A 72,089-nucleotide genomic window follows, 5' to 3' on the forward strand; every position below is an offset into this window, starting at 1 on the left:
TTTTACCCAAGCTTTAGCTAATACTTATGTAGCTATGTAAACTGTGTAGCTAACTTAGCTATCTATCTAATGTGGCTAAGCTCACTTTAGCTACATTAGCTATGGAGCAGTTTTACTTGAATATAATATGTTTTCTGAGATTTGCAAAACTGTACAAGATGTACAGTTTACAGCAACATTACTTATGTAGCCTACGTAGCTATCTAGCTTTGTTAGCTGTTTCCATAGCTATGTTAGCTGCTTCAGAGTGTATTCATTTAAGACAAACTATTCCTGTAAGAAGACTGTTTAGTTGGCTTTCTTAAACTTTTTGTAATTAAGTCTTGCAAGGCTGTGTTTGACTTTGAACTTTTGGTACCTTAACCCTTTACCCTAACTGGAAGTAAAATCAGATTTTTGCATTTCCATCCTATCAGAAGCGGCGTCTTACAGTAGTGCTCTGCAAGAGGGTGTGAAAGAGGGTGTGGTCTGTAGCCAGACTGTCTTTAGAAAATCTGGCCAGATAATCTTTAGAACCATCAGATATTTTGACCTTGGATTTGGTTGGAGGGAGGGAATCGAAATGGGCCTGACTGTGTTGTTATGCTCCTTGCCTTTCATATGCTAATCTGAGTGCCTCTGGCAGTGCCATGATGGACATACAGGAAAGGGGTAGCACTTAAGACATTTACACGATGGTAAAAAAATCAAATTATTGATTATTGAAAATAAATGGGAACTTAGGCTGTTCATTTTTTTGTTATGTGATGTAATAGGTCAACCCAATTCAGCAGTAACTAGGCGAAACAAGCAGTCACTGTTGTGATGTCCGGCTGAAAATGTTGCTCTCAAAAGCTATTCCTTTAATATTTGCTTCATGCAGTGTGACATCTCAAACTGCACTCTTAAGAAGTTTTAGCAGCAGTAGATGAATGCTTTACTGCGGCCAAATACCCAGAGACTTGAACAACAAGCATGACTCAATAAAAGCCATTCAGTCTATGATGTAACACTACATGACTAACCATCTAGTTGATTATTGGTATGCTGTACACTAACAATTCAGGGGTCAAGAATCAAAATGCTGGCTGTTGGCATCACTGCAGACAACAACAAGAAAAGCAACAGGAAGTTGCAGAAAACAAGGTAATTTATGTCAGTGGCAGAGTTCTGGGGGAAGTAAATAATCTCAGTAATTTTAGCAACAAAGATCATAAAGGTTCCTTTCAAAGAGCAGTGATACTACTAATAACACTTATCATATCTGAAGACTTTGTTTATACTTGTTTACAGATCTGATGAGAGCACTGAATGGCATATGTGGGAAGAATTTATTTACTCAAATACACAACATATGTTTTTCATCCACAAAGATCAGAGGTAGATTTTACCTGATCTGCCGCTGAAAAACATTTGCATTTTACCCTCTGATGAGCACCAGCAGAGTGTCACAGCATCCTCCCTCATGTGCTGTCTCAAATTAGCCTTTGAACTGCTACATAACTCGACAAATCACAGCCAGCCCACTCCAAAATGTGTCTAATTATGACATGTTTCAACCACTTTCTTGACTTAGTGCAACAAACACTGGTGAGTGTTTCGATAAACAGGTCCTTAACATGCTCTGGACACGTCAGTCAGTACAGTATAAATAGACACAACTGACTAATTAACTGTGAACTCATAGTTGGCCAACTGGCTGTATCGAGTAACATCAAACAGAAAGAATAGACATGACTAAACATAGACAAGGCTGCAGCCTAGGGGAACAAGTAAGGGGAGGTTAGTTATCATCTTGGAAAAGTTGTTCAAAAGATTTGCTTTGAAAAAGAATGATCCTGATTTGGGATCCCCATTTTTGCACTCCAAGATCAGCTTATCCAGCTCTGTATTGCTTTGATTTTGGATCAACCTGCACTCACAAGATTTTTTTTTTTTTTTTTTTAAGATTTACTTTTTGGCACTTAGCCTTATGTACAATAGGACAGTGGATCAAGTAGGAAATCAGTGAGAGAGGGTGGGAACTGGCATGCAGGAAAAGAGCCACAGGTTGGACTTGAACCTAAGTTGATCACATGAAAGACTACAGCCTCGACACATGGGACATGACCTAAATGCTAGTCCATCTTCTCCTTCTCATGAGAATTTTGTTTTGTACATACTAAAAAGTATAGCTTGAGCATGAGGTGCTCCAGCTCAAGAGCAACGAAGACCTTTAGACTCACCCTGTGAGACAGAAGAGCAGAAACGTTTGGTGCATATGAAATGCTTCAACTAACTTTTTTTTTTTTTAAGATTTATTTTTGGCATTTTTTGCCTTTATTTGATAGGACAGTGGATAGAGTCGGAAACAGGGAAGAGAGTGGGGAGAGACATGCAGAAAATAGTGCCACGGGCCAGATTCGAACCCAGGTCGCCTGCATATGTGGCACGTGCCTTAACCACTCAACTACCAGCGTGCCTTCAACTAATTTTTTAAAACATGCTTGTGCTTTGAGAGGGGTCTGGCTGCAAACTACAACTCTCAGATACAACCTCTTGCAGACCACCACTATCAACCTCTGTCAGGATGAAGTCATGTAATATATCAGTACAATGTGTTTCTAGTTTTAGAGGTGCTTTTTAAAAACTAAATTCATAAACAAAGTCTGCCTGTTAGAATCATGGTAATAACCACAATGCATACATTACAGAATAAGCAACATTTCATAAATAAAACTGAAAAATGTCATAGGTCTAATCCTGGATTGAATTATGTAGAGACCTGTTTTATAAGTAGATACGCAAACAGTTAACTAAGCTTTAGCTATAGCTAATACAGCTAAGCCAGCTATGTAGTTAATGTGACTCCATAAGTCAATCTATCTAATTTAGCTTTAGCAAAATTAACTCTAGCAGTATGAACTTTAGCAGGTCTAGCTAATGCAAATGTAACTATGTTAGCTATGTAGCTAAAGCTAACATAGATATGTTAGCTTAAGCAAACAGCATGAGCAAACTAAGCTAATGTAGCTTTGTTAGCTTTAGCTGCACACGCTATGTAGCTCAGCACTTCCTTCCTTTTCCTGTAAGCACACTACTGATTTTAGCAACTATTTGAAATTTCAGGTGTAGTTTTAGTATTTAGATAAAGTGCCTTTTGGTTTAAGTCACATTTTAGTCACGTCTACCCTTTAGAGTTTTAGTCTAGATTTTGTCAATTAAAGGTCCTTACACTGTAGTCTTTACTTGAAGTCCAAACATTTATTCTCCTACCTGAATCTGGTACCAAATCATGTTAGTAGGTTTTATGCACCCTGCAAAACCTGGGCTCTATGCTTTCTACAGCTGAGAGGCAGAATAACTAAAGTATTTGGTGTTTTGAAAAATTTATCCACAGTGGAGTAATATCATGGATTTTGAATGTCTGAAGAAAACTGAATTTAATTTTAGTCTCATTTTAGTCTGCTGGACAGAAACTAAACATACTTTTCTTTGTCTTGAGTCTTGAGATTTTACTACATTTGCTTCTGTAATTATTCCCAAAATCTCGATTTTATAACCTGATCCTGGTCCTATTTTTGAATCTTTTCCTGTTTCTTTCGAACAAGAAAAAAAAAATATTTTTTTGGATTCAAGATTTGATTCTGTCTGATAGTTCCAGTCCAATCAGATTAGTTTTTTTAAAAAAAGGCCCTGGTTCATGCTCCAACATCTTGACAACCCTGATGGTAACAGACAGCACTGGGATCAAAACTAACTGTAATCAGTGGAAAAAACACAGATCATTTTGTTCTGTTGTCATGACTGTTCTGGTTCTGAACAGCTATTTTTAGTCAGACTGCCAATACAGAAGCAAGAGAATAAAAGGGTGATGATGAGTCTCTTTGTCAAGGTAATCCTCCTTGGAAATGCTATTGCTATTAGAGGTATTAATAAGATTAATACCATAAGCCCAGTGTTTGTCTACTTAATGGATTACAACATTATGCAGGTTTTGAATCAGGTTAAATAAAAAAAAAAAAGTAGCAACATTATGCAGGTTTTGAATCAGGTTAAATTAAAAAAAAAAGTAGCAACCGTAGGTCTCAGACTGGTCTGAGGCACTGCAGTGCATTACAATTAAATGCCGCGTGCTAACACAAACACAGTGGCAATATTAACTACTCGTTATCCAGCTGGTACATATTCCCTGTTTAAGTATTCCTATCTAGAACAGTACACTCAGCTCAGGGTGATGGGGATGCCATGAATTTGCAGGACTTTGGTCACACACAAGAGTACTGGACAAACTGAAGTTTTGTCAGAAAAGTAAGGGAAACAGGAAAGTTATTTCTAGTTCTAGAACACCGCTGAAAACGAAGGCTTTTCTTTGCTTATGTCACATGTAAAAGATCATTTTTTTCCCTGTGATTTACTTCAGAAAGTTATATTTCCGTATAGTCAATATTCATCTCTTACAACGTGAAATATTTCAAGACTTTTTTTGTTTCAATCTTGATGATTGCTGCTTACAGGTCATGAAAATCGGAAATCCACATATTATTATAATATTGTGGAAAGTCCAATTTGCAAAGGTTTCTTGAGCCTTTATTCTCTCACTCTGGTTAAGTACACACAACCACAATCATGGGAAGACTGCTGACCTGACTCTTGTCCAGAAGGCAATCACTACCCTTCACAAGGAGGGTAAGCCACAGAAGGCCATTGCTTAAGGGGCAGGCTTCAGGGGATTATCAAACAAAGCAGATTCAGGATCTTAGGGGAGCCCACAAGGAGTGGACTCAGGCTGGAGTCAGTGGATCAAGAGCCACCACACACAGATGGGTCCAGGAAATAGACTCCAAGTGTCTTGTTCAAAGTGTTGAGCCAATCTTGAACAACGTCATAAGCTTGTCACATGGGCTAAGGGGTAAAAGAACTGGACTGTTGCTCAGTGGTCCAAAGTCATGTACATTTTGAATTTCGTTTGGAAATCAAGGGTCAGAGTCAAGAGGAAGATCAAAAAGGCACAGAATCTAAGGTGCTCGAAGTCCAGTGTTTTCAGTTTCCACGGTTAGTGATGGTTTACGGTGCCATGTCATCTGCTGCTGTTGGCCCTCTGTGCTTTATGGAGTCCAGAGTCAACGCTGTCAGCCATCTACCAGGAGATTTTAGATCACCTTATAATACTTTTTGCTGAGATGCTTTATGGAGACACCGATTTCCTTTTCCAGCAGGACTTGGCCACTCTCCACAGTGAAGTCAAAACTACCAGAAACTAGTTTTCTGACCATTGTATTACTGTGATTGATTGGCCATAGGCTGCTATCAACCTTGGCTTCATAACACCCCAACAGTGCCACTGACTGACTGGCTCCATGCCATGTTGCATGGATGCAGTAATTTGTGGAAAAAGAGCTCCAACCAAGTACTACGTTTATAAATGAGCATAATTTTCCAGAAGGTCAACATTTCTGTGTTAAAGATCCTTTTTTGGAGTGATATTTCGTGATATTCTAGTATTTTGACAGAGTGGATTTTTGATTTTTGTGAGCTGTAAGCTTTTATCATCAACATTTAAACCAAAACAAAAAGTCATGAAATATTTCACTTTGTATGAGATTAACGTAGTTTTTACATGGATGTTTCAATTCTTGATTTAAAGCATAAAAAATATAACCTGTTACGATGTTCTCATGTTTTGAGATGCACCTGTATCTCCTCGTTAAGCACAGGTGGCCTCATGGTTATGCTGTGCTCCTGAAACAGAGGCTAAAGTACAGACTGAAACAGATTCAAGTCTGTCCTGTGGCTCCTTTACTGCATGTCATTCCAACTCTCTCCAAATATATATATTTAACAGTTTTTGCATTGATTTCAATAGTACAGGGGTCTCAATCCTTTCTTTCATTTGAGGGCTATTTTTAAAACAAAAAAAGTGGTCTTACATTTACAAGCCTTGAATAATGTCTCAGCCTCAGTGGCCATCGCCATCTTCACCAACCCTCCAATGGTGAGTGCTTTTTTAGGAGGTCCAACACTTTATATGAAACCTCAGTTGCTGTATTGGCCTCCTCCATCGGTTGGATGAATAATCTTTGCTATGTTTTAAGTGTTGCTTTTAGCTGTTTCACCTTTTCAGTCTGTAGGATGCCACCTGCAGAGAAATCTGGTCTTGAGTGTAATGGCACTCCATGTTGCTTCTTTTGCTGACTGAAACATTGGATCCACAGATAAGGCTCACAAACATTTGTCCTTTGCACTCGTCAAAAACACTTGCTATCCCACTCAGTGTGTAAATCTTTGGTAAATCTCTGCTTTTCTTTGACATGGCCACCTTTGTGATCCACTGTAAATCTGACTGCAAGCTTGCTAACAGCATCAAATTCCTCTCTCTGGGACAGTCTGGACTGTCCATATGGGGAAAAGGGGGAAAGCTTTGCAGGGCCCAGCAGAAAAAATTGGCTCATAGGTAAGTATATCAAGGTCCATCCTTACCAGATTGACACCCAGATTGCACATAACTATTAGTCCAGCAATGCCAAGACTTGCATAAAAGTTGGGATGTCAAAAAAGAAAAGGCAGAAAAATTCCTTAATCCATGTTTGATCATTTCTGCGGCTAGCTTTGCATGCTAACCACCATAGATTGAGGGTAAAGGGGAGAATTGGGATTCAGTCTAAGTTCAGATGTTGCCAAACTTGACAGGACTGTCAGAAAACCTGCCAGTGAGTGACCCTGATATAGTAAAAGGAATTGCCAGTTGTAATTCATGTTTTAGTTCAGCAGCTATACCTGTAGCGTGGAGCAGTCACTGTAGAACAAACTGGCTGCTGTTAAATTGAATGCTGATGCTTTGATCAGTAGTCATACAGATAAACAGGGTCAGTGCACTCTTTCTTGTGTGACTCATTTTTCACCCTGTGTTATTCCACCCATTCACAGTAAATATTCAACTACTGGAGTCTGTTCTCAATACCCAAATGCACCTCTTTTCTGAAATGGCTTTGGCATTTCAGAGCTTATTTTGTAACAGCTGCTGGGAAAGTAGCAGACTGGGGAAGGCCACATTCATTTGCAAGTCATTGTTATCATTTTTCATAAGAAACCCTGAATGAATGTTTCCCCTAATTGAAACTGAGCATATTTTACATATTATGCCCACAGATAAAGATAGCCTGCTGCTGGAGAGCAATCAGCCTCAAGTACAATGAACTCTCTTTTATGGAATTACTGCTGTTATCTAGAAGCACAAACAGAGAGATGGCAAAGAGGAAGGGAAGGGGAGAGAGAGGGGGAGGCAGAAAAAGCCTTGAGAGTAAGAGGAGGAGGGGTGGAAAAAGGGGGGTGAGACAGCAAGAGAGGGGGAAGAGGGCGGTAGAGCCGGAGGGAGACGGGAATGAATGACGTCGTCAGTGGGAATGGAGAGCTATTTTTGGGATGTGATAGGGAGAAGGCCGCTGTGCACTCCTCTGGTCCGACGTCACAGATGAGATCAACTCTCTGTGCGGCCTGCCAGCCCCACTCATGTGACCCGTAATGACCTTTGATATCAGTGATAAGATTACTGCAGAGCAAAGAGCTGCAGTGGTGAGTAGAGAAAACAACAGGCGCAAGTAAGAGGGAGCAAAAACAGAAATAGAAAGGACGATAAAGTGTGCAGAAATAAAGTTCTAGTGCAGATAGAGAGACAGAAAGAAATCTAATTAAGCAAAAAGTGTGAGTGCAAAGAGCAAGGGTGGAGAACAGAAAGACAACAGGAGAGATATAAAACAGACAAGCACCAGCCAAGATTGAATTAGCCCGCAGCTTTGGCCACCCCTAAGCCCAGGATGGAGGAGGATTAGTGGGCAGGGATTCTGGAGTGTGTGTGGGTGTGTGTGGAAGTATTCAACCGTGTGGGAGGAGTGCAGGGCGATTTGGCAAGTTCGGAAATTGCTTGCACCAACAAAGGAAATGCCTGCATCTGGTATTCATCACTGTGCGTGTACTGTACTTGCACATATACACACTGCTATTATCTCCTATCTGTTTTGCTTCAGTGTAACAGTGTTGAGAGTTCTGGTGCACCTCACAACATGTTGCTCTTAAACTGATTCGGTGTCCCCTCTCTACACACGCTGACCTCAAAGTGCAAAAATTTTACAACTGATACTACTCAGTGAATGGGTAGAGCCGTTGCAAAACTCATATATTTGTTTTACCAGAAGTAATACGCAAGAAGTCCATTCTGCTTTGCCAAAACCACCTACCCAGCCACCCACACTTCCTGCCCTGAGTCTCTCTCTCCTCCACTCTCTGTAACTCCACTCGCTCTCTCTCTTTTTCTCTCATTTTTTCTGCTCTGTTCTATTTTATACACTCCGCGCTGACACCTAACCTTTGTCGGACCACCAGTCCCTCTGGCACTCTGCCGTGGGCTGTCAAACAGACAAATAAACAAACAGATAGAGCTAACACCCTCCCAGCTTGGCCGAGATTCACAGCTATAAAGGTTCTTATCGTGCCCGGCTTGTATCCTGTGGGTGGATTTCATTAGCTTATTTAGCACATTCAGCCCAGTTCCAGGCTGAGTCCTATTGTGGGCCTTTTCAGTGCGAGCAGACCAGCTCTGTAAAAGGCTGCAATTATCAGGTCCATTTTGTGGGGGTGTCAAATTTACACCATTTGGATTAGGCTGTGCAGTAAGTGGTTTGCAGGCCTGAATTGGAGGCTTTTGGAGTGCGGTGCAACACCATAGCATCCTGTGAGTCGTGCAACATCACGACACAAGACAGACTGTGAACAAGACAAACAGTTCAGTGTACATGGACAGAATATGGGACGCAGTGTGAAGAGTCTTGTTACAAACCTGATAGGCTAAGCCATAACAGTACATCGTATTCTCACAGTATCCATGTGGAGGCTCAAATCACAGATATGAGCTCATTCACATTACTACACTACTACGAGGCAATGGCTATAATTATAAATACTGTATCAAGGAGTAGTTTGGCAATCATGGAATTACACTAGCCAATTTAGATATTGTTGTTATATTTGTGTGCTAAAAATAAAGTAGCCGCCAGGAGAGTGAAACTTTGTCAAACAGGCAGACAGGGAAAGGGAAGAACTGCATGTTCCAGTCTTTCCAAAAAGGTACACTTAGCAGCATCTCTGAAGCTGACATGAGTCAGAGATGTACAGTACTGCATTTGGACAAGATATCTGACAGAAAAAGAAAAGAAACATCATAACAATGATAATAACAGATCGTAGATTTCTGAAATCTATAGTGCCTAGAAAAGATATCCATCCTCTTGGATGTTTTACCCTTTTATTGATTTTATAAAAAATCAAACAGGGGGGAGGAGGCTTCATCAGGTTTCCCTCATAAGAAAAACATGCAATTACTGAGTTGAACTAAAGAGTTAATTTGGTTCATCCTGCCTCATTGATAAGTTTTCTTGCATACCATTTGCATTTAAAAAAAAAAAAAGTGTAGTACTGTCTAAAAATCTTGGCAAAAGGAAACAAACTAGGCAAAAGGAATCAGTCTGAGCTCTGACGCCCCGGGGAACTCCCATACTAACTTTGGCATGCACCAGTGATTCATTGTTAACAATAAATGGGATTTAAAGCAGCTTAATGTGATTCCTTTAATGCCAATTAAGTGTTCTAGTCTCTGTGACTGAATGTGATGGTCAATCGTGTCCGATGCTTTACGATCTAATGGGACAAGCACAGAGAGGAGTCCTCTGTCTGGAGCAATAATGAGATCAACTGTAAATACAACTCATATTGTCTCTGTACAACTATGAATGCTGAATGGAAATTCTCACACAAACTACTGTTTAAAAAAAGTCATGGAACTGATCAGCCACCACATGATCAAAGATCTTTGAGGAAAGAGAGAGGGATTGTTTAACGGAAGTCCTTCGTCTGGTAGGGCACCAGGGCAAACCTGTGTGGGTTAAGGCCCTGAAGTAACTTTTTTTTTTTGAAAAGGCAACAAAATTATCAATCAAATGATCAATTTATAGGGGCTCAAGTAAGCATAAAAGATCTCGTTCTTTTTGAGAGAGGGCATTGAATAGATGATGATGAAAAAATGATGGAGTGACGTTCCAAAATGAAGCCAGAAAGACATCCAGTGACTGTACAGTATTTTTTTTAAATGATGTTTCCTTTGATGGAAGAATTGCAGTAAAAAGAGGATTCTGTGGAAAGACTAGTCTGGTGTATTTAAAAGACTTATGACAGAGCAAAGTACAAGGTTTAAAGTTAGGGGAAACACTGAGATAAACATGAAATAAGTCTTGTTTTTACCAGTGCTTCAGATTAAACTTGATCAAATAAAATCTATGATTCAGGATGTAGTTAGTGGCCAATTTAGAGAGCTGTATAGGTCTGCACAGAGGAACACTTTTTCTACACCCATGTGCTTATATTTTCCAGATTATACATATCTTGGCGTAAATCATTCTATTTATACCATTATATTTATAGCAAGTTTCAGGATCATTGAAACTAATCTTGATCATGGTCAACTAAAGTCAATTTAATTTGACTGCGTTTTGAACTGATAAGATCTCATGTTTACAAGTCCACAATCAATTCTCCCACTTGTAAAAATGCAGGAATGATGTCAATTTAGTCAGATATTTACAAATTAATTCCTTTTAATTCAAACTTGATTTTATGGATTAAAATATTGGCTGCACAGTGGGGTGATGGTTAGTGCTGTTGCCTCAAAGCAAAATGGTTCATTGTTTTAAATCCCTGTCAGACTGGGATGCTCTTTGTGGCTTTTGCTTGTTCTCAGCCTGCATGTGAGTTCTCTCTGGGTCTCTGAGAGGGTTCTGGCTCCAGACTGCAGCTCTAAGATTGCCCCTTTTTCAGACCGTAACAGTGAGACCCTGCCTCTTTCAGAACAGATTACAAACTAAAGCTTTCTAAATAAAATCAGCTCGATTAGGTTAGGGCAAGGGTTAAGGTAAGGGTTAGGATATTAAAAGTTAAAAAAAACCTGACCTGCAAAACGTATCACAAAATGTTTAATAATGAATGGATGAATAAGGAATATCTTATCTTAAAGCAGAGTGAACAGTCTGCTGACAGGAAAAAAGCTTGTCCTCCGTGAAAACATTATAACACAGCAAATGTAGCTTACATAACTTGTGTAGATCCGTTAACTGCTTAAGCTATGTAGATAACTTAACTGCATAGCTAACAAAGCTAAAGCTACATTTTACAAAGCACATGGATATCTATACCAACTGTTTAAGCTACATAAGCTACGTAAGCTACATAAACTATGTAAGCTACATAAGCTTTGTAAGGTACATTAGCTATGTAGCTTAGTTAGCCTTAGTTACATTGCTAAAGCTAACATAGCTACATTGGTAACGTTAACTACTTAGCTAGAACAGCTATGTTGGGTTAGCTAAAGCTAACAAAGCTAAAGTAAGCCACCGTTTGCGTAACTACTTGTAAATAGGTCTATACATACAGCAGCATAATTGAATGAGAGGTTAGACCTCTAACCTTTTTCTGTTTTATTCATGAAATGTTGCTTAGTCTGCAATTTTTGAAATGTGGTTATTTCATGAATGTAACTGCCATACTTAGTTTTTGAATATTATTTAATTATTTTTTTAAAAAAATATCTAAAACTGTAAATATGCTGTACTGGCAAATTCAGACTCTTCTCAAAGAGATGGGGACTCATGGTAACAGTCTGCGAGAGGGGGCGCCACAGAGCCATGGTCTGCAGCTGAACTGTCTTGGGTAGTCTGGCGTCCTCTAATGGACCAAAGAACTGCTTGTTAGGTTGGCTGGAGATTTTAAATTGCCCATAGGTCGGAGTACGAACGTAACTGTATTTTTACCCCTCTGTCAGCCCTGTGATTTGATGGCAATCAGTCTGTAGTGTACCCTACCTCTCATCCAGTTACGGCTGGGAATGGTTCCAGTCTTCTATGATCCCAAATGGGAAAAGCAGAACAGACGATGGATGGATAGATGCCAATTAAAATGGTCTAAATGGAATTTAGCTACATCTTCTTTCTTTACTTAAAAAAGAAAACAAGCTTCTTCTACAAATTAGTGAAATAGCTGTTGGTACGTGTATTTTTAACAGACCTAAGTGAGACATTTTCTCATGGCTCTGCATTTTATGTAAAGCTGTCTCCTGCTTTAAGCATCATATTCATTAGACTTGAGACACATTAGTGAATACACTACTAAATAATAGTGCAGCTATGACACTGTAAAACAAACATTACGCAGTGTTTAATTACTAACAATTAAGTGTGACAGTCATCCAAATCACCTTGTTTAACACACTTAGAGTAACAAAACGTTCACATGCTGGGATATGACAAATGCCACTGTAATTACAAACTTGGTACACAAAGTCTTTAGCTGACACTTAGGAATGTATAGACCAAGGATGAGGTGAAGGACACGTTCTAAATGCAATACAGAAACAAAATACAAACAGAACATTATGTTACTCATCACTGTGCAGCACACAGCCGTATGATGACTGTACCATCTGTAGAGAATGAATACAGCGAGGTTTATTGTGAAACACTTGAAGTGTACCCGGTGAACCTCTGGATGCGTTTTAATCTTCAGAGGTTTGCTTCAGTCATCGCTCACTCAGCAACTACAAAAAATAAACTTTCAAGTATGTAACCATGTTGGTACTGTGATTCATACGTCACTCATCCACCACTTCATATAAAATCTGGAGGATAAACACATACTTCCAGTAGAGTTTCAGCATAAAAGTTAGGGGAATGTCGTGACTCACCATGATGAAAAATGGGGGTCTGGTTGAAATGTCCCTGGCTGGGTTGTTAAGAATGTACTGTATTGCTGTAAACTGTGACTAAGTCATAATCTGATTGTGATGCTTTCTTTTCTTGTCCGCTCTAACTGTGCACGTTTTTGCACATTTTCTTTCTCAAGCCGGGGCTTTGACACCCTCTCTGGAACGTTGTCTACTTCAGTGTGTAGAGCCGTAGTGCCCGAGATGTGTCATCAATCATCTGTGCTGTGAGCCGGGGAGGGTGAGCTAGCCACGCTTCAAACAGGAATCCTTCTGCAGGTGTGGGATCAGAGGACCCAGTCCACACTGACACCCTTCCTACTCCCACTCGGCTTCTCACCCCTCTGCTGTCTGATGACTTTTTATTTCACCCCACACTGAATTTGTAGTCCTTTTGAACTCCATCCCAAAAATCTAACACTGATCCCACTCAACATTTGCTACTACTAGGATCAGAATTTTGTCATGCTACTGAAGTATGTTTGTAGTCGAATCCCTGAGCCCCAACTCAGATTTGTGGCAGAAGATTTTCAAGAATAAAGAGAAAATTGACAAATTCAGTGACACAGACTTCAAATTTTGTTTTGATAGCACACTTATTAGATTTTTCATCACAAAACAGCAATTCACATATTTCCCAAATTCAAAGTAACATCATTTCTTATTGACAGATACCTTGTACCTTATACAAAAGACTATTCCCTGCAAGTTTTCTGTCCTCTAATGGGTGTCATTTTGCACTATCAGAATTAATTGGACAACTTGAAACCTGTGAAGGTTTACAAAATAATGTGGATAGATGGTACAATGAGTTCTGTGATATTCTGACTTTGGAAATGGATAGTTGTTTTCTAGTCCATTTTTAGACATGTTTTTATTGTAGCACTTTGGGATTTGTTTGCCAAATGTAAAGTGCATTGCAAATAAAATTTATTATTATTATTAGTTGTGTAAACCATAATAAATCTCAGCAGGTAAAAAGATGCTCAAAGCCTTACTGGAACTCCCAGCTTCAAAAACTGTGGAATGAGCGTAAAATAGCTGAAAAGAGTTTTCTCTGCTGCAGTGATCTTTTAAATAAACAACAGCTGAGAGAAAACTACAGACAAGCTCAATGTATGTTTGATAAAACATTAAGATTTTATAAAAAGAAATTTTGGAGAGGGCAGTCAATGAGATTAGATTTTTTACAAACTAATAATCCACAACAATTTTAAAGGGAAATTGACAAACTGGGGCCAAGCAGAGAACAGAAAATACCTATGGAAGTTGTTTGAAATAATGATGTGCAGGAATGATGGAAAGATTTTGCCAGCCTGTACTCAGGCAGTCATATTCCACCACATTTTGATGATTCTTTTCTTGGAGATGCACTTAAAGTAAAAGACGACATGGAGAGTAAAATAAGTCAAGAAAATTACTCATCAAATTTAATTTTGAATCATGATATTACCCTGGAGGAGGTAAGCACAGTTATAAATACGTCAAAGATTAAGAAAGCTGAAGGTGTGGAAGAAATCCCAAATGAAGTGTTAAAATCACTACCTCTCTTAAAAGTACTCCACTGCCTAATTCAGTTCTGTTTTAAATATAGTATTATTCCCTCCCTATGGGTAAATCAATCATGATACCTATTCCAAAATCACCCAAGAATAATCCTGGAGTACCACTTAACTACAGGGGAATCAGCTTTCTAGTACACTGAATAAATTATACTCTAATATTCTAAATGTCCGGCTGACACAGTACCTGCAGACAGTCGAATACTTGGTTGATGAGCAGAATGGGTTCAGCTATGACAGGGCGTGTATTGATCATATTCACTCAATCACAACAATTATTAGGACATGGATTTCAGAAAGCAAATCTAGTTTTATTGATTTTCAAAAGGCTTTTGACTGGGTTGACAAAGATTTACTTTCTTTAAAACTTTCACAAGCTAGGGTGGATGGCAAGTTCTACCAAGCTCTAAAATCTTAATATGCCTACTCTGCTGCTTGTGTTCAAGTAAATGATGAAAGGACTGACTAGTTTAAAACACCCTTTGGTGTCAAACTAGGTGATGTCTTGTCCTCTAGTCTATTTTCTCTTTATATTTATGACCTGGCTCTTGACATCAAGAATGCTAAGTTAGGTATACACTTGAAAAACTGACTGTGAGTATTTTGATGTATGCTGATGATGTTGCTCTGCTGGCTGAATAAGAGGAAGATTTGCAGAATATGTTAAACATGTTAAAGAACTGGTGTTATAAATGGCGGTTATCAATAAATCAGAGTAAAACTTAAATCATTCATTTTAGAAAAAAGGGTACTCCAAGGAGCAGGGAGATTATTGAGATTTGGAAATATGAATTTAGAACACACATCAGACTATAAATATTTAGGATTCCCTCTTGATAAGTTTTTGATTTATGAAACTGGAATCAAACTTTTAGCTGGTTCAGCTAGCAGAGCCTTGGGGTCTGTTGTCAACAAACTGAAGGTCTATAAAGATTTGGGATACTCCACTTATACTCAACTGTATGATGCCTGTGTTAATCCTATTTGTAATTATGCTGCTGGTGTTTGGGGATTTAAACCAAGCAAAGCCTCAGATTCTATACAAAACAGAGCTATTTGTTGTTTTCTGGGTATTAATAGATTTGCTCCCATCCTGGCTGCTGAGGGTGACATGGGTCAGATTCCTGTTTCAAGAAGAAGGACATGTGACATGATAAGACTATGGAATGTTTTTTTAATACGCCTGATAATAGGATCAATAAGAAAATTTTTTAATTGGAGTAGAGTTAAGAATTCTTCATGGGCTGCAGAGCTTCATGCTGTTTTTGGTGAAGCTGCGTTACAATATGTATATTGAAATAATTTACCATGCAGCATTAATACAATTAGAAAGAAGTTACTGTCTAGATTTGAATTTAAATAAAATGATGTCTTGGAGAACCTAAACTGAGGACATATATTCAAATTAAGCATGATTATGGTACTGAATTTTATGTCAAAGCTAATTTAACAGGAAGTCAGAGATCTTTGGTTGCCCAGTTAAGAACAGGAGTCCTTTCTCTGGCTCTCCAAGTTGGCAGGTTTATAAACATCCCTGAGGAGCAGAGACTGCGTGAACTATGTGATTTAGGTGAAGCTGAGAATGAATCTCATTTTCTTTAGTACTGTCCTTTCTATGAGGATTTAAATTACCTGTGATGACTGAAATGTCTTTAAAAAATCCCAAAATATTCTGGAGAAATGATGGTGACAGGATGGAATGGTTGTTTACTTTTAAGATTTATAAGTTGGCCTCTTTTGTTGCAAAAGCCTGGAAGAAGCATCAGGATGGTTTGCTTAACTAGTCTACTATATTATTGAGTGTCTACCTTTGGTTTCTGGTCTTTCTGTAAAGATAATGGTGTCTAGCCTATTTGGACTGGGCATATTTTTTATGCATGACACAATAATAAAATTTAATCAGTTCAAATCATATACCTTTTTTTGGCCTGACCAAGTTAGCTTTGCGAGGTAAGTTAGTATGGTGATCTAGATCTGATCGAAAACCAGATTTGAGACACCAAGAACCAGAATGACCAGTTGTATCCCTTCAGTGTTGCTCTGTAGTGCATCCTCAGCTCTTTTCCATTTTAAAAGTCTTTGTGCTTTCATACACATTGACACTGAACACTTACTCCACCTCTCAGTAGCCTGTGCTTTTTACAATATAGATAAGGTAAGAAGAGTGACTCTAAGTCATGTGCTTACCCACAATGCCTTGGTTGCTGAAACATACAAATCTAGCTCGTCTAGCTCGTCATTCAGCTAGCATACTCCAAACAATGCACAAAACCTCCTGGCTACAGACCGCAGATCTCAGCTACCCCACCCTTGCAGACAATAACAGTTAGATGCTGCATCCTTTAGAACAGAAATAAATGCCACAACTTAAGAAAGGAGATTGGATTAAACTTCCAGTTTAGGATTTGGGTAAGGGTTAAAGTTAGGGTTAGGATACCAAAAGTTAAAAGTTAAGTTGTAGTAAAAAAAAAAAAAAAGCTTGTCCTCCATGAAAACACTCTAACACAGCTAACATAGCTAAGGCTAAAGCTAACAAAAGCCAGGTTAGCTATGTAGGTTATGTAGCTACATAGCTAAATCTAAAGCTAATAAAGCTACGTAAGCAAGGTAAATAACAATAAACTAGGTAATACAATAAGATAATAATAAACTAGGTAGTTTATATAGCTATGTTGCTAAATCTATAGCTGATGTAACTAACCAAGCTAACAAAGCTATGTTAGTTATGAGAGTAACATAGCTGCAATTTACACAACTAAAGCCAAAGTGAATAAAGCTAAATTAGCTAAATAAGCTATTATGTTTACTAAAGCTAGACTTGTTTAAGAAGTAGTTATGTGAATGATGGCTTATCTGAGCTTTGTTAGGTGTAGCTAAAATTAAAAAAAGCTACAGCTAACAAAGCTCAAGCTTACTAAACTAAAGATGAAAAAAATCAAACATAATGAAGCTTAAGCTAACAAAGCTAAAGCTGACAAAGCTAAAGCAAGTCCCCCTTTACATAACTAGCCTACTTATCCAAAAGCAATACTACTCTAAAATTGGTCTATATATAATTTAATCCCAGATTAGGCCCCTGACCTTTTTCTCTGCCTTACTCATAAAATGTTTCTTAGGTTGTAATGTTTGCAGTGTGGTATTTTATGAATGTAACGCCGGACTTTGATTTTGAATAAACCTCAATTTAAATAGAAAAACTTCTAGGCTAGTGGCAAATTAGTGGCAAATGATTATAAATTAATCATGGTAACTAGTAGTGTAACGCATTTCTTTTTCAAATCATCAACGTGTTGCAATTACTGAGAATTTACCTGTTATTTTTACAGCAGACAACTCATTGATGAAGGTCAGTAAACATTCGGTCAGTGTTAATTTTGGCAGCTATTTTTAATGTTAGTCTTACTTTTAGTCTTTAAATGAAATGCATTTTAGTTTTAGTCTAGTTTTAGTCGACCAAAACTTTAAACATTTTGGTCTAGTTTTAGTCCATAAAAAGTCCTCATATTTTTGTCCTTACTTTTAGTCCAAGCATTTATTTTCTTACCTAAATCTGGTACCAAGTCATGGTAGTGTGTTCTATACACCCTGCCAATCCTGGGGTCCCTACTTACTACAGCTGAGAGACAAAATAGCTACAGCTGCATTGTTTTTTGACAGGTTTACCCACAGTGGAGAAACATCACGGATTTTGAATGTCCGACGAAAATGACATTACACTTTAGTCTAGTTTTAATCATGTTGACGAAAACTAAACTTAGTTTTTGTAGTTTTAGTCATCACAGATCTACTTTTATTAATCTTGGTCTGGTTCTTTGTCAAAGAAAAAAAGACTGTCGGCAAACAATTTTAGCGATAGTTTTCAGTTGATGAAATTAACACTGCATCTGGTTCGGTGGACGGCGTGACAGGACTGTAAGCACATCAGCATCCTGTGAGAGAAAAGAGCCTCTGCAGACACAGACAAAGGCATTGAAGCGCACACACACATAATGGCTGAGCACTCGAGCGTGAGCTCTTTGTCTTGGAAACACCAGAATTAAGCCTGATTTATGCTTCTGCGTTGCGTCAACGGTGTAGCTACGTGTAGCCCTCTGTGTCGATGCAGACCCCTACGCCATAGCATGACTGGCACCTCCAAAAAATCCTAACTACGAGTCGCGGCGATGTGGACCGCAAGGGCTGTGATTGGTCCACTCAAAATGTCATTCAGGTCCCTCAGTGGGCAAACCAGTGTGGTAAATTCACCTGTTCTCAGCCTCGACTTCTTAGAGGTTGTAAAGACCACCTCCACAAATATCTTCCCTGTCGCCTGCGCGTCAACATTTGCAACGAAAGAATTTGTTCGTGGATACTGATGAGCTCCAACTCCAAACACAGCCGCTCCACCTCGGTCGCCATTGTTTACTGTGACCAGAAGATAAACAAGGATGTGACCCCTCTGAAACCACACACACACACAAAGCAACACCCCCAGCGGCATGGCAGTGAATTGCAGAGCGACGCATTCCCTCGACGCAGAACTTCGAATGGTTAACAAGGCGTCGCAGACGCAACGCAGAAGCATAAATCAGTCTTTACTTTTCCCTCCTTGGGATAAAGGACGAAAAAGAACAGGGAAGTAAACTATCCTACTGCCAAAAACAGTTACTCCAACTTTACGAAGTACTGAATTAAACACACTACAGCTAAGCTAGTTTCCAGACAGCTGGACACGGCAAACACCGCTAACCCAGGTACAGCTCACGTTAACCCGGCAGACCAAGGAGGATAAATAATAATAATGACTACAATGTTACATGAAAATAGAGTTATTTCCTTTCACACTGCCAGAACAACACAAATTAATGTGATGTGTAGGCTACAATGAGGATTGAAGTTTAAAAAAGTAATGGCTGAGTTACTTTTCAAAGTAGCTATCTACTTTTACAATGCAGTAACTCAGTTACTACTCAGGTACTTTTTACAAGCAGTTACTTGTAACTGTAACTAGTTACTTTTTTCAGTAACTTGCCCAACACTGTTTGTGCACGATGTGTAATACAGGAACCTTTGTGCCATTCAAACAGAAATGATAACAAATTACACAACCAAATCTGCCCTGCTTTCTGATTGACAAAGACTTTTACTGTAAGGAGTCATGAAATAAAGGGCTGATGCCTCTACAGTCATATTTCAGTGGCACTCAACAGTCAGCCTATATTGGCCATTTTAATGCCTGCATACCCAGGTAACTCAGAAACTTTATCCACATACAGTCCCATCTCAAAGTTAATGTGTAAATCAAGAGAGACTCACTAAGATGCAGGCTTCTACTTGTAGAACTCAAAGTACATTCTCTCCATCATAATTCGTCAAAGTTTTTGGTCAACATTCTTAAACTATGTCGTTATTCTTCAACTTACAAGACAGAAGAAGGATTTTTCTGTTTCTTACGTCAGACAGTCAGTGCACTGACTGAACTTGTACCTCGCAGAATTTCCTGGAAGTGTTGATTTCATGTGTCCAATTAGGCTTTTCAAGAGTCACTCTTACATCAGTCAGAAAGCAAGACACACCTTATATGATCTGTTCAACAGTTTATAATTCACGCCATTTGTATCAGCACGCAAGGTATGCAGGCATCTCTATGTGTCAGCTTCCTGTGGTAGCGTTTTGAATGTATCGAGGCAATGGCTTGCCGAGGTGTGTCTGTCCCACTCACCACCGTTAAGGGTGAATCAGGAGGAAATGTGGCAGGAGAACAACAGCAGCAGGCTGAGTACGTCGGGCATGGTTCATTTTTCTCCCCAGGCAGAGGGCGGCCCACTGGTGACTTTGATGGATAGGAATGCTGCTCACCCACACACACACACACGCCCACACATGTCCCACACACTCAGTCTCTCGCACGCAAAAACTTCTCAATGGGTACGAGCACTATCACACACAAGCTGCTCTGTCCCACCAGATCTGATAGCCAACGTGAATGTTTACGGCCCGCCCACACGGCCTTCCTCTCCTGTCAATAATCTCTTCCCAGAAGTATCTGTGATGCATTATCATGGAGCTGCATATGGGGGTTGCTCTTGCATCCTCCATCACAGGCTTACCCATGTGCATCCTGCTGCACCATGCAGCCTCCAGTGAAAAACATCCTGCTTTTAGACTGCATGATGATAAATTTGAGCATTAACACAATTCTAACACTAAATCAGATTGTAATTTGCCACATTAGCACAGATAGAATGAGGGAACATCTTGTGAATTATAATAAATTACCCAGGGAAAGGAGGTCTTTGCCTTAAACAACTTTGAACCCATTTGTGAGACAATGTCATGTAACAGGAAGTTTGAGCTGCAACTTTGTCTGAGAAAAAATATCAAATTGTCAGCTGAACTGCAAGGTCTAATTCAGGCAAACAAGGTCAGAGTGTTCTGCTTGACCCGAGCTGTGTTGACAGCCGGGGCCTGCTGACGCGTGCAGCCAAGGCTTCTCACGGCTGAAAGGAGAACTTGACTCTCAAGCGGCCAGAGTGACACACATTGATGCAGATTTGCTTCCCCTTTGCTCTTATATCTCGTACACTCAGATCCGGTAACGTGCTCCTGCTGGCATGATAAGTGTCACAACAAGCTAAGGAACGAGCCAGTTCTAAAGTACAGCGTTTAAGTGGAACAAAGGTGTTTCATGTAAAGGAGGGAGTCTAACTCAGCCCTTTTACTCTGTTCCACTGAGTCAGCATCTCCCAGAGAGAAATCAAAGATGGAGACAGATAAAGAGAGGGAGCTGTTTGGGCTTGGACAAAGACTGGCACCTTTGTCTGCTCCTGGAGTCGCCAGGAGATGTTTCTTTGAACTCACTTGGCTCATCTCACACAAACACACACACATAAGGATGATTCACTTTTCAGACAGTGTGATAATATGCTGCTGGGGCAAAGTGTCCCCTGCACAGTAGGGAGGAGCCAGTCTCTGTCATTGGACAGACACCGTGTGCTGGTCCTGAGGCTGGAGGGAAGGACTGTTCTTGGCTGGTGTGCATGAGCAGTAGCTGACATAGGGACAAGACTCTTTTTTTTTCTCTTTGGCACATTGCACAACATTTCTCTTGTCCTTGAAGTGAACCTTATTGTGATGATAATCACATATCTAAGCATGGGTGCAATCACTGCAGAGGCATGATACAATTGCTTGTCCTAACTTCAAGATGGAAAGAACACCAAGTACTGTAATAAAGAGCTGAATACTGAGCTTAGTAAAGCATACTTGTACTTTAAAGCAGTTGTTCTCAACAGGTGGGTCAGGACCATAAAAGTGGGTCGCAGAGCTGTTCTTAAAGGGTCACGAAGGTGCCTGGTTTAGGTACATAATGTAAGGCAGATGAAAGCAGATATATCTATACATTTAAATTTTAACTGGTTTCAATGATTAGGAGAACATTTTTGGTTCTGTTCTCAAGATTCAAACATTTAAACTCCTTTTGGGGGAAACAAAGCAGTTTTTAAAATTTCATTTTAATGTGTTAATTTCCCAACAAATACCAAGGAAACAACCACAACTGACACCTTTTATGGGGAGCAGAACAAAAAACAGTCTATTCTTGCATGTCAGTTTAGGGCTTCTATAATGTCACACTCGCCCTGTCTCTTTCTTAGGTCATATTTTTTTCCATCTATGGCACAAACTTCTATATTCTTTGTTGCATAAATTTAAGTTGAAATTTTTCAAGATTGTGGGTTAAAATTGCTCATTCAAGGAGAGGGGTCTGGCTGAAGACCCTACATCTCTTACAGCCACTCTCACAGACGTAAACCGTATTTCAAGTTTTAGATTTTTTTCTTTATTCAACTTTTTTTCATGGACAAAATCTGGCAGTTACATTTGTGAAATAACCATTGTTTACAGACTATGAAAGATTTCATAAATGAAACAAAGAAAAAAGTCAGAGATCTTATCCAGGATTTAATTATGCATGGATCTGTTTTAGAAGTAGTGAATGATGGCTTTCTTTAGCTAAAGCTAATACAGCTGTGATAGATACATGATAAATGTTTTAACATAAGCCAGTGTAGCTGTGTGAGCATTAGCAACAGGAGCTTTAGCAAATATAGCTGAAGCTAATGTAACTAATATGCCTATGTGGCTTACATAGCTGTTTCGTGAGTTTAGCTTTAGCTACATTGGCTACATCAGCTACGTAGCTATGTTAGCTACATAACTCCATATTCCATAGATAAGTTAGCTTTAGCAAGATGAGCTACAGCAAATGTAGCTACAGCTCACATAGCTAACATGCCTATGTGGCTTATGTAGCTGCTTTGTCAGCTTATCTTTAGCTACATTGGCTACATTAGATACATAGCATGTAAGCTACATAGCTCAATTTTTCTATAGCTAAGTTAGCTTTAGCAGGATGAGCTTTAGCAAATGTAGCTGAATCTAACTTAGCTATGCAGATAACGTAGATACATAGCTTACGTAGCTGCTTTTCAGGCTTATCTTTAGCTCCCTTAGCCACATAGTGCCATTTGCTATGTAGCTCTGTTATCTACGTAGCTTATGCAGCTAACAGAGCTACTTGAGCAATGCTGGCCGTGTTGGAAAGTCTCAATTTTAGTCTCATTCTTAGTCTTCAGATAAAATGCCTTTTAGTTTTAGTTAAATTTTAATCGTTTATACCCTTTATAGTTTTAGTCGCACTTAAAATCATTTTAACCAAGATGAAGTCAATAAAATGTCCCCACATTTTAGTCTTTACTTTGAGTCCAAGCATTTATCCTCTTGCCTAAATCTGGTATCAAAACAAGGTGATGTGTTCTATGCACTCTGCCAAACCTGTGATCCCCGCTTTCTACAGCTGAGAGGCAGAAGAGCTTCAGAAGCATTGCATTTTGACAGATTTACCCACAGTTGAGAAATGTTATGGATTTTGAATGTCTGACAAAAGGTTATTACATTTTAGTTTAAGTCATCTTGACAAAAAGTAAACTTACTTTTTTTTATACTTTAATTTTCAAATTTTCCAAAATAAATAACATGAAACAGGTGAGGACAAGGGCAGGTACAATTCTCAAAATTATAAAAACAGACATAAAAAAACAAAACAAAACAAAAACAAAACAAAACAAACAAACACACACACAAAAAAAAAACAGACACAGCATAAAAGCACAGTCTAACAATCTTAAATGAAAACTGAGATTTTTTCATTTATGGCAATCCCATTTTTCCCAATATTTCTCTCCTTTTTCCTTTTGAAGACGTAAAGTAAAAGTCATTTTCTCCATTAAGCAAATAGAGTCTACAATGTTTACAAGAAGTTTCACAGTTGGGGGATTCTTTTGGAGCTAGCACTTGGTAATTGCTTTCTTACTTGCAACCATGAATATCTTCAAAAGATATGCATCACTCCTACAAAGGCAATCAGGTATTTTTCCAAGGAACAGAGAGATGAAGGAAAAATCAAATGTTATGTCCAAGATTTTTACAAAAGTAAACTTACTTTTTGTCTGTTTTAGTCATTACTGATCTATTTTGGTTAGTCTTAGTCTAGTCTTGCGGAAAAAAAAGGTAGTCAACAAACATTCTTAGTCATAGTTTTAGTTGAGGAAATTAACAGTGGTGTTGGATTGTTTGCATGGAGGGTGAGCTTTTTTCCTGTAAGCAGAATGTTTACTCAACTTTATTAAACATTTTGTAATCAGGTTTTGCAGATCAGGTTGCTGACTTTTAACTTCTGGTATCCTAACACTTACCCTAAATGGAAGTTTATTTTGAAAGTTTTAGTATGCATTTCTGTTCTTAAATACATGGTTTCTATGATGAAAAGTCAGGAGAGTGGCTGCCAGAAATGTCCGGGCTGTCTTACTTTATATTTTTATTTAAAGTATCTATTTGAATTTAAACTTGAGTTAACGGTTAAGGCGATCATTTACTTTAGTCTTTGAATTACTCTTTGTTTATTTGTGTCAGGCATCAATAAGAAAAAAGGCCATAAATAATAATAAAAAAGACAAAGAATGGCCAATCAATACCAACTTATTGCATTGTAGCAGAAAAAGGCTCCATCCATCCATCCATCCATCTGAACATGTATATATTTTCTTTCTCTGCTTATATGTTGTTTTGTTTCCATTCTTTATTCATGGCATCATGTAATCTAATATATAACAATAATCTTATTTGGATTTTTATTTTGGGCTTTTGCTAGTTGATTGCATGCGCAAAAGTCTGCATTATTGATTGATAACAGAGAGGCACTTTTTAAATTTTGTATGATAACATTACAAATATGATGCATTTTCTTATATTAAATTGTGGAATTGTGTATAAAAAAGTTGAAATTCCTCTTTAACTATAGCATTTCACTTGCTACATTTAGTCTCAACAAAAACTATTATAAACAGTGATTTACCTGATAGGTTTATTATAACAATAAATGATAGTTTGGCTTAATATTATGTTCTATTCTTACTTTTCTGACCATACTTACAGGAGTCAAAACATCTGTAATTCACTAATAACAAATTGACTAATAAAATCCATAGCCTGCTTCTTTCACAGTACTGCTGAGGACTGATTCTGGCGGAAGCAAAAATTATACTATGAGAGATGCGAATTAATGAATAAATAAATAAAATATGTTACGAAAAACTGTGCATGGTTGCAAAAAAGTAAAACACTTTTTGGATAATGACCACTGAATTGCCCAACAACGCTGTCACTACAAGTGTATTTCCGCAAACACATCAAAATTTACCGGTAAATATCTTTGTTTACCTGACTTACATGCCCTCGTAACCAGGGAGACTGTTTACCTGCTGTGACATTTTTCTATATGTCGTCACACACTGGCTACGCCCCTGAAATCGCGAAAGCAGGTCTTTCATTAACATTTTATTAAGGTCGTAGGCCGGTGTTTTGTTTCTACCTAGGTATCCAGCACCTTTTAAAGCCGTTCCCGCAGTGCAGGGAGACGTGGTATTAACACAGTTGGATATCTTTATCTGTAGCAGCTTTGCGTAGGCACATTCTTTCCCACCGACGAGGACACGTTTGACATAGAGGCGGTTACAACGACGCAAGGCCACCTTAAATCACATGCTGACATAACAATCTCCACCCATATCCGAGAAGAGTATGTTAAGAGGTGTCTCACCTTCCCGATTACGCCCTTATTACCAAGAAAGACACCGGGGAGCTGACAGCACGCAGAGGCATCTTTGGACATAACTGCGGCTTCTTATTGGTCAGAAGTCTCGAGGCTTTGTGCGTAACGTCGCTCGCTGCATACGCACGAGCCGAGAAGAGTATTTCCCGGGAAGAGCTCGTGGATATTAAACTATTTGGAATTATCTGAGAGTTTAGTCGCGGTTTGGGTCTATTTTACATGCCAAAGCTGGGGGAACAAACTGGAAAAGAGCAGACTTCAGCGCGAAGCTTCACAGTTTTCGCCACAATAATTGGTGAGTACATTTTAACTTTGTCACTGGGACATTTAAATATTTTAGCGAGCTGTGTTTGATATCTCCTCAGTCAAGTTGAATAACGGGTGGGCTACAGAATGATTGAAGTCAAGTCGTCAATCATGAATCGATAAAAGCTTGTTGCAAAGGGATGTCTGAGTCACCAATCATGTAAACACAATGGACATGATGAAGTTAATAAGGCCGGCATCGATGGCAGGAGAATGTCACTGTTACTGTACATTAGAATCTGACAGTAAGTCATTGCTGATATTATCTCTGTAGAGGCACAATAACGACCGTATTACATAAAACTATGGTAATAACAGCCATGCGTTGGGCTTTAAATGTGCATATTTTAAGGTTAGTGCAAGGTAGATGAGTTTTAACCGGTAAAACTTAATGATTGGTCTGAACTGAATGTAAGACAATATTTTATCTGTCTCCAGCAAATTGTGGTTGTCAGATTTTCTTCCTCGGCCACTAGGTGGCGACCGAGTATCTTCTGTTTTATGTGTTAAAGCCCCTTCCCCTGTTGGAAAAAACACAAGAGGTGAAGTCACTCTCTGTAGATGTCTGCACAGTCTATCCACTCTTGAATGCTAAAACTCGCTATTGGATTTCTTTGGATATTCTCTTAGAGTGGAATAGCCAATTAGACTGTGCGTCCAGTCCTGTTGCATCAATGAAAATAAAAATAACATGTCGTTTACCCACTACCTGTTTCTATCTGTAACTGGCGTGTGTGTATTGCAAATTAGTCGTCATCCCTCTTCCTAAGGAGCATACCCCTCCAGTGTATTATTTGCACACCATTCACTTTATTGGCGTTTATATGATGCCGAGATGGGGAGTGCGTCAACAACATGCAATAATGGCCTGTCTGATGACTTAAATTTAGCCCGCTGAGTCTTTAGAGTAGCTTTATTTTCACCAGTGCTGCTACAAGTCAACACCGAAGAAGTTAACGCTAGGGTGTTTGACTTCTGCTTAAGCAGCCTATTGAGTCAGTTATTCAGGCTAGTTTCAATGCTTTTTAACCACTTTTCTAAGTTTAGTCTGCGACCTATGTTGACTGCAGTAACTTCAGACTTTCCCCAATTGTTTGAAGCATAGCTCTCCTGAAGTAGCATGAATTAGCTTTAGCCGCAAAGAAAAATATAAGCCATTGGGACGTTAATTCGTGTCGACGTCAGTTGTAGAGATAATTAATTAATAGCGAAAAAGTTAGCAGAAGCAAAAAGTAAACAGTTCGTTATTTTAAATTAGCTCTTCTACAACCCCCAGAGACCTCTTAAAACCCACGGAACCCGGTTTAAGAAGTGCCGCTGAAGGCTCCTGTGGTATGGGCACATATTTTATCCTATGCTGTAATTATGAATGGCCTAAGCTCGCCTGCCCTCCACGTGGGTGTCGATCTCCTCTTGCCATTGGCCGAGATCAGCAGCGTCCTGCAGGAGCTCTCCCGTGATTGGTTCAGCTGCCTCCGGCTGTGGGCGTATTTTTTTATCGATGGTGGTTACTTTGTGACACTGTTCATTGTCGATATTTCACTGGAGCTGCCGTGGGTATGAGAGAGCAGCGGAGAGGCTCTCTCTACTAGCCGTATGAGGCTTTGCAGCTTAAGGACCGTGAGTTTTCTCAGCTAAAGCTTGCAAAACACTGAGAGGAATTTGTACATTTTTTTAATTTCACCGCACAGTTTCTGTTTTTAAGGTAACCGTCTGCGTAAACGAGCGTCTACGGCTTTTTTGCTGACAACATACTTGCGTTTCTACGTGGTATACCAATCTATGTAGCATTTAGGATTCTTGCATGCACGCTGGAAAGGGGAAACAAAGACAAAGATCAAACAAAGAGAAAAGCAAGCCTTATTTAGTTGACTTTCCTCGGGGAATATCCTCATGATATCGACCAGAGAGAAGACGGACTGGGTTTTATTCTGACTCTCGGAGAACGAGAGAAAGAAGCAGCCGAGAGAGAAATAGAGAAAGCTCTCTGAATGCTGCCTTTCATTTGCAAACAGAACACGGGACGGTAGCCGAAGCGACGGATCTGTTTCACCATCCTCCTCATCACCCTCATCTTTATCCCCGGTTCTGCTCGTCCCGTCTCCCCCTTCTCTGATCACAGGTTATCGGATGGACCAGCATCCCAGCGCCCGGAGCTGCACCAGTCGCGGGGCTTCGTCTTGCGAGGCCGTCCCGACTGAGCCCTCCATGAATCTGTACATCCACTCCACCACCGGCACGCGCTTTGAGCTCTCCCTGCCCCTGGAGGAGACCGTGGAAGGACTGAAGAGGAGGCTGTCGCAAAAACTCAAAGTACCAAAAGAGAGACTCGCGCTGCTACACAAAGAAACGTGAGTAAACCTGCAGAGCAATGACTGAAATGTGTTGCCAGAACAATGATTTACTCTCTGTTATTTGTATCATGACATCACAAGTCGTAATGTCTGTGATAATCCGCAGTAGAACTGTAGAAATTGAATTTAGGTGCGTTTTTATCCCTCATGGACCACGGTGTTTTAATCTATACTTTGGATTTATGCGTTTCTGAGCTCTGGGGAGCTTTAGAGGCAACCTTGGCTGCTTTGGTCGTCAATACATTCAAGGAAACCACTGACCATCAGGACGCACGGTATTGGAATTACGCATAGGGGACGCACCGGTCACTGGAACAGTATTGACTGGGCGATGTGCAGACTTGCATTGATTCATGTCTCCTTCATTATAAATACCGAAGCCTGACTGAATTACTAATGCTGTGAGAATCAAACATGTTAATCATTAATGACTAAACTCACATGGAATTGGAAGTCTGTTATTTATTTACTCTGCTGCTGTAAAGGCATATACAATGTGCATCTTTCACATGCTCCAATGCTATACTTAAATGTGGATAGACATTTTTTTGTTGTAGCAGTAGCTTTGGAAGCAGAATAACACCTCAGTGAAAATCTGCCATATAGTATCAGCTCACTGGTTTCTCCTGCATACAGAAAATGCTGCTGTAACAGCACATCAGGGCTGCACTGCAAGGACAAGGACACAGTTGAAGCCTTTATTATTCAAAACTAACCACAACCTGCACTATAGGTGGTTCCCAAATAAATGAAGCCCAGGTTAAATTAGCTAACAATAGTGCAGGTGGTGTTATGCAAAAAAGCAAGGGAGGGTTTAGTGCATGCAAACAGTCGGCTTTGTTTTTCAGACCCCCATCCCCTCCCATCTATTGTGATCACCAAATAAATCACATCATCCTTTAAAACCCCAAACCCCCATGTTTTTACTTCCCCTCCAGCTCCTCAAACTGTAGACCTACAGCAAGTCAATGCTGAGGGCCTTTGTTCAGCTGCGTGGGGTGAGATTTGGGTCATGCCTGTACAGCAGGCTGTCCTTAACATTCTTCTCTAAAATAAAGGAGGCAGACAATCAGGCACTTGTATGTAAGTGGTTTTAGTGCATGGTAGGACAAATTCCCCATTGTGGGGCAAATACTTGTGGTGTGCAGCAAATATAAACAGAACAGTCCTGTAAATATATGTAAAAATCACACTGTTTGACTTATCATGTTCTAACTTACATAAGAATAATTAATAGATCATCTCAATTACTTGAAATGCTACTAATCTTTCCCCAGGTGTGTGGTTTTGCTTTCTGCTTGTAGATTTTGCTCCTCATTTGTACAACTCAAGATGCCAAAAGAAAATACTTACCTCCACTTAGGCAAGTGGCAGTGGTGCCAGATATTCACTGCGAGCAGTTGTCAAGCTCCACTATACTCGAAATTGAAATATGACAGCCCAATCAATACTTCTCTTTCATGGCGCTTTTCACCCACGGCTCTTTTCCAAACTAGTTTTGAAGTCTGTCTGACCCCCTGGCTGAAGGGTGTTTGTGTGTCTGAAGAGAGAAGATATTGTCAGCACGGTCTAATTATCTTGTTCTCTCTAACCCTGCAGGCGACTAAGTTCGGGTAAACTCCAGGATCTAGGCATATCTGATGGGAGCAAGTTAACACTTGTACCAACAGTCGAAGCAGGATTAATGGTAAGGCTCACCTGACTGGGATTCTTATTGAAGTCGTTTTCTTGCACATGCCCTTCCTTTTTTAATTGATGTTTTCCTCCTTTGCAGTCTCAAGCATCAAGACCAGAGCAGTCAGTAATGCAAGCCTTGGAGAGTTTAACAGAAACTCAGGTAAGAGCCTGTTTCTCTGTGTTAAAATAGCAATAATATAGATGTTCGAATTTGGTATTCCACCATTGTTACTATCTATCTTAGCAAGTGTTGGGCCTTCTCTGTTTGTGTGTGGGTTCAGGGAGGTTGTAGCTTTGCTTATGTCCAGGGCAACACCCAGATATGACCGCTACAGAGAGAAAGAGATGAGCTGAGCAGACTGCACAAGCACAAGCCTCTTTGCTTGTCTAATCTCAGCCTCTTAAACAACCCAAGCCAAGCTAGACATCCACTGTGAGCTGTTAGGATATAATAAGCAGTAACACCCTCCTGTCTCCTAGTAACATCTGTGATAGTGTGTGTGTGTTATTGTGCTTCCACATCACTGCAGGAAGCCAGGGTGAACATCACACAAGAAAGGCTTATTAGTGAGCTGTTGAGAGGTCCAGCACAAAGCACACTTGCGCTATCCTTTCTGTTTATATATTTATATGTAATCTCTCTCCACTCCTTTATATTTCATGCTCTGATACACTTTACACACACACATGCACAGGCAAGTTTCCAGGAAGTGTGCTGTGGCGGCATGGAGATCGAGCGTAGTCTCACGCAGTCATAAACAGAGCGCTGGATCACCATATGACAGCCTTCTCACTCTGTATTAGCATAGGTTTCTTGGAAGCGAAGCATGCAAACATGCAAAGCGAGAGCGAAGCCTACACCTCAAACTTACAGTGAAACGACCCTATAGGCCTGCTGAAATACTGTATATATTTGAGTCATTGTGGCATGACTCATTGAAATGATCAATATTGAGAGTAAAGTGAAAAAAGGCAGTGATCTGTGCGCTGGCCGCAGTGAGAGCGCGAGCGAGAAGAGAGGCGATAAGGCTGAATGCACACAGACAACAGTGTGACGTATGAAACACTCTACAGCTGACTGACTGACTCAGAGCAACTTCCTACTTGCAGCATTGGGTAACACTGACATATACGCAAGTGCATCAGTGATGCACTGCTGAGTGATTTCTAAACAGCACAAGATGGTAAAATTTGATGCTGATGTAAGGAGTTACATGTGTCAGTCATGCAGAGGTTACATGAAATTGTCCAATGTGAGTCACACTTTTATCAGAGGATGTGGGCTGGGGAAGATAGTGCAGTGTGGTTCGGTATGGCTTCATTCCCTGCTGATAATTCTGTGGTGGAAATCCTGGCCCGGTTGTGTGTGTGTGAACTCAGCATGCGTCTCGTAGCACCGACAGCAGATGACTGCATGCGTGTAGGTGTGTGTAAGTGAACGTGTGCGTTTCTTTTACTGGATGTGACTGTGTCAGAGTGGTAGTGGGCTGGAAGCAAGCTTTGCCCATCATTTGGTACGCCTATGCTGGGCAGCCATGGGTGACTGTCGTTTTCACCAGAGGCAGATGATTATTCAACCCATACAGCAAGAAGAGCTCGTTCTCGCTCAATCTTCTCTGTTACTTTCAGTTTAAAATTCATCATGAGTCAGATGCAAACATTTTTCTTAAGAATTTCTTACAATACAAAACTGCTGCATTCATACTTATTGTTGTAGTAATCATAATCCTGCAGCAAGGATTGAGAGAATAAAGAGTGCAGTGAGTACAATTGCAGGCTAAAAGGTTAAAAAAAGGCATAAAGCTGCTTTAGTGTGTTTTTATCCAGAGAAATTGATTCCACTTTATAATTCATGAAGCGGAATGGAATGATATAGATTGCAGAGAGATTAAGGATCTGGGTAAGATTAGAAAATAGGAACACAAAAGCTTTTCCTCATTTCCTCTCTCCCCCATCCTTACTGTGGGGCTATCAAAAATCAATCAATGCACTTAGCTCTTAAAAGTGTCTGACATGACAACTGATATGCCCAAACACCCCAAAATAGCCTGGGGGAGATGTGGGGTGGATGTTAGCTGTAGAAAAAGTGGGTATGAACCCCTCTCGTTTCCACCCCTGTATATTTTGGTCCATGAGGTCTCATTTCCACATTAGACATGTTTTCCAGGAAGCGTGTATGCACAGAAGAAGGGGAAGAGTGGATCTCCTTATGTCCTCTCCTCCATCAGGATTCGTGGGGAGTTCACAGCAAGCCATGCTGCCAACCAAGCAGAAATTGACAGCTTCCAGGGCTGTTTCAGACTTTTGTAGAGAAAGTTAGATTTTATGGAAAAGAGCCTCAGTAATTATTGAAATAGGATTTTTTTTCCTCTTCAAATTGTCTCCCCTTTTCCCTCTTTTTCCCTCTCTTGTTTCTGCTTAACAGCTCTCCCAGGGCCCTATAATTTAAATGTGCTGTGGCTTGCAAGTCCAACTAACTGCCTCCTCGGTTTGACCGTGATGGCTGGCTTCTTCGTCTTTAGCAAGGACAATCCTGGCTGCCTTAATTCCTACGCTGGCATCTCACAGACTTTTTTGCATGACATCTAAGCTGTATTAAGCCACTGTCTCCTGACAGCCCATCAAAGTAGAGTTGCCTGCACTACTCTCTTCTCATTCTGTCTGCTAAATAAAGGTTGTATGTACAGCTTATATACGCATGCACGTGCACACGCAGACATAGTGGAATTGAAAGGATATATTTAAGAGGATTTCTGATCCTGCTCGGAGAACAAGAGAATGTCTGGTTGGAGTAGTTAAATGGATGTATACTCATATGACAAGCATTGATGGGGGGAAATGAAAGCAGTATTCAGGCTTTCTGGGCATTTGAGAGCTGTGACATCAGCACTCTATGTATTGATCTTGGTATTTGACAAAAAGAAAAGGATTATATGTCCCTCTCAGCACACAGGGACTATTTGCTCATTGATGCACATTGATGTTAGAATAAAAGCCAACCAGGCAGGCAGGCATCACCCTTACCATCCCCCCTGCTGCCCTTCCCCCATGCAGCAACCTCTTTGTTCCTGTCTTTAAGCATGAGCACCAAACCTGCCCAGCTGACAGCCACTCAAACCCACCACAATGATTGAGGGTCACTCTTTAAGTTTGCCTCCCAACCCTCTGCAATTCCCTTTTTCATCCTCCATACATCCATAAGCATCAGCTATACCCCCACTGAGTGTAGCTACAGTGGTGCATACCGGTTTCAAAATCAATGCACAGCCCAGCTGGAGCATGGCTCAGCAGGCTGCAGATTGACAAATTTTTGCCTTGAACACTAACACAGATTGCTTTGGGAAGGGGGCTATGTGTTGCCATTCCTTATGTCCCCCTGGAATATGCTGTTACGTATCTGCTCTACTTTTCTGACAAGCACCTCCCGTCCTTACCCACTCCCCTCTTCCTCCTCCTGTTCTTCCAGGAAGTTTGTCATTTTGTCTAGTCGAAGGATGCAAAATCTGTGGGGAGTCACCCAGGTCAGCCACCCTTCATTGCATCTCCTCCTCCCTTGGATAATGCCATGTTGAGCTAAGCAGGGGGAGCAGTAAAGAAAAGGGAGTACCTTGCTATTGTGGAACATCAAACTGATGTGTGTTTATACGTTGGAGCTAATAGGGAGGATTTGCTTGGGTAAGCTGGAGACAAATGAGGAAAGAAGACATTTAGCAGCAGTTTCTAGTGGCTCTTGCAGAGCATGGTGTGCATACAGTATACTGTATAGATGTACACCTTTGTGTGTGTAAAACAGCTCAATGCAGATTGTCAATAAGTTTCTTTTTTCATCCCCTGCACCCTGTTCACCACCTTATCTTGATGTGAGTTAATCAGCAGGATTGACACTACTGGAAATCATTGGAGAGGAATTGTACAGAGAATTTGGGAGGGCATGGAATTGAAAAATGACTGAGTCTGTTTGTCAGTCAATATTAGAAGATCCTCCCCTTTTTATAGCATGCAGCTCCCTTTGTGTTATTGAAATGAATGCTTTTTACATGCATGCATTTTAAGTGTGAGGGTCTTTGCTCTTTAGAATGGTAATTTGCTGCTTTTTTGTTACCTAAATGAAAGCTACAGAAATTAATTTGTTGCTGCATGTGTAAATCAAATTGTGTAGGGAACAAAAAGACAATGCTGATCTAAAGGCCTATTCAGTCCCCCGCTCATGTAAATCCAGGCCTTGAAAATTGCATTAATAAGCTGATCACGCACTATTTTTTTTGCACCTGTGTAATCCCCTTTGTGATGCTGAAATGCACAGCAGGAGGGGGATGCTGGAAAGGGTGGAGGGAATCAAGGTGTGTTGTGGGGCAATCAAGGGAGGGGTGGATTTTGCGGGGGATTTTTTTTTGTCCCTTTGTGCATATGCATATATATATCTATATATATGTGCACACATGTTTGTGCACATCCATATTTAATGCCCACGTCTTTGTGTTCCCTCATTTGTCGTCCAGCAGTGGCTTATTTCTCCATATTTGAGTCGTGACCATCATTGTTTGCCATTCCCTGGTGACATCGAGCTTTTGTGATTCAAGTTACAGGCATCGTGACTAGTGGGGCTACTGTGTGGGAGGATGGAGGCCAGGAATGTCATGTCTGATAGCCACCACCAAGTCTAATGAAGTCAATTAGGCCTATGCTAGTGATGAAACAGAGAGGCAGATGTCAAAGATACAGAGCGAGGTCCTTAAGGTAAAAATATTTGGATGAAAAAAACCCACATTTTTTCCCATTGGGGTAGCCTTTTTTTTAAATTAATGGATCATTTCTTCCTCTGTTCCTGCTTTATCATTTGCTTATACTCACACACAGGAAAGGGATGAAAAACTTTCTCATGGTCTAAATCAAAAATTCAGTCACAAGTAGATCTTAGTGTTTTCACATATTTACAGCAACTTTATTCCAACATGTCTTGATTTTTAAGACACAAAGTTTGGATTTCACCTTACAGAGACTTTAAAACAAGAAAGTACAGGCTATTGGGTGCTTAAAACTTCTCTTTTTGCTGCCATGGTGTCAAAACAAGTACAGTGTTATTGGATTTGTACAAGTATCATAGCTTAAAGTGCTGGCACTGTGACAGCCCTAGTCATGATGATGTTGAAGCATCCTAAAACACCGTCATTCTTTCAGGGTTCAGAATCTGCCCAACATTAAGTGACACTGTTCTTCACAGACACATCAGCCCTTTAAAGTAGTATTTCTAAGCATATAAAATGGTATTCAGAGGAGTGAGATGAGCCTACGCAAGACAAAGGGCTAATGCATGAGGTCCTCGGGTTTCGAGGCTTGTATGTGCACATGAATCAGCTCAATGTGCCCGACAGTTGTCAGCACAGTTGGGAGTGTTACTAGAAGCTTTAGCTGGAACCTGATCATCCTGAACTTTGCCATTCTGATCTCTTTCCTCACTCAGCTGATCAAATTCAGTGATGGCCAGCTGGCCCTCTTTGGCTCCTTTCAGCCTCCTCTGTTTCTTATCAGGCTGTATTGCAGACGCCTATCTTTCTAATGGGGCCTTTGAAGAGCCCCCGGCTGCTTTCAGGATTTGGGCATGATGCAAGTCATTGATTTTTTTCCCTTCTCTCTTTTGAGAGCCTGTTATTGCGTCTTTAGTTGGTGTGTGTCTGCACAGAGACTATCAATAGTGTCCTGGTGCGATCAAAACATCTAGGTCGATAGGCGGGTTAATGAGCAGGTTTTTGAACCGTCCCTTTCACCTAGAGTTTCGACAGGTGAGGACCAAAGCCGCTGGAGGAGACGGCTTCCTCCTCTCAAGGCTTTCCCTCTCTCCACCCTCCTGTCCCGCCCTCCAATCCTCTATCCTCTTTTCTCTGGCACAAAGCTGCTCAGTTGTTCATGAATGTCAGCTCAGTGCTGCCAGCACTCTCTATCTTACCCTCCCTCTCCCTCTCACCCACCCTGCGTCTCTTTCAGCCTCTCTCTCCCTCTCCCTCCCTCACTCTTATCTCCCACCCTTAGTTCGCTTAGTGTGCAAAGGAAGAACGACTGCAAATGAGTTCCTTGAACCACAGGGACCCCAATAAATAAAACTGTCAGCCAGAGATGTCGAAAGAAAAAAAGAGGGAAGGAGCCAGAGGCACACTCTCACTGAATATTTCATCATCCACCACCACCACCACCACTACCACCACTCTGACACCCTACCCCCATCGCCCGCATCCCCCACCCCCCCTTCACCATCCCTGCCTTCTTCCTCTCTCATGCCACCCCCCTTCCTTCCCAGTCCTCCATTTTTCCTCCACACCTCCTCCCCTTAGTGCCCCTTATCATATTCTCCCCTATCACTGCATAGCAATGGAAGCCTGCTGCTAAACAAAGTAGCACCTCCTGGACCCCAGCAACAGAAGCAGAATGGTTGATAGCTTTGGCTCTGGGGTCAGTTGTAAAGTGGAGCATGGATGGCAAATAATTGGTAGAGCTCCTTGTCAACACCTGTATGCACTCTGTCACGACATTTCCCTTGCAGTTTCTGTAGAGTATAATCACCTGTGTGCCGCACACACCTTGTCCTTCAGGCGTGATCTCCTCTTCTCTTTGCATACCACTACTGCTGCATCAGAAAGGGAACAATGAATGGCTGCTCTCCCTCTCTCTCTCTGTCTGCCTTAACACAACAAAAGTGGGGCCCTCCACTCCCCTCATCTTGTGTCTCTCATAACAAACCACCACAGACAGCCAAAAGAAGGCTGGCTTCTCTCGCAGGCTAATTTAAAGCTTGCCATGTGGTGTTGGGAGCTCAGTAGGAGTACATGATTTCATTTTGGTGGTTTTGAATCATCCACACTACTCATTATAAGGGCATTCAAGCCCCCTCTCTGTTTCTCCTTCTGTCACTCACTGTTGGCCCCTTTTCTCTCACTTTCTCTCACATGCGGTTGCACACACGCACACGCAAAAACAACACATTGATAGCATTGTCAGACTTGACATTAAATGACATTTTGGGTAGCTTCTTTAGCATATTACTGCAGTCTGGACGTTGTGAACATGTCTGTGCCTTGAATGTCTGACTGTCTTTTTTCAAATCACCCTGACATTGTTGGGAAGGCACAGGCCACCAAAGTCCACTACTTTACGTAAGAATGAAGTAGTAGGAATAACATGGTAACTCATAATACAATACAATATGGTGAAGTATGTTATGAATTGGACAGCCCACAGTAATAATATTTTTTGTTAGTGCATAATTCATAGCAGCCGAAACATGGTGTGGTCCACTGCTTTTATGACTGAATGGGGGAATGGGAACTCAGGGTAACTCATAATACCATACAATACAGTAGCAATGATATGACACAGTACAGTATGGTCAGATATGATGCAGATTTATATAATATTATACACAGGATGAAATGACACAGTACAGTATGTTAATATACCATGCAGTGATGATTCTCTAAAATACAACACGACATAGTGTGGTAAAATAAGATACGATGAGAAACAATGCAATACAACACAGTAGGATATGATATGGTACAATGCGTTACAGTACAGAAGGATTTGGTAGGATATAATATGATATAATGAGATAATATACATTATTAAAGTACAACACTGTACCGTGTAGTAGGATACAATGTGATATGATGCTATACAGTGCAATATGGTAGGTTACGCTTTGATACGATATGATACAATGCGATACGGTATGATACATTACAGCATATTACAGCATAGTATAGTAGAATACAATTTGATGTGATGCTATACAGTACACTACAATATAATATGGTACCATACAGTATGTTATGTTACCAGACAATATGGTACAATACAGAACAATATGATATGATATGATACAATACGATACAATACAATATAATTCAATACAATATAATACAATACAATATGATACCATATGGTAGGATACAATAGGGTAAGATTTGATAGGGTAAGATACATTAAGGTACAGTGCTGTACAGTGCAGAATAGTAGGATACAATGTGATAAGATGCTCTTCTGTACGATACGATACAATATATGATGCGTCACGATAAATGTTACCATAAGATACAAAATGATAGAACATGATATAAGATACATGATAGTACAGTTTAGTATAGTATAGTAGGATATGATACTATACTGTACGATACAATATGATATGGTACAATATGGTGGGATACAATACAGTTTTGTTATATCACGGTACAGTACAGTTTAGTAGGCTTTGATGTGATTTGATGCTATAAAGAACGATAAAATACAATACGATATTGTACAGTTTAATAGGAAACCAAGTGACATGATGCTGTCAGATTCGATAGCATATGATATGATGTAATATGATAAGACGCATAACGGTACAGTATAGGGCTGACAGCTTCCATTCGATTGGTCAGTTGTTTGGTTGAAAAGCTTTTGTCTGACCAAAATCAGCCTGGTAGGTGACCCCCCCCCCCCAATAAGCGCTGACCAGGGGGCAGAAGAGCTAGTGCGTAACAAGGTAAAAATAATATCATGATGAAGCAATTCTATTATTATGAATGCATTACAGGACTATTACATAATGTAACATCACATTATCTGTTTCACTAAAGAATATAAATCCATTTATAGGTAAAATTGATGTCTAATGTATTTATTCACTGCATTTTAGTGTCAGTTTAACCTGTTATCATGCTTTTTAAAATTTGTTTCTACCGCTGTCTGCCATTGTCCTGCTGTCCTCTTCTGCTTCTTTTATCTGACTGTAAACTGTCTTTGGATGATTCCCTTTATGTTGGTTGTTTATGATAGTAGGGCCACACAATTGGCTAATTGTATTACATGAGTCAGGATAACAATATATTGCTGTATCAATATTTTTCCCGACCTCAATGACTTAATCTCATTATAGATATTTTTCTTTAACTGCAGTTGCACTTTCAGTACAGCCTAAGAAAGCAAGTGAAGTGAAACCTGATCAAAAGAAGCCATGTGAGACACCTAACATGTTGATACTTGATGAGTAACAGTCTTTAAAAGTGGGTGCAGGGTCTTGGGTCGGAACAGTCTCATAGACAAACAGATACTCACCTCTCAGGGGTGCCCCCCCCCCCCTTTTAACTAAACACAGGGTTTATGGTCTCCCTCGGGGGCTCTCTCTCTTTGTATGCACATTCGTTGTGTGTTTGTGTTGTGGGTTGGCAAACTGCCACCTCATTCTCTTGACAGCTGTCAGTCACAGACACAGTCACCGTCTTCTCCCTTCTCTATTCCCCCCACCCCCCACCCACTTTTGGGACTCCTCCTCCCCCAGAGGTCTCAAACAGACACTGATCTTGTCTATCAGGTGACCTTTTGTACATGGAATTTCCTTCTCAGGTAGCACCCTGCCCTGTTCTCCTCCTCACTTCACACCCCACCCTTCTAGGGTTATTGTCTTAATCATTGTGGGTGTTGACTTACCTATCAACAAGTCATTATTTACTGAGTTTACACTCTCTGACAAGGCTGAGTTTCTGTTTATCCTGCAGCATAGTAAATGCTGATTGTGCTCTTAGGCCGTCGATTATTAACATGCTGAAACGCAGACGTTTGGATCAGTCCAACCCCCCCCGTCCTTTCACCTGCCTTTCTTCTCCCTCCGTCCTCTTTTCCACACCGTGTCAATACCAATGTGCAAAGGTCACCCTGGCAACAGAGAGGCAGCGGTCGATAGAGAAATAAATAAGCAGAAGAAAAAGGAGAGAAGTGATGGAGGGGCAGAGTTTGGTGATTCACAGGGTTAACTACAGGCCAACATCTCACGGGCACACTCCAAAGGCTGCAGGGTCTGGAGGGAGTGAGACCTCTGCTCTCTTTTGCTGTCTGTGTATGAATGTCTCTATTATTTGTTCTGTCTGCTTTGTCATTATTCCTTCTCTGCATCTCCTATCCTCTTTATGCTCTCTTTTCCACTTTCTTTTTTTTTCCCTGCGCCCCTCTCTGGGGACTGAAAGCTCACAGGCAGCGAGAGCTGTTGAAACCTTTTTGGACAGAGGCGTCACTTTGTATTTGCTAACGCTGGTTGTTTCTGTTTGCTTCTATTTGGGGAGAACCTTACTTGTCATTACTGCTGAGTCTTCAAGAGTCGAAGAAGCTTTCTGACCCCAGTATGACTCTGGATAGAAAGTACGCACTCTCACATTCACATGCATAGACTTAAGAAATGAGTGTCAGTACACAGCCAAAGAGCTGAGACCATGCAGGAGGAAGACAAGAGACTTTTTGTTGTTTAGTATGAATCCTTCAGCCAAGTCGTGACAACTCCGCTATCCTGTGTGTATTTGTGTGTGTCCATCCGGGCCACGGGTGGGTCAACGAAGGCCTCTACACTTGGCCCCCTGTTAGCCGTTGCCAGTAGCTCCTAAAATGGGCAGCCCTTCCAGATCCGCCTCAGACAATCGGCCATTCTGTGTCTGAGAAGCAGGCGGGGTGTATTTCCTGGACCTGGGACTGATTTTTCAGGCCCAGGGCCAGACAGAAGGGTGGCCTGTGTCTCTGAGCAGAATGACACTGCTGACTAAGATCGGGCGTCAGGGAGGCAGTGGGAAGAGAGAGTGGGCTCTATTTGCCTGCATTTTCCAATAGGTCTTCTCATCCGAGAGTCCCTAGCAGATGTAAATAGGGCAGTGTTTCAGAGCAGTGATTGATTGCATGATGGGATAATGTGATGTGTCTGTGTCTCTATGAGAGGGGGGGCTCCCCAGAGCTCTGTTGTGTACTATAACTGTCATCTACAGTGCAGACTCTTCATTTACAGGAGTCACTAATAACTGAGGAGCTTTGATCTTTATGTTTATAGACTGAATTTTTCTTTTGTCTCCCTACAGGTCAGTGACTTTCTGTCTGGCCGCTCCCCTCTAACCCTGGCACTGCGTGTCGGTGACCACATGATGTTCGTCCAGCTCCAGTTGGCGGCGCAGCAGTCTGGAGGTCCCCAGCTTCAGCACAGACACCTCATCACACGGGGCAACGCTGCAGACACTGCAGCGGGACAACCCACGGGGCAGCCGCGCGTTCCCCACCCTCACCCGCACTCCCACCACCACCACCACCACCACCACCACCCCCATCATCCACACAATCATCCTAGCCCCCACTTGTCCCAGCCTCAGTTGGTCCCTTCCTCCCCCTCCTCTCCCGGCTCGCCATCCTTCCCCCTGCCCTCCACACATCACCAGCCTCTCCATCCTATGTACCAGCAGTCAGCCCCCTCCGCTCACTGTAGCCCCCCTACGCCTCCTCCTCCGGCCCACTCCCCACGCCCGTCTCACATCCCTGGAGGTCTTTTCCGCTCTCCAGCCCACCACCACCATCATCATCATCATAATCACCTCTACCACCAGCCTTCCTCAGGCCAACCCAGCCAAGACATCGGCCAGGCCAGCCCTGTAGCCCCGGTCCTCTGCCCTGAGGTATGCTGCAGGAATAATGTTTATTTTTACATCTTTGTTTTCAGCTTAACATGAATGGGCCTCATTCACCAACTGTTCCTAAGAAGAAATGTATTCTTAAAACCATTTCATGCAGATTTTAAGGAGATACTAATATCCACTAGTTTGATCTCTGATGTGTTCTTCTGCACACTGCCCTGCAGTCTCATGCCCTTATATGGGCATAAAAGGGCATTTCTCTATGCAAGTTAGGATATGGAACACATAGGTCTGTCTTAGAAACTTTCTCAAGAACAGATTTAAGAAAAACCTTTGAAAGATTTTGGTGAATGACACTCAGTGCGACTACAAACACCCAAAATATTATAACGACACTGCTAAAGATAGCTTAAGTTTTACATAACTGATGTCATCTCTGGCACTTAGCCCTCTCATGAATGAATAATGGCAGGGACAGGTTTGACTGTTTGACCCGGGTGCCATGCGCTCAGCTAAATCAGCCTCCATTAAATTGATTAGATTAGCGGGATATCCCAGCAGCATGCGGGTGAACCCGTGGTTTACTTAGGTCTGCTAAAGGTTTGCACGTGATGTGTGTGCGTGTTTGCTTCCAAACCACAGCGCTCTTAGTCATAGCTGGAGTGCAGTCAGCTTCCCAAATCCATACAAACACACACAAACCAGCCCAAATAGTTACGGCATTCATATGACCTCATCCTGCCTACTGAGACGCACAAGGGGGGAGGGGGAGGATGAAAAGCTTGAGAAAAAAGAGGCCGATATAATGAATCAGTTTAATTTTAATGTGATGACTGATTATTAACCTCTTATTCTCAGCCATTCATTATTTACCTTAACAGCCATTCATTTATCTTTGGACAACAGCTGCACACACATGCACATACACGTCTCCACCAACCAAATACACTGTTTATACTTTCTCTACCTCCCCGTGCTCAAGTCTATGGAAAGAGAATGAGAACCAGATGTCCGTGGACTATGTGGGAGAGATGATCCACAACAAGAAAAACAGGGAGACAGGATAGTTTGGTTCTGAGAAAACGGAAATGGCTGTTCTCCATCAGACTTTCACACACACTTGCACGGAGGCCTTTGCCTGGGTTTCAGTTTCACTTTCAGATGCCAGTAAAGTGATCTGAGTTAAGCTAAGGTAAAGCAGCAGGGTTGCCAGGTTTGGCCTTTCTTGGGAATTAGGTAACAAGATATGTTGAGTGTTTTGGTGGCTGAAAGCGCTGTAGGTTAGAACATGATGTCAGCATAAACCTAGGACAAGACGTTTATTCACAAGATATGCATGACTGTCTTTTAATGTATATGTTAACACAGTATGGGAGGAGGTGGTACAGATTGTGTACAGATGTGTGTTAACTAAAGCCTCACCTAATGCCTGACATTTTCTTTTCTCCCAGGCTAACTGCAGCACCAACAGCACCAACAGCACCAACAGTGGCAGCAGTCCTTCAACACGATCCCGTAAACCTGGCGCCATCATTGAGAGCTTCGTCAACCACGCTCCCGGAGTCTTCTCAGGGACCTTTTCAGGTAAGAGGAAAAAAGAAATCAGCTCTCAATCAGTGGTGTTTTTATCAAAGGCATCTCATGTGACAATATTTTCCTCTCCTGTCAGGCACTTTGCACCCTAACTGCCAGGACAGCAATGGGCGTCCCAGACGAGATATCAGCACCATCCTGCAGATCCTTAATGATCTCCTGAGCGCCACACGCCACTACCAGGGCATGCCCCCCTCCCTCACCCAGCTTCGCTACCAGACTCAGTGCGGTTCCCCCACCTCCCCTTCCCCATCGCCACCTCCCTCACCCCCAGTCGTTGGCCTGACGGGCCTCTCCGCCAAAGCTACCTCTGTGCCCAGCCCCAGCAGCCCTGTGCCGACCCTTCATCCGCTGGTGCAGTGCCAGAGCCAGATACACATGTGCAAACCCCCTGGTGAGTGACTCAGTTCTTCTGCTCCTTTAAGCACATAGGGAACACAAACAGAAACACAGACGCGCATGCTAAGTTAAATGAAGTACCTTGTCAATGCAGCAGATTCAGCTTTAGAGGAATGTGTGCACCTTTTGTGTGTGGGTGTGGAAAATTATGGCAATCTAGCTTTGCTATTACATTGCAACTTGCTAAAGTCAAACTGTCTTTTCGGCTTCTCTTATGGGCATTATGGATTGCTACCAGTTCTTTAGGGACGTTTTGACATCACTGTCTTGTTAAAGCTCATATTTTCATCTTAAAATCCTGACATGATGAGAACAGAAATGTCAGATTAAAGACACAAAAGGCTGTGCATGTATCCCTCCTGAATTTTGAGGCTGTTGAGAAGGGGAAAAAAAGCAGCAGCGGGGGTGGGGGGGGGTCTCCTTAGTAATGCAATACCATCTCCAGACCTGTTCAGTCAGGCTTCACTTGTCAGGCAGCAAAGTTCGCTTTGTTTTTGTGCGCCTTGAAGATAAGTTTACCCCTTCAAGCCTGGGCTGGGCTATGTTTAGATTAGATTAGGCTTTGGGTGGTTTAACCTACCTCTTAAATAAGAGCTGCAGATGGGGTGTGTATGGGCTGGGGCTGGACAAACCTACACTCTACCCATGCTTAAGGGGGTCTGGGCCTGTGCAGGTGCTGGAGCTAAGATGACACCGTTAGCAAAAGCTCCTCTCCTTGCAGAGACACAGGATGTTGAGTGTCAGACAGATGTCCAGAACAGATAACATTGAGTCGATGTTGTAAGGTTAGCCTGGCTGTGCTGAGAGAAACAGCATTGTCTCATTCTGTCGTCTTATCTCCCGTGGAGGAAATGGAGCCGGTCTTTGGTGAGCTGAGGGTAAATTTTGTTGAATAGTCTGTCAGGGAGGGTCTTGACATGCAGTCACTCCTGTTTAATGTTTTCTTTTGTTTAAGAAAGCATTTCTATTGTCATGCTCTGGCGTTGTCTACTGTTTTATGACCCTCTGATGAAGCAGAATGGAGTGTTTTAGCTGTAGCAGTGAATACAAGTTGACTTGGGGAATGTGGCACTCTGGGAGCGCTCAAGCAACAGTTGGAATAACACAGTCTTATTTTCCTAACTCAGGGAAGACCTTTACTTCACTGCCCCCACTCACATCTCCCCTCCTGCCCTTCCCCTCCTCTCCCACTATTGTCATCTGTCTGTGTCTGCAGCCCACGCCAGTGTTTCCCCCTCTTACAGTCAAAAAATGTCTGTAAAATGCATCACGCTCTTCATCTTCCTCCCTCTGTTTCCATGTCTGTGTTGTGCATCAATACATTGTCTGTGCTCGTTTGGCCTTTTAATAGAGTTATTCCATCCAAAATGTGGCTCAGAGAAGAATTGTCTTTGTGAAGTAGAGGGCAGTGAGGAGGAGGAGTAGGACGCGGAAGAGGGGCATCGTTAAAACCACAACACTAAGCCTTCATTTGTCATCATATCCTGTCGGTCAGTCTACCAACTGATTAACAGGGGGCAAAAAAGGAAGGAAGAATAGCCCGCCTAGAGTCATTTTCTGTTTTTACTGCCCCGTCAAACTTCCTGCTCACAATGTACACTTCCAGAAAGTGACGTGAATGAGTAACTTGTCCACCTAAGTGAGCACGGTTAAGCTAACTGAGACAATGAGTCTGTGCGTTTGTGCGTGCTGACTGCTCACTCCGTTCCACATGGTGTCCTAAGGAAGCCGATGACTAAGCGCTCTCAGGCAGTCTTATCAGCAGACACCTGATGGAAGACTTACTGGACTTAACATCATGGCTTAACACTGCTTCACAGAAACCTGCCTTCATTCAGCCACAGGAATAAAACTGCACTTTGCATCTGCCGGAACACGTATGAGCGCGCAGTCAAACTCTAGGTCGCAACAGCCTCTTGAAAATGTCACATAGCTTGGCCGTCTCCCGAGAGCCTTTACCCTTTCCACTACAAGTTCATGTGCGAGGGGGAGAAGACAAGCGTAAATAAAAAGCTTGAAGATACACACATACACACACACTCGACCACAAATGCCTGGTTAAAGGCTTTTGGCAGCTCGCTTGGTTTCGAGGCTTTGCAGGGTAGTATTGCTGAGTATGGGGATTTGTCAGCTCCGGACTTGAACAGGAGGGCTTTAGGATGGCCTGGCAGGCTGATTGTTTGCTAAATTCCTTTACTGAGTAGGGTGGACCTCCCCGGTACCCCCCCCTGCCTCTAGCCCCTCAGCCCCCTGCCCAGGCAGAGCTATTGTGCAGGGGCCGGAGACAGGGGCTGCGTACAGGGCACCAGGCTGAGCCATTGTGGGGCAGGCAAGGGGTGGCTATGGGATTATAGGGCTGCCTTTTAGTCCAACTCCCACTGCAGCTGCCTTAGTTCAACACAAGCCCTCAGACAGGGAGCACAGTTAGCTCTCAATGCTTCCCCTGGCGCCCCCTTCCTCCCTTGTGTGCCTTCCATATCCCTTCACCCCCTTCCCGGTCCCCTCTTTCGATTTGTCAGGTCATGTTAGCTCTGTGCTGGCAAAAGGAGGGGGGCGGACGGGGGGACAGAGAGATGCCCATTAAATCCAGTGTTCATAAGCCCTGACCTGCTTGGCCAAAGCCTGCACATTATCCTCCACCTCCCTGTGCACACTGAGGTTGGGTGTGACAAACATGCAGCGGTTACTAGCAAACACCCCAGCGACGCAGCAAAGCACAGAGCTATCTAACGAAGCCAGCCAAGCACATCAGGTGCCCTTTCATTGTCGACAAGGAGAACGAGAGACAGAGAGAGAGAGAGGGAATGCAAATGAAGTCTAAAAGTCATTGAAGAGCTTGTGTCCCTGCAGGGCTGTCAATGCCCTTTCAGTGGCTGTCAGACTGCTCATTTTAGCTGCAATTTGATTGGTTGCTTTAGTTTGTGGCTGATTAGTTGGTTGAACTTTTGGAAGTGTAGCTCCTTGCTGTCTTTACTGCCCCTTCACAATGCCAAATACATTACATTTGGACATGCAGCTGTGTTGATTAGTTATAATATACTCAAATAGTGTGAAAAGTTTGAGCCTGTTTATATGACAAGTGGGGCTAAACAGCATGTAAATATTCTGATAATCATCTTAACAGACCGTTATACTTAAAACACAGCTAACAGTAGGCATTTTGATGTATTTTACTAAAATAAAATGACCAAACAACCTTTATATATGTTTATAAAATCAACCTGGATGACCATTTTTTGGTGTACTAGTTGCATCTTTCTAAGTAATTATATTGATTTTTAAAGCACTAGTGAGATATTTTCACTTTGTGTTGATTTCGGCGCCCCCTGCAGAAAAAGTTGTACCTCTTATCTCTTGAATGAGTCCGTCTTTTACATTTGAATGCCCTCGACATTTTGAATGAAGCCCCAAATGTTACACAACTACCAGACAATCTACTGTCTCTGCTCCTCTCTCAGCTCTACTTGACTTAGCCTCTCTTTGCACAAAAGACACAATATCAAATATCAGCAAAAATCCACTGTTGTGCATCCCTAATTAAAAGGAATCTGTGTTTTATAGCCACCTAAAACACTTCAGAGGAGAGCTTTAATGTGAGCATTTAAGTAAGTATAAGAATGAGGTAAATAGCCACACTAGAGGAAATCAAGGCTGACTTTGCTGCAATGTGATTTTCTTTCCTCCTCTTCCTCTCTCTTTCTCTCCATCCACCCCTCTCCTCTCTCTCACCCCCAGTTCCCTGGATGCTGAGCAAAACACAATGTTCTCTCTGCAAAGATCACAAGACTTATCAAGGCAAAACAAACAAACAACAGCACTAACACAACTGCAAATGAAGGCCAATCTTTATACAATCAATAAAAGGAGAAGCTCCTTTAATCTCCCTGTGCGTCCTGCACACTGCAGCCCTCCTCCCTTTCTCTACCTCCTCCTACAATCCACCCACTCCTCCCACCCTCCCCGTGTGCTCCCCTATCTCAGTCCTTGCTGTGTGTTGCTGGGCTGGGCTCAAAGGCAAGGAAAACTGACTGACGCATCGATTATTCATAGATCACCCCTTCTTTTCTGTTTTTTTCTTTGGCTTTCTCTGCAGTGCTCTGTGTGTTTAAAGTCCCGTATCAAAGTCTGTATGGAGGAGAGTTTGGAGATGGAAAAATGAGATGCTCAGGTTGGAGTTTTTGGTGTGTTTGCAGTCAAACAAGTGTTTTAAAGGGAGAGGAAGAAAATGAAATTGGTGCTGAGCTCCTCTGTGTGCCCTTGACCCATCTTCTGTTTGATATAATCCAGCGAGGGTTACTAAGAAAAGATTTCTTCTTTTCTGTGTCACACAGGGTTGTGCATGAACATGGTCTCTCATTCATTCCTTATGTCTTTTACCCAGCCCTCTCTGGGTACTCCAAGGTTATTGTGCTCATGTCAAACTTTAGTCTTTGCATCCAGGCTCAGAGCCAGTCTGTGAGCGTGTTTCTTGCGTGTATAGTCTCTTCTTCTTAGCCAGCCCTAATAATAGCCCTACTGTCATAAACATAGTCTGGAGATCCTTGTGGCCAGCTGTGTCCGGCCTAGCCGCCCAGGGCTCCGGTAGTGACGCTGATGAATGGCCACACACACACACACTGAAACACACTAAAACACACACTAAGTTCCGTGTAGCTCCAAGCAAATTCTCAGCACTCTCACCAAGCCAAAGGCCAAGACCTATAGCTCCAGAGAACTGGCCTTTAAGCTGTGACTGCATATGTGTCTACATGTAGGTTTGTTTTGGATAACATTGTCATTACTGAGTGGACTTCCCTGCTAAAATAAAGACTGAATATAAACCAAAGCATTCTGAAGGCAAATTGAAGCAGACAAACAGATTTTGTAAGTAGGCATGTGTTGGCGTTGTGCCGTTTCATTGTGTACAGCCATATTTCAACAGAGCCGAGGGGCGGGTTTTGCTGTTGGCTAGCCGGAGCAGGGGGAATAAGGGGAAGAGAGGGAGAGAAAGAGAGAGCGGGAGGACTGGAGGGGGAACAAAGCCTTGCGGCAGCGTGTATGAATGTCACATGGAGCTGAGGCAGCGGAACAATGGCTCTAATGTAGGAGAACCCCCCCCTTTTTGGTCACCCCTCGTTCTCTGGAGATGACACGCTGCCCTCACACACATGGCATCTGAATGCACACACATATCAGGGCAGAACATGTTTGAAGGAAGTGGAAAGCCCCCACACCCCGTCTATGAGGGGGAAGTAGTCTTTTCTGTTAACTCCGCTGTGCATATCCGCCCTTGCTTGACGACAGTTTACTTCTTTAGCATGCACTGGCAGACTGTGGTGAATATTTATAGCTGCAGAAAAGGCTCTACGTTGCTCGATCCGATAAGCAAATGAGGGAAAGAGGTAAATTAAGCCCACACAGAGTCCGGAATTCATTCCGATAGGGGGGGAAGCAGAGGAGGGCACAATCGATTTGGAAAACTGCCACCTACGGCTGATCTTTTACCCTCCACCCTCTTCCTCCGTCCTTTTTTTTAATCCCCCTTTGCCCCTGGGGGAGGAATTCCTTAACCCACACCCCTCTCCCCTCCTCTCCTCTCCTCTTGCCTCCTACTTCCCCTTCTTCACACTGCCCCACCTAGCTGTCTCTAGGGAGACGTGGGGCAAGAGCAGGAGGAGGAAAAGGGCGGGGGTGTGATGGCTGAAAGAGGTGGGGAAGAAGGGGATGCATGGATAGTGGAGGAGGGGGTTGTTGGGTCAATGAGCTGAGAGTGGGAAGCTACAGCCATAATAAAGAAAAAAAAATAGCAGAAAAAACCCAATCTCTCCCTGTCTCTCTCTCCGCTTACAATTTCCATTCGCTTGCATTTTCTATTGAAAGCCAATAGCGTTGTCCTGGGCCTGAGATGGATGGCTGCACTAGAGCTAAGGTTTAATCAATAGGTCTTTTTAATTTGCCATCGATCCACGTTAAAAGCTACTGCGGCTGTTGCTGCTGCTGTGTGTTTACGTGCGTGCAACCTTGAGCGTGTGCACCTGTGTGTTTCTGTGTGCGCATACATTCATTCAGTGTGTGTTTTTGTTCTGAATACATGATGTACTCGAATGCTCATTCAAGTGTCTGACTGTGTGTGTTTGTGTATGTTGTGGTGCTGCTGTGCAGCACAGGCAGCAGAGATGGCCGCCCGTGCTTCGCTTTTATTGACATTCTAGCCCCATTATTTAATTATTTAATTCCCAGACAGATACTAATGGAGCTAGCTAATAGATTGCGGTTGCTTTTCCTTCCTTTTGGAGCTCCCGAATATATGTATAAATTGAATTAGGACCCTGGCTCGGCCACTGTAGGATAGCATTCACAGTGCAGCACTGGGCCTCTCCCCTGAGACGGTATTCTCCTATAGGCACATCAACAGCTGAGAAATGCACTTATAGTAGCACGTCTAGTCAGTGAGGCACGTCATCTGCAGTTATGTGTGCAGATGTCGCAGGAATGTGTCATCTCAAGTGGTGTTGTGATGGTTTTGGCCTTGGGATTTGTTCTCAAGGAGAGTTAGGTTGGGGAAGGTCTCCCTAGTCAGTGATAAGGGGATGAAGTGTCACTGAAAGGGGATAATGGCGCTCGGGGGGAGGTTAAGCAGCAAATTCCACATTTTCTGTGTTTGCTAGAGCAGTGGTTCTCAACTGGTGGGTCAGCACCCAGAAGTGGGTCGCAAAGCTCTTTCCAACATTTTTAAAAGTCTGAGTCATGATTTTTCTTAAGGTGGTAGTGGTGGGTCCTGCCTGACCACTTGAGAACCACTGTTCTAGAGCCAAAGAAATGCTCCATGCATGTGCTATATTTTTGCCATCAAAACACATTTAAACACACAGACATTTAATGACATTCTTCTTAGCCCAATCTTGTTTTTTTTTTGTGATTTTGTGATGTGGAAAAAAACTAGTCAACCTAACTGACAGTCTTCCCTCTATCTTTCTCCCTTCATCCAGGTGACCGCCTACGCCAGACCGAGAACCGTGCAACTCGCTGCAAAGTGGAGCGCCTGCAGCTCCTGATGCAGCAGAAGCGTCTGCGCAGGAAGGCCAGGCGGGACCAGCGGGCTCCCTATCAGTGGCTGCCCAACAGGAAGGCGGGACGCAGCAACAGCAACAGCAGCATGTCGAGCGAGGGCTCCCTGGACCTGGACTTTGACGATTCGGTGTGGAAGCCGGACGTCAAGGCTGACTTGAAGTCCGAGTTTGTCATGGCCTGAACGCGATGCGCTGGGAGATGGATTCAAAGATGTGCAAACATTGGATGGGATTAAGTTTATTTCAAGGGAGTGGATCAGCAGGAGGTGACACAGAGATCTGCTAAGGTGTTTTGTGGAATGAGAAGTTGCCTCCCTACAGACTTTAATCCCATTGTGTCATTCAGAGTTGACCTTGTGAAAAACAGCAACAATAGCAGCAGAACTTTCTTTTGATGCTTGGATTTGGACAGCTGGACTTCACAGTGTACAAGACGCTTTACGGTATGATTACTGGAACTTGAGCATAGCAGAATTCAGTGGGTGGTGGTGGTGGTATTTTGAGATTTTTTTTCGTAAGATTTGGTTTTTAAACGCACTCTGGACAGTAATGAAGAGATCCACACTGGACTTACTCACAGGACAGGAGCACCAGAGGCTTCAGTGTTTCCTAATCCCATGAAAAGGCAAAACTGCCAAACTATGGATTACTTCAACGGGCATTCTTATCAGTCTCGAAACTCTCAAACCAGAGTCTAGTTTTTAACCTGTTACGGGGCGGTTTAACTTTTTTTTTGTTCCATTTTGAAACATATTATTATATTTTATAAACAAAAAAATATGTAGCATTGTTCACAAAGCATTCAGGTTTTCATATAACAGTTCAAAGTAGTGTTGATTTGCACATTTTCTTGATTTATAACAGCTGGTCAGATTGTGCAAAGGAAGGAGGTGGGGCCTGAGAGAGAAAAATGAATATGGAAGTATTGAACCTCAGTGACATAGGGTATTGATAGGAATGATTAATGAATAAACAAAATGAATTAATATTAACAGAAAGTGCTTTAGAGGATTTAAAAATCTTTAAAATGTATATGGAAAAAAATCTATTTTTTATTTCTCTTCCTATCTGCTGTTTTCAAAAAACAGCAGCCCTGTGTGGCTTCAGTCAAGTCTTTGACTACCAACAAACACGTACATCCAGTCAATCATCCATCAGCTCGTTTCATGGATTATAGTCACAAGAAATGATTTGGAAAAATGAATATCATCCAGCCCACCTCATGTCTTACTGACCTGAATGGAGTTGTTGAGGGTTTGTGTTAGTTTGTGTACATAAATGTGACAAAGGTTTATGAGGGTGTGTGCGTGTGCGTTTGACTTTAGCATAAATTGATTTTAGGATTTTTGTTCGTCTTATCTTCTCCCTAAAAAAATCACAAAAATCAGCTCCTCTTCTGAATAAATCCACAATTAGTTCCCAGATGTGGGCCCATGTGACATCTAAATTCACCAGGTCCTCATTATAATGGCTCTATTTTTCTATTGGCAAAGAGGGAGAAGACATAAGCATCCAGCATCATTATCTAGTGCCTCCACCAGTACATCCATCGACATATCAGGTTAGGCCTTTCATAGCTCCGCTGCTACATACGGGGACTTGAAATGAAAAAAAAGAGGGGAAAAGTGACTTTTCTTTGCATGCAGACGTGTGAATTACACTGATCTTTTTCTATTATTGAAAGATTAAAAAAAGAAACTGGTGCTGTGGGAATGAAGGTTAACAACATGCATGAATTTGTGAAGAAAATAAAACAATGCTGCTTTTGTTGGCTAGGTTTTTTTTTTTGTTTAAGAACAACAGTTTCCTGCTAAAGTATTAACGACGCAAAACCAAAACAGATGACGATAAGCGTGGACTCTTGCGGCGTCTTACTCAGCACTGAACATTCCTGTTGTGTTACAATGAAGACGATGACGAGCAAGTGACTCTCTCTGCTGGTTCTTTTTTACCCCCGTGACTCTCAAGGACCCAGACAGCCTATGAACTGTTCAGCCACCTCCCCTCTCCCTCCTCCTCCTCCTACTCCCTAGCCTAAACACCAACCGAGGCTTGTGTGGATTTTACAGAACTGTCTGTTACCCCGAGAGAAGCATCCGGTCTGCCTCCTTTATCTGTCTGTCTGTGTGATCGATCGACCACCCTACCACTATTGCACTCCCAGAGATTGCAGTGAGAGATTACCTTTTTGGTGAACCTCATCTTTTTTTTAAGTGGCCTTACCTTTCACTAAAAAAATAAGACACTTGGGGACAATTGGGGCGGGAATGTTTTATTGGTTTTTTTTTTCTTTTTTTTTAATTTTCTGTGTGCATTGTCGTCAGATATGTTGTCATCAAGGCGCCATTTTTTGTCACTGAGGACACTGGGCATCCGTTGTTTAGTGCTTTTAGCTGGTGGAGTCTCTATTATGTCAAGGCTTCTGTGCCTTAAAAATGTTGCCCTTGCTGTGTCAGTGTCAGATTTTGTCTTTTTCATTGGTTGATCCACAGGACTGTAGTGTTCGCAGCCAGGAGAGGCTTAGATTTTAGGGGTAAAGCTAAATCAAAATTGGATTTCAAAGTTCCTCTGATTCTGTCTTTGTCCTATTTCTTCATTGTGTCTTCATTGTTTGAACATCCCTTATAACTCCCACCAACAAGCTGCAAACAAATCTGTATAACTTAATTTAACTGATCAAGTTTACATCACAGTACTTAGATGGCAAGAAGCAGCCGTGATTCAGAGTAAGAGCAGTCCTCTGAGGACTCCAGACGACATGCACTTCTTGTTTCTAACTAGGATTATTAAAGGACAATTGATCCCCCCTGCCCCACCCAATTTTATTTAATTTTCTTTTTGTATATGTATGAACTATACTCTGTGTGTGCCTCACTTCTGTGTGAAACTCAAAAAGAAGACGAAACAAACAAAAAAGAAGACAAAAGCATTACAGAGAGGAGAAAAAAACAGTACGTCAGTGGAATTCTGATCATTTAAGTTGCCTGTTCTTTCTTGTAGCCAACTATTGAAAATAACAGGATTCAAGAAAACAATTTACAATGTTCTAGCTCTAGACCGGTGTAGCACATGTGTGACTGTATTAATTTATGAAACCAAAATGGTAACTGTGAATTATGTATTTCTTTGTGCATTTTTTAAAAAAAGCTGGGGGAGAAGGTTTTGCTGGGACACGGCAGTAGCTGGCTGCTTGTGTTCAAAAAAACTTTTTTTTTTTGTTTTTTTGTTTTTTTTTTTGGTGGAATTTAATGGAAACATATTTCCGAAAAAGAAAAAAAGGTTTAAAAAAAATAAGAAAAAAAAGAAAAAATATATGAATATATTTTTTTTTCTTAAGCAATACATTTCAGTGTGACTTGTGATAGAACATTTTTCTTTTTTTAGGTAATAAATAAAAAAACAAAATGAGTACGTCAGGTTGTGTCTGCGAGTATTCATTACTAACCCATTCAATAACATTGAGTGAAAGGTGCTATTCAGGTTAATATTACATTACATGAGAATCTATTTCATGAGGTAATGTGACATGAAAAACCTGGAGAAGCCTGGAATTGCATTGATAAAATATTGCCTTGCGTTATACTAGAAGCTAATATCATTGATGTTTGGACTGAACCATTTCAGAAAGCATAGGGGGGTCATGGACTGTATGTGGATCTTTAGAGGAGGCCAGAAACTGTATGATCATCGTCCAAGAAGGCTTCTGGGTAAGGTTACAGTGCCTTAATATAAACTTAGTATGAATTCAATTGGTTTAAATTTAGTAAAGATGCAGTAGAACATCATGCCAGTAAATACCATTGAATTGTGATACACAGAGTTTGTAGCTATTGCCATTGCAGTCAGGAGAGACTTAATACGAGCTTAACAATAATTTTACAAATTTTAATGGAAGATAAATGTACAAATTATTTGGCAAGTAGACTCTGTCATGATGACTTCATGTACTTGAAGGGGTAGTGAGGCAAACAGCAGGAATAGGATACCCCTCTATGGATGCTAGACACTGGTGGTGAAGAGGGATGCAGGATCAGATGAGGAAGCAATGAGGTGGCCTGGAGGAGGAGACTGAGGCATGCATGATGAGATGAGCAGAAACCTCTTGACAAGTTGCTGATGAACTGAGTGGAGGCGGCTGGGGTGGAGGAGGGTTGCAGCATCCACACTGAAACAACAAGCTGACTTTGAAAGAGAATGACATTTAAAATATGACAGGTGCATGATAATTGGTCAAACGAGGTTGTGTCCGAATCTGATTGGCTCAGTACTCAAGAGAATGAACATCCAAAGTCAGCTGATCTCCAGAGCAGGGAGAGATATGAACCATTGACTCGCTGAGCTCCATTTCAAAACTTTATCCCTAATTGGGACTTTGAGCATACAGTGTACAATTATGCCAGCTGTTAGGCTTCTGTAGAGAGTCTCTCTTTCCAAATCATGTTCAATCAATTTGATTTACCACAGGTGGACTCCAAACAAGGTGCAGAAACATTTCAGCAAAGTTACAAAGAAATGGGAAGAACCTTAGCTAAGTTTTTTTCTCAGAGGGGTATAGAAGCTGGCTGTAGAAACATCAGAAGTCACATACAAACCCCATGTCAAAGCAGTGTTTTTTCTTACAGCAGAAATCAACCCTTTTATAACCTGGTTCAAAATAGGAATTAGGGCAGAATAGTTTAGATCTGTATAGGAGGACACTGTACAGGGGATCAAATTATTTAAAACTTTTTCATTATAGTCGAAAGGACATGAATTTTGCATCATAAGGGCTATGGCTGATGGCTGACTGTGTAGCTGTTTGTCTAGAGCCTTGGTTCCCAACCTGGTGCCTGAGACCCCCTAAGGGGAGTACACAAGATCTTAGTGGAGGTGTGAGGCTTTGCCTGCTCTAAGGTGATCAAAATTAGATTTGCATATATGAATCAAAAGTCATGATAAAGCATTTATTTAACTCTGAGACTGACATTGTCAAATGCGACAAGAAGAGACACATTATAATAAGTTAGACCACTTTGACCCATAAACCGTAGCCTTTTTTTTTTCTCTTCAAGCCCTCATATTAAATCTTAACTAGAGCTCACAAAGAGTCATGTGGGAGACTCCATGGTAAAGTGAAAGAAAGTTCTTTGGTCCAATGGGTCCAAAATGGTGCTTTTTGTCCATCAAGCAAGAAGCTATGTTTGGCAGACACCAAACACTGCACATCACCACAAATACACTGCACAGGGGGCAGCATCATGCTGTGGGGATGCTTCTCAGCAGCCGGCCCTGGAAGCCTTGTAAAGATAGAGGGGAAAATAAAGGAAAATCCTGGAGGACAATCTTATTCAGTCTACAAGAGAACTACAGCCTGGAAGAAGATTTATTTTCCAGAAGTAAAACGACCCAAAGCATAGACCAAAGCTACACAGAAATGGTTTAAGGACAACAAGGTGAATGTTCTGGAGTGGCCGAGACAAAGCCCAGACCTCAATCCAATAGAGAATTTGTGGCTGGACTTGAAAAGGGCTGTTCATACTGATACCCATGCAGAATGGCAGAGCTTAAGCAGATTTGCAAAGAAGAATAGAGTAAAAACTGCAGTTTCAGATGTGCACGCCTGATTGAAACTTCCACACAAACTCATGTTGCGATTGCAGCCAGAGGTGCATCTACTAGTACTAAATACCTTACATATTTTTGATTAGTTGGCCATACCTTGAAGAAATCTGTTTTCACTTTGACATTAAAGAGTTTTTTGTATTTTTTCTGTCAAAAAAATCCAAACTATATTGACCATAATTGATTAAATCACTAAAAGAGTACAATATTGAAGGCAGTGAAATCTTTAATTAGTCATCCTGATTGCATTTTTTTTGTATTCCTACTGATCTGATCCTGGATCCTGGAGCGCTGGAGATCAAGTGGATGTTTCAACCAAACCCAACAGTTTTGGCCTGAGAATGATACAGAAACAATCCCAGGGACGGGGGGCGTTATGTAGATGAGGGTGTGGGAGCAGGTTTAAAGGGGGGGGAGGTGGTTCAGTGAGAGAGCCAACTGAAATGTTCTCCACATCTGTGCGAGCAGCCCAGGCTTGAGATGAGACAGAATATGGAAGTGGAGTGACAGATTGGAGGAGCAGAAAGAGCCTTGCCTCGTGTGAAGCCCGCTTCCTGACACATGTACTCACAGCGAAAGGTGTTTTGAAGCAGCACTTGCAGCGTGCCTGAGAACCGAGCTCGACTCTGAGCATCGAGAAATAGCTGGGAGAGGATTGAACATGAAAGGGCAAACCTACAGTATGCCAGCGCGTGGCTCAGGCAGGGGGCCAATAACACAATATATGTAAGGAACTGCTACATAACATGATGGCAGACAGAGACTACAGAGATACACTGGCATGTTACACAGACATTAACAAGTGATGAAAGAAAATCCTCTTGTTTTTTCATGTTTTAACTATCTTTTTGGTAATTATAAACTTTCTGTCATTCATTTTACTTTAAGGCCAGATGTATTGTGTTGTTTACACCTTTATTCTCGTTATGGCCAAGGACAAGTCACTTTGCCTTTTCGCACCCCTGGCCCTTCTCCTCCTTTCTGTTTCTCCAGAAAGATGCTGGTAATGAAAGCCTCCTACACAGTGGCCTTCTGCACAAAAGCAAACACACCTCCTCCTTGTATAAAGCCTGGGGTGGATGCAGGGCCAAGAAAGTATGCAGAGGGAAGCCTGATGAAAAAGAAGGATATAGAGAGCTCATTTTCTGATTAGCCTTTAACAGCCAACTTTTCTGACATTATGCTTCATGTAGCTACAGTTGATTTCAGCACAGAAACGGACTGAAATGTGGGGCTTTAATGTGAATAAGCTAAAGAGACAAATAAAATCTGGACTTAAGGAAGAATCAGCTGTGAAATTGTCTTTATTAGACAAATAAAAATATATATATATGCTGCTCATTTTTTGTGGTGAAAAATATGGCACTAAGCAAAAATAAGAAAAAAACAAACAAACAAAAAAACAAAATAATTAAGATATCCTCAAACTGGGAACCTTCTTTGTGTGGCTTAGAGTTTTACAGAGTTCCGAGGTCCCTGACTGCTTCTGTCCAGACATGCCTCCTGGGATTCAGTTTAACAGTCCACTCCCAACTGTCTTCTTAGGGATTTAGGCTCACAGTTTGCTCTGTCTGCATGGGGTACAGCTCTAAGCTGCCCTTGAAGCCCCTACAGGGTGCTGCGGTGGAAAAATTCCTCTCAGTCTTTCACTTCAACTCTTCACCAGTTGTAAGTGAAGTGATTCAACTCAGTTTTTAATTAATCCTGATTTCTTGAGTGCAATTGAGAGTTAATTTTCTATCAAAGCTAATCTCCTACTAATGGTGTTACGGTTAACACTTCACAAAGTAATCCATTAGAGTACTCAGACTACTTTTTTGTTATAATGAATAATGTCACACATTGGTTTTGATATTCAAGTATCCATTTTTAGTTTTTTATAAAAGTAATCTGGTTCTGAAAGAAGTTTGCCCCATTCCCTAAGAATTCAGTGCTCTGAAGTTCCAAAGAGTCTTACTGTCCTGCCAGACACAGATTCACAAACTGGTTTTCGTCTTATTAAAATTAATTATGTATACTGGTTAACCTCAGAATGCTTTCCTGAGGATTTAGACTCACAGTTGAGAGGGGTCCGACTGCAGATCACAGATCTCAGACGGGCCTTCCCTCAGACCATTACTGTGAGACGCCACATCTGTCAGAGAGGAAATACATGCTAAAACTTTCAGGATAAAACAGATTAAACTTCCATTTAGGGTAAGGATTAGGACACTGAAAATTAAAAACCTGACCTGCAAGACTTAATTACAGAACGTTTTTAAAAAGCCAAAGAAAAAAGCTTGTTGTAAGCAAACATAGCTTGCCAAGCTCTGTTAGCTGCATAAGTTACTTTGCTACCGGAGCTTTGAAGCTAACATGGTTAAAGGTTAAGCTCACAAAGCTCATGGATATCTATACTTACAAAGCTAACATAATTACATTATATATGTAGATTATGTAGCTACGTTAGCTTGAGCTATGTTTGCTAAAGCTTACATTGCTAAAGCTAAGCAATCTTAACTATGTAGCTAGAGTAGCTACGTTAACCTTAGCTAAAGCTAAGGCTGAATAGGCTACAGTTGAATTTACAGCACTTATGAGATGCTTACTTTCAGAGAGATGGTGTCTCGTAGTAACGGTCTGTAAGAGGGGCTATCTGATCTCTACGCTCTGCAGCCAGGCTGTCTTTTCACAGTTTGCTCTGTCTGTGTTGACTCACAGCTCACAAGCTGAGTCAGACTTGCAGATATCCCCCAGCAGGAGCTCACTACACAGCCCAACTCCCATCGACTGCAAATTAACACCAATTTGTGATTAATATGCTTAAAATGTACTTAAATCAATTCATTAAGATGTGTTAAAAGATTCATTCAAATAGCAAAAATGTATTTGTGGAATGAAAATGACTAAAATTAAGCTAAAGATTAAAGGGCAAGCAAAAATTGAATATTTTTAACCTAGATTTAAAGGTGATCAGAGTCTCACATCATCTGTGCTTTGAGGTAACAAAATTCTGGCCTTTTTGAATACTTCAAATAAGATGTTTGTATGTATTTGTCAATTAAAGTGACTTAGAATAAATGTGATTAGATGTTTTACCTTTGAAACAAGAAAAATGTATACTAAGAATCGAGTTATTGCACTGTTTCTTTACTTTCCTACCATGTTGCTCTAAGAAATGTTCCACTGAAGAAATAAATTTTTGAAAAAGAGTCATAAATGTCAAGTTTTTTTTAATGTAAAAAAGTTGTTCTGTAGACATTCAGACATGTTTCGGCAGAAATACTTGAACAGAAGTATTTGTTTCGCACTATTTTTGAATAAGAATATACACATAAAACCTATAAGTGCATGGTGAGCTGGATCAATTCAAATGTGCTGTTGCACTGGAGTGTTGAGAGACAACCGGTTTAAAAAGGTTAACAACCGGTTATCCAGAGTCATATTCTTCAAGTGTGGAGTTTGCTTTATTTTAATGCATGACATTTGAAACTGAAACTAATTTAAGACTTCACATTATAAAAAGCAGACGGCTTGCTTGATAAGGTTTCTCCTCAGTTTGTCAGTTTGTTGAGACTCCGACGGAAAAACCGCAAGTGAGCAAGTTGACACGTTTTGATCATGAATGTTGCAGGTGCACCAAACAGACTTCCCTTACACTAACAGTTAGGGCAAACTTTGCGTCATTTTTCAACTTTACATTTACTGGATTTAACACGACCAAGATGTACAACGGCATAAATTCTCATGGCTTACAGTCATTCTGCAACTATCAAGAACCTCTTCTGAGAAGTCACTGCCTATTTCTGACTACTGCATCTGTCAGCCTCCACACTCATCTGCAAGTTTTACTGTCCGTGGATGTAGAGAGAGAGAGCAAGAGACAGAGACAGAGAGAGAGAGAGAGAGAGAGAGAGAGAGAGCTGCCACCGCAAACTGAAACCCTGTGGCTCTGGGATGGTGAGGAGTTCCGCAGAGTTGGGGTTTCACATGTTGTTGTGTGATCTAAGATAAGACACGCTCAGCTGTATCCTAACAGAGAAAAAAAACAGACACACTTACTCACAGACAGACACACACTAAAGTAACGGAAAATACTCCAGGATGTCACGCTGCACCACAGTGATCTTTATACACCTTCTCTTCATAACGAACGTTCAGGCCCTGTTTCTGATTTGTGTATGTACGGCTGTTCATGTTGTGTTTGTAGAACTACATGCTTTAATTAAAAACTGAAACACAAACTTTTTTTTTTTTTTTTTTAATGAGAAGATACTCAAATTTTGTTTTATGTACACCTGGCCCCTAGAGTTAAAGAGTTCTGGCAGAGCTATTAATCAGTTAAAGTCCAAATCTTGACATTTTGGTACAAAATATTTTAATTCTACCTTATGTGTTAAAAATGTCGACTCCACCAATCAGAGGCATCATTGTAACACTTGTTTGTGTCTTCTACATGACCATCTTCATACATCTTCATAAACAACTGTTTAATTCACTCCAAGCAGCACTACTGGATTGAACATGGAAGGTTTTGCGGGCAAAGTCGGGTTCAGCCAAACAGGGACGTCCCTGTGACATGACAGGATTGTGGGTAATTTAGTACTGTTGGCCAAAATAGCAAATAAATGATGCTTTTTTTTTTTTTTTAAGAAAACAAGGCAAGGCATTATGACTATCAATCAAATCTTACAAGCAGCATGGATCCACAACCGTCCAATTTTAAGCTAAATGACTCTACCAACTGAGCCACAGTTACAGAGGGAAGACGGCAGTGTCCATAGCTACTCCCCACTCCCTCCTGACATTCTACAGACATATTTTTGAAAGTCCAGGGTAGATGCACCTCAGCTGAAACTACTGGGTTACTTTTAGTTACTCTTTAAAGCCAGAGTCCAACCACAGATTTGCAGTGTAACAATACCCCTTTGTCAGACTTCAAAACCTTAAAAAAAAAACCCTCAAATCTCCAAGCTGAAAATGAAGCTGTAGTCACTTTTTGGCATAACACATAGGAACAGGCAAATTGCAAATCACTGCCTTCCACTGTTTAGTAGAAAATTATCATCTTATTTCTAAAAAAATTATCTGGAAAAATACCACCTAATTACCAGATAATTGCCACAATACTACTAGGGTTAGAGTAAGGGTTAGGTTAGATTTAGAGTAAAATGCCACCTAATTGCCAGAGAAATGCTACAATATTACCAGGTTAGGGTTGGGGGGTTAAGGTTGGATTTAGGGTAAAACACCACCTAATTACCAGAGAAATACCACAATATCACAATATCAGTGTTAAATACCAGATAATTACTACATAACTGCCACAATATTACGAGGATTAGGATAAGTGTTAGGTTACAGGGTTAGGGCTAGTGTAAAGTATAAACTAATTACCAGAGAACTGCTACAGTATTACCAGGGTTAGGATTAGAGGGTTAGGGTTAAACTTAGGGTAAAATGCTGCCTAACTACTAGAGAACTGCCACAATATTACCAGGGTTACGGTTAAGTGCAGGGTAAAATACCCGATAATTACCAGAGAAATGCCACAATATTACTAGGGTAAGGATTAGTGTAAAATATCACCTAATTACCAGATAATTGCCACAATATAACAAGGAATGACTTGCCAATTGGTACATTATTTCTTGGTAAATACTTCCTTAAGGGGCTATAAGTAAGTTTTCTGCTTTCAGACTTCCCATTTTTGAGAATAAATTGGTGCACATTTTATCCGGATGTAAAGAACAAGGCTCTTTAATTCTTCCTTGTTTGCCTGTATAAGCCTGTTGAGTCATTTCCCTGTAAAGAACTCGGGCTAAATTTTCATAAACATAAAAAAATCCAAAATAGTTTTTTCTGCTGAAGCCTGTCAAACTAAACAAGTGCTTGACCGACACGGGGGAGCATCTGAGAAATGGAGGGAGCTTCGCTCTGTGCTTGGGATAAATACTGATGGCCATCTTTCTGCAGAAAAGATAGGGCATGACTTTGGACCATGAAATATAATGTAATGTTTTATGTTATATAGAACGTATGCTAAATTATGAAGATACTAGCCAAACAACACTAACGTCACGTTGCTCATTTAGTGTTTTATTTTGTTACCTCACTTCACTCCCTTTGTATAAATGGTGCCAGTAAATCACCTTGGTCTGCATCAGCTGATAAACTGGAGGCTCATTCATGCACAAGGAGTGCGACAAGCAACATAATACTGTTGTAATTTGCCTAATGCTCAGCGGTGTCACTTCACTTATTTTTTTCTAAAAGTTACATATAGTCTCTTTAATATTACTGAGTTGTTACTTGTTAAATGCAAATGTATAACTATATAATTACCATCTTATTATCGAGAAATTACCAGATAATTACACTTATTACAATAAAATTTAAGGTAATTAGCCCCCCTAAGTAAAGCGCTACTGAAATTTTGATATCATTACAATCTAGTGTTATAGTAATGACGGCAGAGCTCTGTTGTGGTGTTGTGACAGAAGTTTACAGGGAAATACCTACAAATAAGAAGTACCAAACACAATCCCTACTCTGTCAAAAAGCTGCCTTCCAGTGTTACCAAAGTTTCCCAAATAAGTTCTGAATGTTTCTACTGTTGCTCAGTGAAACATGGTTAAAGGAATAGTTTGGTATTTTGGGAAACGCTCTCATTTGTGTCCTATGAAAGAGTGACATGAAAACACCTGTCAGTAGACTGTTAGTGCATGGCTAGAGACAGAGAAAAGGCTTTGCTTTATTTGCTTTTTAAAAAATCTTCCTCCCAATCAGTAAGCACATTTTTCTGTCATTTATTTTAAATGTATGAATAATTAGTATCACACTAAACAGCTGCTACTGGTTTGCTAGCTTCATATTGAGGCTACCATCTGTCTATTTGTATCCAACACCAACCATGAGAGAGAGTGCATATTTCCACAAATATTTCACTATTTTTTCAGGAAACAACAAATTTAATATTTTTACAATAGGCTGCATAATCATCGAAAGAGACACATTTACATCAGTTCCTTTAAGTCTTTAAAAGACAGACTGAGGATACAGAGGACAAAGCTATGAGGGTAGGTCAAGGACTTTTAAGTTCAAAATCTTGTTTGTGTTTTAACTCCCACTTTTGTTTCTTTCTATATTTTGTTTTCATGCTTTTTGTTCCTGTTGTGAAGGTTCATGCAGTTTTCATTTTACATAAACTCACCAAACCGGCTCTTTGCTCTAATGAAAGCCCCATTTGCACAGGAGAGTAATGAAGCAAACACACTGAAGATGCATTCGCTTCAGAGTGGGGTATAAACATCAGAGCGTGGCCTTCCAGCCTCCTCCTCTCTATGTACGACCCAGAGCTGTGCGCTCGCTCGGTCAGCAGGGACCTTGTTGTCTTTTGTCTATTTTTGTTTGTTCCCTGCACAGTTGAAAGAGAAGAATGGCTTTCTGTTTGAAACATTACCTGATGGATATTTATGCAGCTGTGAGGCTGTGAAGAGAACCTTTGATATCTTTTTCAGGCTTCACACACACACACGCACAGCTCCTCTGTGAAACCAGCCATCATTGGGGCCATTGCAGGACAAGTGAACACACACATGCACTCATTACCCTCAAAAGTGTTCAGCTGTCCCTCCCCATCAGTGAGGAGTCGACCTCGGAGCTTGACCATGTGACCCTGGGGGAAATGGCATAGGGGTCATGGTTAAAATAAACCCTGGAAACTGGGTAAACAGGATGTGTACACCCACCAGACATATGGCGCTCACTAATCAAACGCCACTGAGCTGGGAGGAAAAGAGCGAGAATCATCTCTGCTGAAGCTCTGAGCATGCAGCTTCAGTACAAATGTACTGTAATGTAATAGAAATGGATCAAGCTGCTTAGCAACAAAACCAGCTCAGAGAGAGGGCTTTCTCTCTTCAAACGCTATTTATTGTTAGACAAATACCTCTGAGAGGGAATTTAAAAGGCTAAGGTATTAGAAGGAGTGAGAGGAGTTTCTTGTCACTGATCAGAGACAACCACGATCATCTCAGACAGACACTTCAGGCAGATCTGTTGGTCAGTGATTTGGGCTGTTTTTCTCCACATGTCATGAACAAGGCTATTACTATTCTATTCAACACATTGTTTCATGCGTGGGTAAATACCAGTTCTATAATCACAGTATATTGCTGTTTTGGTTCACTTTTTTATGTATTCGGACATGCTTGCATTTATTTTCATTGACGTTTATGGAGTTTGATTTATTTGCAAATTCCAGTCTAAGGCAGGTGATGTACACAGCAAAAAGTTCAAGTCTAACCAGGTGAATAAATAAATAAATAAATACATTAAAAAAAAGAAAATAAATAAAATCCTCAGTAATGAGAATGCTCTCTCATATATTATTTAATGTTCAGATTGTCCACTGTATAGATTCTTGATAAATAATAATTTGATAATTAAAGGAAACCAAAATGAGACTTTTCATTTAGAGGAGCAGTATGTAATAATACATTTATCAGGACAAACTTGATAAAAATGAAACATAATACTTTTAAATACAGTGCCGTGAAAAAGTATTTGCCCCCTTTCTGATTCCTGACTTTTGCATATTTATCACACTTAAATGTTTCAGATCATCAAACCAATTTTTATATTTTACCAAGGGGACCCAAGTAAATACAAAATGCAGTGTTTGACTGCTAATTTAATTTTTTAAAGGAGAAAAAAAAAATCCAAACCTTTTTGGCCCTGTGTTCAAAAGTAATTGCCCCCCTTGTTAAATCATGAGTTAACTGTGATTGACCACAGTTCTTGGAAAGCTGAGTTCAATTTCACTGGCCACACTCAGGCCTGATTACCGGCAGATTTGTTGAATGAAAAAATTACTTAAATAGAAGCTGTCAGACAAAGTGAAGTAGGCCACGAGATCTCAAATAGAAACACATCATGCTACAATTCAAAGTGATTGAAATCTATCAGTCTGAAAAAGGTTTACAAAGCCATTTTCAAGGCTTTGGGACTTGAGTGAACCACGGCCAGAGCCATTATCCACAAATGGAGAAAACTGGGATTGGTGGTGAACCTTCCCAGGAGTGGTGGGCCAACCAAAATGACTCCAAGAGTGCAACAATGACTCATCCAGGGGGTCACAAAAGAACCCAGAACAACATCCAAAGAACTGCAGGCCTCACTGGCCTCAGTTAAGGTCAGAGTTCATAACTCAACCATGGGAAAGACACTGGGCAAAAATGGCATCATGGGATAGTTCCAAGGCCAAAACCACTGCTGACAAAAAAAAGAACACGAAGGCTCATCTCACATTTGCCAAGAAACATCTTGATGATCCCCAAGACTTTTGGAGAAATATTCTGTGGACTGACGAGACAAAAGGTGAACTTTTTGGAAGGTGTGCGGCCCGTTACATCTGAAGTAAAAATAACACAGCATTTGATAAAAAGATCATGCCAACAGTCAAACATGGTGGTGGCAGTGTGATGGTCTTGGGGCTGCTTTCCTGCTTCAGGACCAGGACCACTTGCTGTGACTGATGGAACCATGAATTCTGCTGTCTACCAGAAAATCCTGAAGGCGAACGTCTGGCCATTATTTCGTGCCCTCAAGCTCAAGCACTCTTGGGTTATGCAGCAGGACACGGACACAAAACATACCAGCAAGTCCACCTCTGAATGGTTCAAGAAAAACAAAATTAAGATTTTCGAGTGGCCAAGTCAAAGTCCGGACTTAAATCCAATAGAGATGCTATGCAGTGACCTTAAACGCACAGTTCATGCTGGAAAACCCTCCAATATGGCCGAATTAAAACAATTCTGCAAAGAAGAGTGGGCCAAAATTCCTCCACAGCGATGTGAAAGACTCTTCACCAGTTATCATAAATGCTTGATTTCAGTTATTGCTGCCAAGGGTGGCACAACCAGTTATTAGGTTCAGTGGGAACCCCCCACTTAAAAAATATCATTCAAACACTGTATTTTGTATTTACTTGGGTTGTCTTTGTGAAATATAAAATTGGTTTGATGATCGGAAACATTTAAGTGTGATAAATATGCAAAAAAGTCAGGAATCAGAAAGGGGGCCAATACTTTTTCATGGCACTATAGGCCTATCTAGATTAGTGTTAAATTACATGCTTATATAAAATTGATTTTTAATTTTATCATCTTAGAATAAAGCTTTTTATCATAACCATGAGGAGGCTCCCCTCTGCGGACTTCACCATCCTAGATTTTTGAATCTTGCATGTTTGAACAGTACCACAGATGGGAGCAAATTTCCTTAAAAAAACAAAACAAAACAAAACAAAACAAAACAAAAAAACAAACAAACAAAAAAACAAACAAACAAAAAAACAAAACAAAACAAAAAAACATGAACACCAAAGGTGAGCATCACAATCAAGAATATAACTGTCAGATGTCAATAAACTTCTTAAACTTTAAATACTACAAAATTATGTTTAAACAAATTCAAGTATATTCCCCAAATATCTAATTCTAAAAAAATCACAAATTCATCCTCCGAAATTCCATGAAAATGACGGAAACATCAAAACAACCAAATTCCTTGAAAATTCCTGAAAACTTCAAAGGATGACCCCTACCCCCAAATTTCCAATCCATTTCCCAAAAATGAATTTCCCAAAACACCCCCCCCCCAATAAATAATTAAATAAATAAATAAACAGAAAAAAGCAATTTCCCCAAATCTTCTTATGAAACTCTCCAAAACATGCAACCACATGAAAATACTTGCTAATTTCCAAGCAGAGTCCCCCAACATATCCAAACAAACAAATGAGTTGAAAAATGTAATGTCTTGACAATCCTAGTTTGTAGATGCATGCACCTTGTGTATTTTCTACACTTGAAGATCACCATGAGGGAACTTCATTATGATTAATGCACTAAAGAGGTACTTTGTGGTGTTTTTTTTTTCTTCAAACATTGGAGCACCACATCAGCAACTGACCATCATCATTAAACCTGAGGAGTCCACAATCACACAGGCATGATGTCTTTTTCTGTTAAATGGTAAACCACATTTTGCTGTCACAATCACTTTGTGTGGAAGTGTGACTTTAAAGCTTTTTTTTTTCATTTTTTGTTTGATGTAGATCAATTAGAACAGAAGATATTTGGTATAAAAATGTATTTTACACATAGGGGACAGTGGTCCATACTGTACAGGACTGGCAACATTAATTTCTGCATAACTTCAGCATTTTATGTCTTTAAAAATACCTTAAGTCTATACTTTCTGCTTATTATTCATACTGTAAGAATACAATCCATGTATTTCAATTCCTGGTGTATTTGTGTTCACAAAATATTTTACAATGGGATGGGTATAAATGAAAAAAAAAAACATATTAATATAGTTGTATTGTTCACTTTTATACCTTTTTATGTTTAATCTGCACTGTTTGGGAATCTTGGAATGCAAAAATGTCAGATTGTTCTCTGTGATCTTAAGTACAAAAAATATTTCATATTTGGGTATTGATTAGTGGACAAAAAAAACCTTTAAATACAAATGTATTCTGTTAAAAATATTTATCTTTAGCTTGATATATGTAATTTTACTACTTTTATGTGTAAGTTTATAGCATTTTCTAAATTTCTAACTCTTGAAATTACAACTTCATCATATGACAACATGTATTCTTTTAAATAACACTTTTTTAAAACCTGTTTTATGATTTTTTGTATGTTTGATGTAGCTCATATATCTAATACAGTAAGTTAAAATTGAAAAATAGTTTTGATTTCAAATAGTTGCGGTTGTGAGGAAAAAATGATACCAAAATTGAGCCTGGTTAACACTATCTATATCTTCAAAAGTAAAGGTATTGACAAAACTGGAAAAAAAAAAAAAAAAAAAAAAAAAGCCGGTGGACTTCTAAGGGTTAAATATATGACTTAGCAAAAAAATTTTAAAGTCCAAGTTTTTACAAACCAAATTTTCATTTCCCTTATTCATTCAAATATACTTGCATAGTTACTATTGAAATAACATTTAAAAAAATGGTACTGAAAAGTAACAATGATTGGTGCTTCTGCTTGGGGTGTTTCACTTACTCCTACATTTGTATCATTTTGAACTGTTCTCATTGTCTTCTACTGGTATCTGTGGCTCACCATTTCCTCACTGTCCCTGTGCTCTTTCTGTGTTTCTGTGACTTACAGAATTTAGCTCTTTTGGAGGCTTCTGGAAACTGTCATATGTCAAACACTCTTTTTCTCCGTGTCCTCCACTTCTCTTCTCTCTGAGAAGCAGATGAGGAACCGTTCTGCAGTTACTCCTTTGACCTTTAACAGCTGTGGGGGTGAAATTGGCTGAGCTTCCTTCACCTCATCCTAGTTTTTCTCACTCTTCCTGCATCTCTCTGCATACACCTCCCTGCATAACACATTGAAATCTTTGCCAGTTGGCGAGAGGTGTGTTTTTCGACCTTGGAGCCTTGCATGAAAAATACGGTTGCTTGAATGACCCTGAAATAACATAGCAGTAAGAGGTGACCTATCTCCCATGAAGCGTTAGCACATGTTACTCTTTGCTAATCTTTGTTTCAACATGACACAAAAGTGTGACAACACAAACACAGCCCTGTCCAAAATATAATTAAAGAGCTTGGCATTATAGCAGACAGCACCCTGGGGCTCTTAATCCTGAAGTCCAGCGTTAACAAAGCACAACCTGTTCTCATGTAACACACTTTGGAGTCTCCAGAGCCTCACCTACAGTAGATTCTCAGGCTTGTTTCCTAATTAGGCTTGACTTCTGAGATAATTGTGAGAGGGATAGTATTGCACCGTGCTGACCGTGCTTACTGTGATTTCTCTTGCTAATGAAAAGGGGGCTGGCCAGTGGTTTGGACGCCCTCCAACAGGTAGACCCAGCAGCTGGAGAAGGCAGGGCATGAGGGGAGAGACGAGTGAAGAAGGAGTGCATGGCAGATTAATGTACATTTTTACATCTTCCTCCCCCCTGCAATCCATTCTAACCTCCACCATCCCTGTCGCCCCACTTATCCAGTTACTCTCCCATCAGTCCACCCTTGGCCCCCCATAAGGGAATGTGGGGTTTTGAGTTATGGAGCAGCTTTACGGTGTGCTGAAACAGCTGAGGTCATGGATACAGAAAGAGCACATGCAGCCTCGTGTGCTGAATGTAAATGAGTTGGCCTTTCTCCAGCTGGGAGCTGAGACCGAGCTGCGTGATCTTGTCTGCTCCTCCCTCTGAGGAGACACCAGGCAGGGGCAGGAATTCTGCTAATCAGCCTGGAGTATGTGGGGACAGTAAAGTTAGCAAAGTAAATGGCTTCTTAAAATAAGAAGGCTTCTTGTAGCCTCTCTCTTGCTCCAGTCTGGGCTTTCTCAGACTTCCCCCGTCTTTCTTTGCTGCCTTGCAGAACATGAAGTGAGGAAATACCGGTTGTGTGCGTGGGTTTGACATAGTTTCCACTGAGAAAAAGGTGAATTTTGGATAAACCTCCCCCAAAAGAGTGACAAATTTAACAGCAAACGACACAGGCATAATAGCTGTTTGTTGAATGCTACCTTGTTAGCTTCTTGCTCTCTTTGAAGTGCAGTGTTAAGCTGCAGCATAATACACATTAAGCTTAATGCTTCCTTTGTTCCACAGCCCCTTGCAATCCCATGTCAAGTGGTACACACATTTACATTCCATTTAACTGTAAGTGGAGATAATTGTGTGCAAATGGGTGAAGTTTAAACTGCCTGATAAGGAGAGGAGCTTTGTGTGAGTGCTTGCAGGGGCTTGTGCACGTGTGTAACATCTGTGCGTAGACGCCGTTAATGTTGTTTATTTGACTATGGGGGAAGCCCTGTGCCCATTGTTCATAAAACCCCATATATGGTAATGTAAACACGGTGCTTCGTAACTCCTCTGGAGGGTGCACACACAAAAAATGAATGAACACAGGAAGACCCACTCTGGCAGGAAGTGGCAGCTGCTGCCATGGTAACAAACTGAAACCTGAAGCAGCCAGAGAGAGAGGGACTCGCCTTTCTCACTGTCTTGACGTCATTTCGAGTACGCACTCGGCAGCAGCTGCAGAGCACACAGTGCAAACAAAGATAGAGGGAAGTTTCAAGTGCGTACAGAAAAATTACAAGAGTCCTGATAAGTGTTGTTTTTTTTCTCCTTTTAAGAGAATCATAGAGCAGGAAACTCCCCATATGTTCACCACTATCAAGGACAATGATTTAAAAGCAGCACTGACAGTATTAACAGTAATAATAGCATATTATCAAAAGTGTGACTGATGAATATGCAAATGCTCTCTGTGTTTACGCCAAATTGGCAATATGGTTGCAACACATTTTCAAACTCTAGCGCTTACGCTTTTACAGCTTAGTGGTGTGTGAAACGAGTGCAGTTTTATTGTTTACACAACCTCTGCTTTAGTAAATCTGTGCTTCTCAGTTTTTGGCAAAGAATGCAAAGCCAGTACAAAGCCAGCAGGACTTAAAACCAAAAAAAAGAGAGAGAGAATGTGGGAGCAATCACATAATTTTGTGTGATTCTTGTTGTGAGGAGAAAATACGACTGAACAAAGCAATTATCCCCACCAGCTGGAAGGGCGCAGAAGAAGGAGCGAAACTGGGAAATGGAGGAGGACTGCGAGCGTGCATGCATGCATTAAGGAGGGGGCAAAAAATAAGTGCCAGAGGCATTCATGTCATGCTGTCAATTTTTTAGGTCATGGCTCAAATAGGGATGTCATAGCTCCTGATGCCTGCAGGGGTGAAGCAGTTAACTTATTTATTTAACTATCTCTGCAGGGAAGCTTTTTGAAATTATTTATAGTGAGAACTACCTTGAAAGCAGCTTAGGTTAATAATTTTTGCGCTTTTCATCACTATACTGACCTATTTTGATTGAGGAGTCATTGCTGCCACAAATGTAGAAGACTGTAATGTAAAACAGAAGCATATCACTTTAAATCTCTACAAGTTAGATAATATGTTAAGGAAAAGTGCCCAAAGTTTGAACCCTACCCAAAAACTGATAGATTTCTCTTGCCCCAGGCACCAGGCAACCATAGTAGTATCAAAATGTGAACATTTCTCTTTCAATTTTGTCCCCTTCAGTTTTACCAGGGAAGCCTGAGCAGGCCACTGAATGCAGATTTATTTAAAGAGTTACAAGGGGAAGCAATACCATGGGTCCCTGGTTGCTCAATCAAATCACACCAAAGGTTAATCCAGCTCAAAACTGCATTACTGCAAATGCAAATTTAAGCCACATCTTTCCAGCAGTGTCATTTTCTGGTGGATCTTGTATGTTTGTGTCTTTTTTATGTGGCTGTTTTTTTCTCTCAAAGACTTATTCCAGGGGTATTTTCCCAATCTCAACTTGGCCATCTTTGGATGCTCTATGGCGATTTACAGTCTGTCATCTTACATGTTCTGATTTTGTGAATGTTGGTCCATTTTCTCTCTTAATTTCACTTGTAACCTCACCACCCTGCTTCTAGTATTGGCTAAAAGGACATGTATTCTAAAAGTTAAGTTTGTTCCTTAGAAAGTCTAACACAAGGAGTAAATGCAAGACAATTATTAATCTACATTCATAGACACCCTTCCTGTCTGGAGTTTTATTAGAAACTCCACATATTCTCGCCGCACTTTGTCCCAGAGGCTTGTTTTATACACAGCAATACATGTGTAGTCAAATAAACACTGTCAGACTTAATCCTGACACTTTTATAAAATCAATTTGGGTCCACAACACAGGGTGTTGATTTGACTCATTTTGGAGAGTTAACACTAATGTTAACACTAATGTGTCTTTATCAGAGATGAAAAAATACATGACTATCGAACTCAAGTAAAAGTAACTCTGGTTGAAATTTATCCATTCATCCATTCTCCTTATCCCCTTTGGTGTTGCGGGGGGGCAGGAGCCTATTCCAGCTGTCATTGGGCGAGAGGTTGGGTACACCCTGGACTGGTCGTCAGTCAATCGCAGGGCTGACATATAGAGACAGACAACCAGACACGCTCACATGCACCTAAGGCCAATTTAGCGGAAACACTTTACCTAATGAGCATGCTTTTTTGGTGGTGGGAGGAAGCCGGGATACCTGGAGAGAACCCGAGCATGCACGGGGAGCACATGCAAACTCCACAAAGAAAAGCCCTGACCAGGAAGCGAACCAGGAACCTTCTTGCTGTGAGGCAACAGCGCTAACCTCTGGGATTCCGCAATTTAAGCA

At 41.0% G+C, this 72,089-nt stretch overlaps 1 protein-coding gene across 2 annotated transcripts; it reads left to right on the forward strand.

The window, feature by feature from the left end:
* Positions 1-25,457: 25,457 nt before the first annotated feature.
* Positions 25,458-53,668, forward strand: midn (midnolin). Of its 2 annotated transcripts, none has more exons than XM_041791503.1 (8): positions 25,458-25,763; positions 27,790-28,125; positions 29,728-29,815; positions 29,903-29,965; positions 40,674-41,258; positions 42,668-42,800; positions 42,886-43,203; positions 50,177-53,668. In XM_041791503.1, exons 2-8 carry the CDS (start codon positions 27,905-27,907, stop codon positions 50,437-50,439), a joined length of 1,671 nt encoding a protein of 556 aa, XP_041647437.1. In that variant the 5' UTR covers positions 25,458-25,763; positions 27,790-27,904; the 3' UTR covers positions 50,440-53,668. The 2 variants fall into 2 exon arrangements, with proteins under 2 accessions (XP_041647437.1, XP_041647436.1); XM_041791502.1 differs by having other exon boundaries at positions 27,897-28,125.
* Positions 53,669-72,089: the final 18,421 nt, after the last annotated feature.

Source organism: Cheilinus undulatus, linkage group 7 (assembly GCF_018320785.1).
Source record: "Cheilinus undulatus linkage group 7, ASM1832078v1, whole genome shotgun sequence".
Classification (NCBI taxonomy): domain Eukaryota; kingdom Metazoa; phylum Chordata; class Actinopteri; order Labriformes; family Labridae; genus Cheilinus; species Cheilinus undulatus.

Bases quoted from the DNA above. Each gene is read 5' to 3' on its own strand.
- midn (XM_041791502.1), top strand. From the start codon at position 25,688: ATGCCAAAGCTGGGGGAACAAACTGGAAAAGAGCAGACTTCAGCGCGA. The intron at 29,816-29,902 runs GTAAGGCTCACC...CCTCCTTTGCAG, and splicing joins CAGTCGAAGCAGGATTAATG to TCTCAAGCATCAAGACCAGA. The intron at 29,966-40,673 runs GTAAGAGCCTGT...GTCTCCCTACAG, and splicing joins AGAGTTTAACAGAAACTCAG to GTCAGTGACTTTCTGTCTGG.